This window comes from Anarhichas minor, unplaced genomic scaffold (assembly GCF_050575085.1).
Source record: "Anarhichas minor isolate MPS153535 unplaced genomic scaffold, ASM5057508v1 ptg000017l, whole genome shotgun sequence".
In the NCBI taxonomy this organism is placed as follows: Eukaryota; Metazoa; Chordata; class Actinopteri; order Perciformes; family Anarhichadidae; genus Anarhichas; species Anarhichas minor.
The window spans coordinates 17,210,052-17,282,140 of NW_027466463.1; the positions used below are offsets into that span (position 1 = coordinate 17,210,052).

At 42.4% G+C, this 72,089-nt stretch overlaps 1 protein-coding gene across 1 annotated transcript; it reads left to right on the forward strand.

Moving 5' to 3' along the window:
- The first annotated feature begins 20,384 nt into the window (after positions 1-20,384).
- Positions 20,385-54,370, forward strand: LOC142951387 (glutamate receptor ionotropic, NMDA 2C-like). The gene is made up of 16 exons (XM_076092896.1): positions 20,385-20,738; positions 21,629-21,727; positions 30,174-30,239; positions 30,963-31,151; positions 31,386-31,726; positions 32,506-32,620; positions 36,841-37,052; positions 42,343-42,363; positions 42,738-42,906; positions 44,549-44,702; positions 45,167-45,292; positions 46,428-46,657; positions 49,298-49,458; positions 50,031-50,218; positions 51,387-51,619; positions 52,826-54,370. The coding sequence occupies exons 1-16, from the start codon at positions 20,385-20,387 to the stop codon at positions 54,368-54,370; spliced, it is 4,203 nt and encodes a 1,400-aa protein (XP_075949011.1).
- Positions 54,371-72,089: the final 17,719 nt, after the last annotated feature.

Here is a 72,089-nt window from a genome sequence, read left to right on the forward strand (position 1 = left end):
CGAGGACGAGGAGAGCAGGGCTGCCTCTCGTGGAGGAGTGGGAGCCAAAGAGATCATCTGTCCCTGGGAGAGTCTCACTCCACAGAACGGGACGGGCTAATCGGCTGCATTTACACAGGTATTAAAAAATAGAAGAAATAATGGGACTTTTATAATCCGTCTATGTCTGAGCAGGAGGATTTTAGAAGAGCACACACAGACATGAAGGGGTAAAATCCCTGTGTAACTGTGTTTTATATATTCACCACAAAGGCCACAAACGACAACACAGATATCAAACAACATGACACAAAACGGTCAATCGGGGACTCTGACTGTTTAGACTGAGCATGGACTTTCTGTGTCCAAGTTTTAACTCCTTATAGGAAACCTACGGTATGTTTAGAGCGTCTAACACACATTGACTGTAGGCCTGAAAGTCCCCAGTCACATGTCGGCTGCAGCATAATCCTCTTCCCCACTGTCCACGCTCATTATTTTTAAAAAAACAAACAGTTTTTCCAAAATATGGCGAAATACAGTGTTTTCACAGCTGTGAGGATTGAGTCTTAAGTCCACCAGTGCGAGACCCTTCCCCTCTGAGAAAAGATTAACTACAGCCATCAAAGAAGGCTGTAAAGGTTTTTTTTGTAATGTTTTCTTTACATTCGGTTTGTTTTTGGCTTCTTCACACAGTCAGGATTATAACTCTGGTAGAAAAATCCCCTCTGTGAGTGATTGGTATATAATTTAAACAGAGACGACATGATGTTAGCGCCCTGTGGCATTGCAGCTGTGTTTACCGACATCGCAAGTTGTGTTCATCCATATTTTTTCCCCCAACGAACCTGCACCTTACAAGCCAACAGGCAGTCATGTGTTTGATACTCGAAACATATGCTTTGAGCGTTCCTCTAACTACAGCCTTATTGACGCTAACCCTTACAGATGTGAGCACCAGCTGAGCCAGCTGTTTAGGTTGGATGTTTAGTTTTGGGAGGACCATGAGGACAACAGGGTGTACGAACATGAGCAAGAGCTTTGAAAACTTGAGCTGTATAGCTTTTGCGTTCAAACCTCATTCTGTATCTATTCAGGCACAGTAGCCCGACAGCAGCCTTATCCACCTTCGCACACCTGAAATATTTTGTGTTTTCTGGCCTCAGAAGGTTTTACATAGCAGGCATGTACACAGACATTCAGGGCCTCAAGATGACAACAAAATAAATAAAAGAAAGTATATAAACTGTTACTTTTGTGAAGTTAATATACATTAATATTTACATCCAAGAGAGTGATAAACTAAAGCAGAAAGACATATTTGGACTGTGCATATGCCTGCTAAAAATATAATGTATTTATATATTTATTAAATAATGATCAGAAGTAGAGAAGTGTTCTTGTGCTGCTGAATAGACTTAGATGCCTCATCCGCAATTTACTTACCTCTTACACACATTATGTGGAAAATAGATGCAGGTAAAACGAGAGCACATGAACAGCTTGTCTGCATGTCGCTTTGTTGCTGATCCGCTCCCGACAGACTTTTACGAATGAAGAGTTGTGACAGTAACGGGGAGTCGGTCGACTGTTTTTGTATTTAGCTCCACTGCTGTTTTGTAGCTGTCGTACGCGGTGTACTACTCTGAGCGAGGCGTTGATATTGTTCTCGCACTTCTCTCCATCGTGGGTCGATGGGGGAACGGTTCAATGTGAATTAACTGTCGGAATGTATTCTCTTTACCATGTTTACAGATACAAGAATGTGAAAAATACTTTTCATTTGTTGTATTTGATTTGTACATTCCATGGCTTGTGTCAAGTGCCTCAATAAATGACTGTCTTAAGAAAAAGAGGTTCACCTTCTTAATGAGATGCTGCTGTTACATGTTAACTTAAAGGAGTAGTTCACCCACATTACAAAAAAAACAAACATTTTCTCACTAATATGGATATATATATATATATATATATATATATATATATATATATATATATATATATTTAGCAGTACTCAAAGTACAGAATATGCTAACTAAATAAGGTTGTTTTGTATGCTGTTGCTGCACGCTATTCTCCCACAATGCAACACACACAAAAAAGGAGCTGTTCAGAGCTGGAACAAATTCAAATAAATTGTGGGTGGTGGTGAGACAGCTCAAAATAAAAAACATCTTTGAAAACAATTAAAACAATCAACGTCACACATAGAGTGTAATTTCCTGTTAGTATGTTGCTGTAAGACTACGGCAGATATGGGGAGGCACACGTGAGCGATTAACTAAGAAAGGAGTTTTATTCAACAAAAGTAATTTTACAATTAGTTTAACACATGTAACAACGTACGAGTTCAGACAAGTGATACACGCAGGAAACAAATCCTTCCAGGTTAACTAAGGTAATGGTGAATAAAGTTTACAGCAACTCAAAAGTTGAACATCGCACATGGTGGTGCCGGGGGGGGGGGGGGGGGGGGGAAACAGACTGCTGGGATGAGGCAGGTCTTATAGACTGGAAACAGAGGCCAGCTGCTGCCAATTCCTTGATGGCCTCCAGCTCCAACCAACCAGGAACCAGGAACTCTGAAAGACAAACAACACAGCAGCAACACAGCTCACACAAGCTCTGTCACAATGTGGAGTGGTTTTTGTACAGTTAAAAGTACATAAACAGTATACTATGACGATTACTACATGCTGTATGAGTACAAACAATTAAACTCCACAAAGAGAAAGCAACAGGTTTTTCCTGAAGATAAAGTACTTATTTTTGTAAATTGGGTGGACTGACCTTTTAAAGGATCTCTAATTCAACTGAAATAGTTCCTGCAACGTACAATAACATTTGTCACCAGCCTCAGTAAGTGCCACTAGGTGGCGATATAGCAGCAACAATGGGATCAAGGTGCCTTTTACATAATAAAACACAAGCTGGTGGATGGGACTCTAAGATACAAATGCAATAGTTCCCTGAAACCTGAAAAGACACAATCTGCATTTACGGTTTATCAGAACGCTTTCCTCGTTATTATTTGGATTATATGAAATAATATTAAACAGAGGCTTGACAGAAACAGCTTTGCCCTCCGCACCTGATATCTAATTTCAACACAGACCTGAACAAGGTTTAGGTGAAGGTATGAACATCGCCACAATCTGATGTCCATGCAGACATTACTGCAGAGTACAGAAAACCAGCAAGTCAACATCGTTTGTGCCATCAATGAGGTTTCTGAACTGAGGCCGGAGCTTTGATCTGTGTGTGTGTTTTAGTCTCCGAGCAGATCGCTATCTCACAATACCCACACAGGGACGTCCACACACAGTCCATTCATACATTAGCTTACCAAGGGGGAGGGAATTTATGCAAGACATTTAGCATTCACTGGAGGTGTGCATATATTAAAATACATTTGTGCGTGGAAGCATCTTTTAATGAAGCCCTTGGTGCTCGGTGTTGCACCTGAATGAGTTTTTCAAAAGCCATACACACATGGCATGGCTTTAATGTTGTTGTTTGTTCAGAAATCTGTGTTTTGCTGTCATTTGTACATTTGTGCAGCTGTTTTCTGCCTCTGACTCTTTGATTTTCTAGTTACCTTTGACTGGAATTATTGGACTGCATGGGGAGAAAAGAGACAGGGTTTCAAAAACAACCAAATGTTCATTGGAGGAATAGTTAAACATTTTGGGAAATACACTTTTTGATGTGAATTATATTAGTAATTGAGCTCGAGGCTATGAGCTTAGGAAACAGCTAGCGTAGCTCGCCTTCCAGCACCCATAAAGCTCTCCAATAAACTGTTCCTTTTTCGTCAAGTCTGTACACAGAAATGCTGTGCACAAATAACACCAAATGAATTATGTGCTTTGCATTCTGTCTGAATGCACCTTTAGAGGCGTTTATAAGCACTCCGCCAGGCTAAATGTTTCCACCTGCCTCCTGTCTAAGCTAAGCTAATCGCCAGCTGTTTCTAGGGCAATGCTTGGCGCGATGAGATAAGAGCGGTATCAGGCTTCTCATCTCACTCTTAAGACATAATAGTGTAGCTGACTTACTGGTTAGATGTCTTATACGGATTGTTATAATACACATATACGTCTTAATTTGTTCTGTAAGTTTACAAATATACTTTATTACAATATTTTAGCTCAAACGTAGCATATTATTTGACATAAAAGAAAAAATTAGTCGCCTGCCTGTCTTTGATTTGAGTCGAACAATTGTAGAGCAACTTCCTCTTTCTCTGACCTGAATTGGAAACCGGATCGGAACGACCAAAGCACACACACGCGCACACGCGTGCGCACGCACACGCACACACACACACACACACACACACACACACACACACACACACACACACACACACACACACACACACACACACACACACACACACACACACACACACACACACACACACACACACGTGTATCTCCGTAGACATAAACATGTGCCGGCCGCCGTGTGTGACCTCGCTGTGACATGATGAATGATCAAATCAGAGGCCTAATGAAACGCTGCACATTCGCCTGCTGCTGTTTCCCTATGTATGTATGCATGTGTATGTGTGTGTGTGTGTGTGTGTGTGTGCGTGCCCAGGACCTCAATCAGAATCACAGGTGACCTGGTGTCTCGCTGAGCCTCCTACATTTGACAAGAGCAGATAATTACCGGTGACCCCTCACGTTGGAAAACCAACCAAGGAGAGAACTTGAGCAGCGATGAAGAGGAGAAATGACCTTGAGACTTCAACTATATTTATGGCACTCTGTGTTAGCCTTTAACCTTCTTCACACCTTCTTGACCCCCGTACCTGCAGAACTCTGGTCGTTATCTGAGCCACACTCTGCTGATTCAACTCAGCCATCAGCATGGCCAACCCTGTGAATACTGGTTACACCGATGTGATCGTATATTAGTAGTATATATCAGTGAGTTACACTCAAAAGGGATATTGAGCAATGATTATGCATATAGAAAAAGGAAACATAAAATAACATATAACAACGTGTATTACTTTGGCTGATTTGAGAAAGAGTGTGTGTTTAAAGTGCACTTGTTAACTTCTGATTATCTATTTGGTTTTCTTCTGGAAAACTGTGAGAGAGAGAGAGAGAGAGAGAGAGAGAGAGAGAGAGAGAGAGAGAGAGAGAGAGAGAGAGAGGAAGAGGGAGAGAGAGAGGAAGAGAGAAGGCAATTTGCTCATGACCATGTCAGGATGTCAAGTGAATTTCAGCCAGAATAAAACAGTAAAATCTCCGTCAGCTATGCCGGAGGGTGAAGTTACACAAGAATAACAAACAAAACAACTACTTTCGCTCTCCGTCACTCTCACACACACACCCACACACGCACACACACACACACACACACACACACACACACACCAAAATATGCACAAGCATGCACATGCATTGTACAAACATGCACACACACATTTATGCACACCCACGCATACAATCTTTGTCTCTTGAGAAATGGTATTAATACCTGGCAGGCTTTAAAATGTCAGCCAGTCTCAAACAAGGTGCACAAAGACCCAATTTATTTATGGATCTGACACTTCTCATGTCTTTCTCCGGCTATTTTTGTTTTCAAAGTGTGTCTTAAGAAGGAGGGGGAGGGGGAGGAGGAGGGGGGGGGGGGGGGGGGGGGACAGGCAAACTGACCGACCGAGTGCAGGGAAAGGTGTGTGAGAGCAGCCCGAGCTCCGAGCAGTTGGTATTTTGGTATTTTAACCCTCACTTGGGGTAAAATGTCCCTCCGGATGACTCCTCCATTTCTGACACATGGCTGTGATCAAAGAGTTGCATTGGGTGATAAAAACAACACAAATGTGGACTAATCGCAAATCTTCATTCAGCCCTGATGGCTGCTTTCTAACATGAGCTGATGGAGTTTGTTTACTCTCCCTTCTGTCTTCTTCCTTTTGTCTTTTCTTTCTCGCTCTCTGTCCTCCTCTCTTAGTATTCACCTCCACAGTCTCACACATCTTCAGAGCCGTTTACTCATTGAGTGATGATTGCCCGTTTAAACATCTACCCTCATCAGTGTACACAGCCACACACACACACACACACACACACACACACACACACACACACACACACACACACACACACACACACACACACACGTCTGATTATGTACCAGGCAGCCAGAAACATCACTGTCTACATCACTTTAAGATCTAAAGATCTACTAATGCAGTACTCACACACATTTATAATTGACCTTATACTGGAATAATGGAATTATACATTTGATGCAGATGCTGAATCAAATATGTTTTATTAGTAGCTGCAGACGACAAACAGACGACTAAAGCTAAAGCTGCACTAATCTCAACACATTCTCACACCAATGTGTCCAATAATGCATCTTGGTCAATGCTCCAAAGCGTCAAACTATATGCACGTATCAGTGACCACGTGTCAGAATACGCTTGTTACATGCATAGCGTCTTTTCATATAAACTTCCGTCTTCACAGGAAGTTAGGTTTAGGCAACAAAACCACTTAGTTAGGTTCAGGACAAGAGTGTGGTTGACGTTAAGTTGACTGACTGACGACTCACGAGACTACCGAGTGACTAAAGAGTCATTAGCTAACTACACTGATGTGTGTGTGGACTGTCTCGCATGTTATTCTACGACTAATACCCCGTCACATACACAGACTAAATGAGCGTTGGTGTCAGACGCCGAGGAGCACTCACAAATCACAAATCCTCAAGGGCTTGACAATCTGTACAGCAATACGCCATCCTCTGTCCTCCGACACTCAATTCAGATAAGGACAAACTCCCCCCGGAAAAAAACTGGGGAAAAAAGAAAGAAGAAACCTCAGGAAGAGCAACAGAGGAGGGATCCCTCTCCCTGAACGGACAGACATGACATAGATGTCGCGTGTACAGAATAGACCAATACAGTAAAATGACAGTCTAGACAATCAAAAGGACAAAACCTTGCTAGATGACGTGTGTGTAAAGTGAAATGAGTCATTTGTACTGACAAACCCAGACTCTGCGGTTCATCTGTCCGACCTTTAGTGTCTTTCTGCTTGTTGTTCTTATACAGTAGTTCTGCCTTCGACACAGATGACCTAACAATCTTAATCAACGACCCAAAAATAGGCCTGGCAACACACGCTGTGACTTGTAGAGGATATGCTCCTGTGAGAAAGAGTCACTTTTAGAAATGCTTGCTCATCTCTTGCTTCCGTCACTCGTCTCTGTTCCATGGGGCTCACATTTAGGATGCAATGTTATATATTTGCATTCTTCCTTTAGGGCACATCATTTGTGAGCATGATCATTTGTAAGCATGCCGTTGTTTCTAATTGTTATGCGGACGACATAGCTTTGTGTCTAACTGAAGCTGGCTGGTTGTTTCTCACATTTCAAGAGTTGGATTTCAGTGACATTAAATCAAAGATGGTTTAATTTGTGATTTTTTAAAATGTCATTATCCCTGACAGTGTCCACTACAGTCTCAATTATTAAGAGTCATGTCCTTCTTGGCTTGAAACTGTCTTTTATTTGTCCGGTCGAGATGGTTGTTCAGTCTTCTTTTAGCTGAAGAACATCTCTAAAATTAAGGGTTTCATTGCACTTCAGAAGGCTTTCTATGCTTCTATCTTTAATCACAGACAATTCTAACTCCCTGCACTCCATACTATCAAGGCCATTTCATTCCTTATGAGGCTTTTATCTAACTGATAGATGGACATTATCTGTATCATTGCCTGTCTTTACTGATTGTCTTGTCAGTTTAAGAGCTCCTGCAGTTTAAAGCCCAAGAGGAACCAGGCTGCAGCAGTCAGGGTATTATAGTATATCCTTTTCAGTCTGGCAAAGTCTTCTTTAAAAAGTCTATTTTGATTTAACCTAAAGATAATGTGTCCTTTTATTTTAGTGTCGGTTCTGTATGAGTAATGTTGTTTTATTACCCACTTTGCACTACTTCACAGCAGTCACAATCTTTTAATGGGAAAAACTGTGGTTCTTTAGCTTCCACGTTTAAGGTTGAATTCAATAATTATGGTTCTTTCTTTGCATTTGTACACTGTTGAGTCAGGAAAGATTACTGATATGAGAATACAGCATTCATTCATTCATTCATTCGCAGTAGTCACAGGTATTTATCGACTCCACCGTGGAATCATGACACCCAGTTGGACACGCTCATTTTCGCCCCCTTGTCTGACGTGATGCTATATGACGCACATTAAATTGATTGTCTAATTCTGACACATTTGGTTTCATGAATACGACACATCAGAAAAATAAACAGAAAGGCATACTCGTCTACTGGCAATGAGAAAAGGGAAAAGAGTCTATCACCCTTTTCAGCATGTTAAAAAACTGCATTTGCATGCTAACGTTGGTGGAAAAGGGGATAAGATGAGAAGATTGACACCATTCTCACATCAGGAGAATGATGTCAATCTTTTCTTCGCGTGAAGTGCAAAAGCTTATTTCCCAAAATGTGTTGCTCTAAATGGACCCCCCTATGGTAAAGCGTGCATTGGGGATGTGTTGCACAGAGTGGGGTATGAATGTAACGGCACATCTTCAGCTGCCTCATCTGGCTTGCAGGCTTGTCTCTATAAACTAAATTCAGCTATTCCACAAAGAGCTTCGCGGTTGTATGCCTCCGCCAACCAGTCATGTTGCAGTTCACATCATTGTCATTGTAAACATTTTTGTGAAATTGTCAGAATTTCGTTCCCGGGATATCACGAGAGCGGGACGGACGCAAGGTCACAGTGACTTAGACCGTTGACTTCTAAATTTGAATAAGTTCATCCTTGAGTCCAGGTGGACTTTTGTGCCATATTTGATTTATTCCCTCCGGGTGGTTCTGCAACACGCGTCCACGAGAACGGATTGGACGGACGGACAAGGGTACGTACGGACAACACAACACCACGGCCGTCGCAGACAGAGGCATAAAAATAGCCCGACCTCTGGCACAATAACAGAATTGTCAACTAAGAGGATGATTCACCAAACACACCAAGACCTCGAGGAAAATAGTCTTGCCTGAAGTCTTTTGACCGGCCACAATGTGAAGCGCTGTCCATGGTGCTGAAGCCTTTGCGTGGCTGTTTTTCACATGACTAGAGCTGCAACTAACGTTCGTTTTCTTAGTGATATAATCTGTTGATTAATTGTTTAGTCTATGCAATGTTCAATATTGCTCCAAATTAAGCAACATAAAACAATATTTATTATAAGATCTGACGGATAATCAGCAGCAGAAACATAACTTGTCAGTGTTCCAAAAATAAACCCTTTTTTCTGACATGACACTGCTTTGGTGAGCATTTGATAAGGTGAAAGCACAAAAACAACAACTTGAAGGTTAAGGAAACTAATGTGAGTGTTGAACAAACAAATACTGTTATCTCATGTCATAGTCTGATGTTTTGTTTGTTCTTTGCTCCCGAGAATCATAATTTCTATAGCCACAAGAGGTCGTTTTTGGCATTAAATTATAAATATTCTGTAAATTGTTTACTTTCTACCCATGACAACCTCAGATACTGTAGAGCTGCAGATGTTCCCAGCAGGAGATGCACATACAGAGGATTTGTTGACAGTCTCAGAAGAAACCAATGTTGTATCAGCACACAGTATTGGTGCTCAACAAATCCACATCTCACAAGACATATACAACATAAATCCTCCTTGACAACACTCACAATTGTAGAATTAATTATTTGCCAGCAAGCTTTGCCCAGTAAACATAATTCTGTTTCTCTCTGAATCAATCTGAGTTAATCTGTGGATCCGATCGGGCTGCTGGCCGGAGAACACATGTTCTCCGCTGGCTGGTTCACACACTTCTCCGTCTGCGGAGAGAAAAACTACCCTTTGAAACATCGGTCCTCTATTGTCTGCTCCCATTCATCAGAGGTGTCACTGTATCGACTACACACATCCAATACAAACATAGACGCCTCAGTCACACATCTCAAAAGCTCTATTTTAACACTCCTCTGTATTTATAGCGGCGTGTTAAAAAAGCCTGTCACCTGACCAAGCTGCCAAGTGTGCAAAAAGAAGAGAAATTGCTTTTATTGGGAGTGATGGCAGCCTGCAAAAGAAAGCACTCTTTGAAACTATGAAACACCTGTCCGACAAAGTGAGTGAAAGGGGGGAGGAGAGCAAAGAGTAATTGTTTGTCTCTCCTCCACGAAATAAGCAAGTAAGCCATGACGAGAGGGCGAAAAAAGTGAGACAGTTCTCTCTCTCTCTCTTTCACAAACTCAGCATTACTCTGTACTCTCAGGACACACACACACACGCACACACACACATACGCACACACACACATACGCATGTCAACACGATTCCAGTCAACATTACTTAAAAACCATGTGTTGTCTCACTGCAGAACGAAAATAAGTGAGCATTATGAAGGAGTGATTTTGTATTTCCCCTCCTGCGTTTCAGTTTCCTCTCAGGCAGATGATCGCCTCCCCAATGAGCACATTGATCCGTGAATGAGACGGACAGCATTCAATATGGAGAGACACATTTGTTATGGGTGTGGTTCATTGTCATATTTGCTTTGTCTCTCAGGTTTTACCGGCTTGTGTGTTTGCCCTGTCGATGATCTAAGGGAAATGTGATGTTTGTAGGCTCGACTTTTCTTTATCGATTCACTCAGTTAATAAAAAAAAGAAATGCTGCAAATAGATGAAACACAAGCAAATGTGCTCAGTTTCCTGGGGACACAGAAAAAGGATGAACATGCTATTTTAAGAGTAATGATATGAAACACAGAAAAACAGCAAATTCTCATATTTGTTAAGTTGGAACCAGTGAATGCCTGACATTATTGCTATTGATTAATTATCCAAATTGTAACATTTTTGATTTATTAAATTTGTTTTACTTTCCAAGGAATTCAAATAACAAAGCAATTCTTTATTACTACAGTTTGACAAAGTATGGAGAAAAAAAAACCTTTTCTCATGCAAATCAATAGCATCATTGATGTCTCAAAGTATGCGCAGACTGAACATGAAGCAAATTTAGAAGTGCCATGATTGCATAGAAAAGTCAGCGAAGGAAATGTTTTAACTTGGACTTTTGGTGACTTTCTTGATCCGTCAGAGGCTGAGCTGCGGCGTACCATTGCGAATGTCTGCACAGTTGGCTGAACAAACACAGACAGTCAGTAACTTTCATGCAAATCAAAATCAAATCAAAAATGCTTTGTATTTTGTATTCTGTCTGAACTCTCCTTACGATGAGTAAGCTGAACTTCATAAAAACAAATGTGGTAATTCCCCTCAAATGGGCCCGCGGATTGTTACAGCAGGATCGTTGGAATATTTGCTTTGCCTCTTTGTGAGGCAACTGGCTTGTGGGCTTTCTGTCAATAGTCCAAGGAAATGAGATGTGTGTTGGTCTATTGACTGTAGAAATGTATTCACAGTGATAAACAATGGGCAGAGCCTGAGGGGTCTAGACTGGAAAAACAATGCTTATAATGGGATTCATTAGACCTGTTGATGGTTATGGGAAAGAGGGGGAAAAAAGGCAGAGATAGGGAACAGAACAGAAGAGCAATACAGTGAGGTGATTTAAGGAAAAGAAGGCAGGATTCGTGACAGGATGAAGGTGAATAATAGCAAGAAAAACGGGAGCAAAAGTGGGCTGGGAGAGGAGGAGGGGTTGCTCTGAAGTGAGTGAGAGAGAGGAGAGGAAGGCTAAATCCTCACACCATTATTATCAGGACTCACACTGCAGCCCCTCCTGTGATGGAGTGAGAGCAGATAGAAAGAGATAAAGAAAAGATGGAGTTAAAGAGGAAATGGAAAGCAGGATTACTGGTGTGACAGCACCGGCAGATGAGCGGCAGCGCAACGGTGAGGGAGAGAGAGAAACTCTGGTGGAAAAAGAAAAAAACAAAAAACAAATCAGTGCAACAGGATGAGGACCTGCTAGTGCACAGCCGGCCCAAACCCGCAGACCTGCCATCTGTCCCGCTGTTCTCTCCGTGCTCCCGACGCTCCCATCCACCAACATCTGGATCATCTCGCATCCATATGGGAAAGAGGACGAGGGGGGCCAAACAAAAACCCCAAATCTCATCCTCTCCTGATCGTTTTTGATCACACGGGACCTGAGAAGGCATATCATCACCGGGGGGGATCCCTTGCTGCGGAGTACCATCACCTCAGGGGCCTGATAACTGGACCGGAGGAGGGGGAAAAAACTTTTGCTCCAAACATGCAGAGGCGTGCGCAGGACCCTTCCTCATCTGTCTGTGAGATTTTCTAACTTCCCATGGATCTGCCGTGCCTCTTACCCCCGAGCAGGGAGAGGGAGAAGGAGACAGAGGAGGTGGAGAGGGGGAGAAAGGAGGAGACGGCGGGGAAGCACCACCGCCGCTGCTGCTGCTGCTGAAGTGTTACCGGCGTTTGTGCTCCTCCGCTGAAGAGGCTTTTTTTTTTTTTTTTTAATCACTCTTCCTCCCCCCCTTTCGCTCCTCTCCTCAGCCGACCGGCGGGGAGCCTGAGGGATACAGACAGAGAGCTAAACCCAGTGGGTTCATGCACGCACATGCACTCAAACGCACACCGGCTGGCTGCTCTTCCATACGGGCTCCCGCACTTCTCGTCTTCCGTCGCCCTCCTCTTCTCTCACTTTCCTTTCTCATCTCGGTGTCCCGTCTCCGCCTTCATGGCCACTTTTAAAAATCGGTGACACACACAGAGAAAGAGAAAAGTGAGGAGTTAGAAAAGAGATATTTTTTTGGAGGGGGGAGAGAGAAATCACATACGCTCGCTGTCACGTTGCCAAGTCCTCCAGGGGAGTGTGCAGACATCCAAAGCTGCCAAACACACACACACACACACAGTCACTGATAGCTTACACACACACACACACTCGCTCTCACACAGAGGCTTGTCTAAATGCGTACTCCTACAGGTGCTGAGAGAGGCAGGTGAAAACCAGGTGAAAAGGAAACAGAAATAGAGAGAAAGACATTTGGAGGAAAGCAGCCGGAGGAAGGAAAGGATGGAGCAGCAGGAGTTCAAGTTGGATGACAGCAGAAAGCACAGGTAAGTCTAACACACACACACACATACATATATATATATATACACACACACACACACACACCCTCACACTCTTATACTGTCACCTAATGGGATCCACTGCGAAATGGTAGTTTATTTATATAAGTGTGATATGGAGCGACAGACAGAGTCAGAGCAGATAGATGCGAGAACAAGAAGCTCAGGGGGAACATGAGCAGAGACGCACAGCGTGAGTGCAGTGATACTTTCAGTTTTCACAAGTGAAGAGTTTCTGCTGCTGACAGAAACTGAGCAGCCAGTTGTTACTATAACAGGAACTACTGTAAGAGGACATATTAGCATTTCTTCCTCTCTGAGGTTTGGCGGTTAGCTGCTTGTTTGGAGTGTGTGTAAGTGTGTGTAAGTGTGTGTGTGCACAATCCTCTCATACCTGCAAGCTCACTCAATGTGACTTATGGATTATAGATGTTACAGTTGCAGTGTTTTACTGTCGTATCGGTTACCTGTAATGATCATTGATTCGTCCCATAAGCCGCCTGTAGAAGCTGTAATTTTTCTCCATTAGTGAGAGGAGCTTTCTGCTCCAGTTTACGTATACATCACGTTGTGGCATCGTGTACCACAGTTTATTTTAGCTGCATGGGTCCCAGTAACATAGACCAACGTGGGGTTCGGGGCCCCCACAAACAGTCACTCGATGAATCAAAAGGGTCCCAAGATAAAAAGGGATAATAGACAGAAAAAATAACTTTACCTTTAGACTGTTGCAAAGCTTCTGAAAATGATTCGAATGAAACCAACGGAAAAAATGTAGCTGTTCACAACTCACATGCACACGTGAGTGCACTGTGATTTCTGTTAAAGGGCCACAAGATAAAAAAGTGCTGGAGCTATTGAAACAGATCGGGAATATGTGCGTGTATGAATGCATATTTGCATCATTACATGTATGTTTTGCCAAGTGTGCCAGCGGATTGGGTGTCACTGAGATTTCGATTGCTTTACGTTTGACTGGCAGGGGGCCAAGCCGATGTAGAAATGCTCCCATCCCGTCAACGTCACTCCTCTCGGCTGCTACGTCCGGCTTGCAACGATTTCCTGTAAAGCTGTCAGATCTTTATGTGTGAGAGCAGGAACCCACAGAGAGATGGGGGTGCAATGTTAGCAGTTAAAGCCCCTAATTATGATGAATGCATATGTGGCAGACATCATGTGATAGTTTCCATAATAAGCTCTGGGGCTATTCCTATTGGGAGTGTAATTTGTATGTGGAAGGTTTATTAGTTGTGTGTATATGTGTGTGTCTGTGTGTGTGTTGGGCATGTGTGCAAATGAGCACGGACCTGTTCGTGCTGCACTCACAAATCAACTTGTCTTCCACAATCCATCCATATGGAGGAGAGATGGAGGGATAAAAAGAGGAACAGAGCTGGTTGACGTTGACAGTGTCTCTCTGGTGTGCTTACTGTCATCTACATAACCGTTAATGAAACTGTTTTAATGATGACTTAAGGGAAGAGTGATAGCAGTGCCACATTGAGTGGAGTCTCATTAATCCAGAATGTGTATTTATATTATGTATTGAAGTTGAAGTTAATTTGTAAAAAGGTTGTAACCACTTGTCCACAAACCCAATTCAATCCTGTCTCAAACTAAATTACTTTCCCGTACAACCAAACAGCATTCTCAAATTAAGTTTTGAGGAAAACACAGGTAAACGTTGTAAATTGAGCCAAAACAAAACCTTACATTGTTTTTAAAGTTACAGACTTTTAATAAGTCAACGTTGACCTTTGGTTTCACACGGGACACAAACAGCGGTCTCCTGAGTTAAAGTCCCGTGGTGACCCACCCACCCACATCGAGCGTCTCTCTACTCAGACTTCCACGGACTGTGATTGGAATCATATTTGTGATACATCAAATATAATCCGGGAGAAAATACAATTGATTTTTGGGCCACCTGGAGGCAGCAGAAACAAGCTGTAAACACAACGATAACATATTATTCATCTTCTCAGGCAAAATTGGTAGCAAACTGTTGCTTATTTACAAGCAGTGTTAGCATTACTATGGCATCAATTTTCTGAAGACCTAATGAATTTAAGTAATGCGATATTCACTCTCCTTCTGGTCTCAACCAACTCCTGAGGGGAACATCTGGATGTTTGGGGCTGGGCAGGTGTGAAGCAAGTGAAGCTAAACAATGAGGCTCAATGGCGATAAACGCTGAGCTGAGGGGAACTGTAGAGTATTGCCAGTGGTGGAAAGTAATTAGCACATTTACTGTACTATACCATTTTAAAGTACTTCTTTACTTGAGTATTTCCATCTTCTGCTGCTTTGTACTTCTTCTCCACTACAATTCAGGCAAACATTGTTCTTTTTACCGTACTACATTTATTTCACAACAAGTTATCAGTCAATATCAGATTCGACTTCTTGGTCCTGGGAAATTCCCAAGCTAAACATATAAAGCTGCAAAATTGAAATGATGTGGACATTAATGCATCAATAATTATAGAGCGAGCCATTCTGCATAATGAGTACTTTTAGTAGATATTGATGCTAATACCTTGCTGCTTTTATTTAATAAAAAATATCTGAGTGCTTCTTACATCCGTCCTGTTATCAGAGCTGAGCATAGCCATAAAATCAACTCATAAAATTAAGCATTAAAGGTCTGCCACCAGATCATTAGGATCTGGTGGCATCTACATGTCAACTGAAACTCCTCCCCAGTGCCAAGCGTGTAGGAGAATTATGGTAGCCGACACAACAACACAAAAATGCCATTGGCCCCATCTAGAGCCAGTGTTTGGTTTGTCCATTGTGGGCTACTGTAGAAACATGGCGGCCCGTTTCTGCAGATATAAATGGCTATAAGGTATCAAAAAGACAGCGATTCTTATTTTCAGATAATTATACACTAAAGAAAACATATTTAATAATAACATATTCTGCCAATAGATCCCCTTAAATGCTACACACCGTACCTTTAAGTAGGAATTCCCAGTATCAGTTAGAATACCGGCATCAGGAATTTAAGTCATTGCTGCAGAATAAGTTTGCAGAATAAGTTTTGGGATGTCTGCATAAATGAAGCTGCAGTATGGTGATGAGAGGAAGGCCATCTACTACATTACTACTAGCCCACTAATTCAAGCTCCTAATTAATGGAATCAAATCAGCTTCGAAGGTGCTGTATAAATAATATTTTAAAAACAAGATTCAAGGCAGACATGTTGATAATTCTCTGGGGATGAGGTTCATCCCATCAACTAGATCCTCTCTGCTCATTTCCTCTTCACCCCCTGGGGAGTCAGTATAGGGACTCCATCATAACCCAGCTAAGTAGTTAAATGACTGAATGTTCTCTATACTGTATGTCCCAGGAGAAATGTGGTACTTTAACAGAGCTAAATCATGAGCCGGACATGTGATCCAACACGTTTTCTCAGAATTTGAATATTGTTTATTTCAAGAATATATTAATGTTGGTCTTTATTGCTTATTTTATGAAGGAGTTACAAGGCAAGATTGTATTGTTGTTTATACTACCAACCTCTTTTGGCTCATGAAGACCTAAATCAAGGCCTGTTACATGTTGCATTTTTAGAATGTTTTATTTGATAAAGTCTCAGAGGCCAAGAGGTTGAGGTATCAACTATACTCCTGGATCTTATTTTTAATCATTCAATAAATCATCCACAAATCCTCTTGAGAGCTACAACCAATACGAGGGTTCTGACTTGGAGATCGGGCCCAGCAGTACTGTAGGAAAGATTCTGCAGGTGGATAATAAAGGCTGAGGGGTTACAGGTTTCTCTTTTTTTTGTGTTATGCCTTTCTTTCACTCATTTTGCCAGCACTGTCACTAGTGCATCATCAGTTATCCTGTTGTTCTTTTCTCCCATGACGTCTTCCAAAGTCTATCACCACAGCTGGATGGTTAGTTTTCATTAACAGAACGTTGTAGGATGAATTTGGACACATAGTCATATCGATACTGACGCAGGTACAGTCTGACATGGGTCCTGTGAGAGAGTTTATCCCACAGAGCAGAGCTGCACTCCATCTGGAAAACTATAATAATAATAATAATAGAAAACCTGGGCATGCACCATGGCACTCACTCACTCAGTCTCAGAAGATAATTTATCGAGAGGAAGTGCACAAACACAACAGGATTTAAGGATTACACTATTTTTGATAATATGGAGTCTGATGTTCTGCTGTGTGTCTCTCTCTGGCTGCCAGTCAGTCCTTTGTCATTTATTTAACTTAAATATAATCAGTTAAAAGGATAAGACAAACAGCTGGGGTTTGTGTGTATGATTTTAAATTCAAATGCAACACATTGAGTTCCGCCCCTTGTGTTCACATCCTACATCATTTCTGTGTTGTAATCACACTCTGTTATATTGCTGCTAATCTGGAGAAGACACACCCACTCCGTCAATTTCCAAACTACCACACACACACACACACACACACACACACACACACACACACACACACACACACACACACACACACACACACACACACACACACACACACACACACACACACACACACACACACACACACACACACACAGCTAATCTGAGGCACCATTATGCTGCCTTTTCCCAGAGATTACTGTTAAATGAACACTTGACCTGGTCTCCACTCCTATGATCCAATTCGTCAGCATTGGTCCGTTACCGTCGTTTGCGATCACCCTCATGTTACCTTTTCCCTCCACCACTCTCTTACTTTAAGTTTTATTTTTCTTCTTCTAAAATATAACTTTTACTTTGTGTTTGAACAAATACTGGAAACCTGTTACTTTTCCCCAAAATTACTGTAATTTGTGTTGTACTGTTTGCTGTAGATAGAAATATTGCAAACTATTTTTATTTAAATCAGCAAATTATACTTCATTTGTCGCAGTGCAGCGCTTACGAGTGTGATTTTAAACACTTATCTCTGCATAAACCACTGAATAAAAAAATAAAAAAACAGGTGTAAATCACACAATGAATATATTTAGATACACGCAATGTATGTGTATATTTGCAGCTTGGTTAAAAATATACTTCAGAATGTGAACATATTCTGATCCACACACTTTAATAATGTTAAGCTACAACATATCACAACGTCGAGGACATCAAGTATTCTCTGTCTATAATATTATTCTCACTCTGTCCCTCCCAGTATTATAATTAGCGATATGCACAGCGGTTGGTAAATAAAAGAGTGGGATGAGGATTATACGTGCTACATGGTTTTTCTGCGACATAAAGGTTGATTTCTTCTATTCCACAGATTATTCAAAATACAAGTAGATGCTTTTTGTCTCATGTATGCCACATAGAATATGTTCCTGTTTTAGTTTTGCTGCGTGGGGGGTTGTTTGTTTTTATTCTCTACCCAGCACAGGTGGGTGGTGGGTAAACGGCTGCTCTGTGCTCACAGCAACATGTGATGATTCATTGGAGACAAATTAGATGAGTCTTAGTGAGTCCAAACAAGCAATCTCATGTTTTACAAGAGAAAACGAGTAAAACATTATTCTGCAGTGGGGAAAATCTGCATGAACTCCCTGGAGGATCTGCACAAGTCATATTTCAGATTTTGAGATGTGGTTTTATGTGTGCTCTCCAATAAACCCATGTCTTCATGGACTTGATACTACGGCTGAAATGACATTATATGCAGATGAGACTGCTCGATATTTTTTTAATACATAATTCAGTTTTACAAAAGGAAAGTGTGCATTAACCCAAATGTCTTAAAGAATGAAATGTGGAACTAAACGTCATCCACAAAACAAAAACACTAAACAAAAACATTGCAAGGTATCCTCATACTGCGGTTTGTATGATATATTATGAAAATATTACGTCTTTTCAGTGTGTTCTCCTGCTAATGTCCAGCAACCTTTCAATTCATTCTTGTTAGAGAAACAGTCTAAAAACACACAGATCTGTGAAGTAATCCTTAATAAAGGCAGCTATATGTCCATCATTTCAGGTATAACCCTTTATTGACTACAGGTTAATGTATCAGTAGCATCTAATAACAGGGATGGATTGAGGTTCAAACTAGATATTTCATTCGAAGGGCACCTAAAGCCCAGGAGCTGAACACCTTATTAAGATGAATGCTGATTGATATGCCGGGAGATTGAACAGTGAGGGGAAGTGGGATGTATTTAACCCGGTGTTGCTTTGAAAGGAGCTTTGAATCAAAGCTGGGAGCTGTTGTTAATTATCAGGGTGTCTCTGATGGCCACAGATGAGGCCGACACTCTCAATACAACCCCCCCCCACCAAATATCTGTGTGTAGGTGGAGATCTTTATTTGCTTTAAGAAAGCCCACCTGCCTTCATCAAAGCTTCAAAGGTATTGATTCAATAAGGAAAAAACTTCAAACAGCTAACATTTGATTGAAGTAGCTGAGTTGTATGGTTAATGCACGACAAAAATGAAGTGTATGGCAGAGCCCTAACTCTTTATTTTCGCGCCATTTGCATTGCCACAAATCTGTTTCTATAATCGTCTTTGCATTGTACGCCTTCCACAATTATTTCTGATTAGTGTAAATGTAATTAACTCATGTATTTAATCTACTGGTGACACCAGATGGTGAGTGTGCATTTAAGGCGATAACATAAACTTGTGTTAAACCTGCCTTGATGTGTGGTCAAAACTAATTAGTTATACGACTGGTTTTGGAGTTTTGCATTTGCACCAGCCAAACATGTTTACAGATTTGAACAGCAGTCAATGTTGAAGCTTTTTTCACTTGTTGTATTTCTGTGGGAAGGCCGATGACATCGCCACACGTGGAGCGAGGCTGGATGAAGTAATGTAATGTAATGTAATCCCAGTGATGAGGGCCGAGGACCTGTGTGACCTGTGTGTTTTGGCATCCTGCTAGCAGTCTGTGTGTGTGTGTGTGTGTGTGTGTGTGTGTGTGTGTGTGTGTCTGTGTGTGTGTGCTGAATCAGAGATGTTTTGAGATGGAAAGGTGATTACAATCATGACACTGGGCGCTGGATTATGGAGGATTACATGCATGCATACTTGCATACACTGTGTCACACACAGAGTTTTCCCCATGACACAAGAGTCTAAATGCAGGGCTAATACTGTCATACAAAAGGGTCAGAGAGAGAGACAGACCAGAGAAAAAAGGGATGAATATTTACAGACAGATTATGATGAATTATGTCAAAAACATCATAAAAGTAGAACAGCTTTTATGTTTGACTGTCGCTCTCTTTCTCATCCTCTCTCACCCTCTTTCTACCCCTCCTTTCCAGGCAGTAGGCTGCCAAGATGGCCATTCCCAGGGGACATCCTCCTCCCTCTCCTTGGCCTCCTCTCTTCCTCCTCCTCCTCCTCCTCCTCCTCCTCACCTCCCCGCTCCCCCTGCAGGCCCGGCCGCTCCTCCTCCACCCATCCATCAACGTGGCTGTGGTGTTCAGTGGCTCCAGCTACCAGAATGAGGTCAGAGGTCGCCTCAGCGGGGAAAACTTTGTCGACCTGCCCATCGTGGTCAGTCCTGTGACCGTGCTGGTCAACGACACAAACCCCCGAGACCTGCTGACACGCCTCTGCGATACCATGGCAATGGAGAAGCTACACGGCGTAGTGTTTGAGGATGATGTGGGCTTTGGGGCCGACGCTCAGGTGAACGCGATTTATGCATTTTCGGGTTTTCTGAACATCCTCTCCAGAGTTGCGGTGTTCAGTCACCCACGTCCGATTTTCCTAAAGCTGCTCAAGGCAACATTTTAATGTAAAAACGCACCTGTCCTTACAGCTTAAATCACAAAGTGGGTAGCAAAGTAGAACTAATTGAGATGCCAAGCTTTTACATCTTTGCTCAAATGAAATGATGGTGTTTGTTTAGTTTCTGTTTGTGAAGGGATCATAAGGCAACATGTAAATATTCCCCTAAACAGTGCTCTTACTAACTAGGGGAAAGAGAATTCAAAGAATTCACTTTAAAGAATATTTTATATATATAATATTTTACATTTCGATGCCTCGAGTTCTAAATTTTGACTGTCGCCATCTTGTTCTTTTGGAACCAGAAGTGACATAAGAGGGTGGTGCTAAGTACAACCCAATGAAGAAGACATTTTTAGGCAACCTAAATGTCACAAACGTTCATGAACGGAAAACGCACTGTGAATTGAAACTTTAAACTCCCAGACTGGACAACGCTGCTGTAGCGTCCTGTCAATCCCAAGGTAGCAATTCCTTAAAGCACATCTACTGTATATGCTTTATCGTCCATTCCACTCTAAATGGGTCTATCATTTACTAAACGAGTTTTCTTCTTCACTGCCTTTGCTGGCTTACTGCTGTGTTTCTTAATGTTTCACTTTCACCTGTAGATCAGTCAAGCAGTGGGGAATCATTGGCAGTACTGTGTATTGCGTCACTTGCATGCTCTTGCATGTGCACACGTTTTGAGAATTTAGAATCCTAACTGTACCATCTGATGAAAATAGTGCTGTAAAAAATGTCCACTTTCTTTAGGCAAACACTGACTCTGTCCGTTTTGTCCTCAGGTGGCAGAAGTGGCACAGATCCTGGACTTCCTCTCCACTCAGACAGCTCTGCCAATCGTGGGCATCAGTGGCGGCTCTGCAGTTGTCATACCATACAAGGTACCGTCAAAATAATGAGCCCATCTTTTGAACCGGAGCTAGAGCAGTCTGCCTTCTTACTATGCCACAGTGATCACACACACACACACACGCACACACACACACACACACACAAACAAAAAAGTGGTGTTGATGTAACATTTGACACAAACACTACAATTTAGGAAGCATGAGAAACAGATTCTAGTACTAAGATGAACAACAAACTGTCATGTGAACACTTTCAGCATCAGCAGCTGCTCACAGCCTCCTGTCTTAGTCAGAACTCTTCCATACCGGCGTCATTCAGCTTAAAACAACTTAACTAGGTCAGAGCGGTGAAACCTACTTTGGCAGGCAACTCGCTGCATGCAAATATTTGGATGTGAGCAATACTAATCTGTGAATTATCAGCGAGGACTGCAGCCATCGACCCTCATCAGCTCCGCTAATCCCCTAAAAAGACTGAGTTGTGGGAAGGAAAACTTTGCGAGGGGAGACAAATGCTACTGGCGATCTACGCCTCAATAAATCATCCCGCCGCTCTTGAAGAGCAGCAGGTTATCTTGCTATGATTTAACATGTATCTCACTGATGAATGGAGATGGAGAGCAGCGAGCTGTGTAGTTAGATTGTAAAAAGGAGATTGATGACACCAGACAGATTAATCTGTACTTTCTCTCTACTTTTGCGTTGCAAAATGGCTTCATCCCTTCTTCCTCTCATGCTCCATGCATTCCGCCCGTCTCCCCTTTCTTCCTATAATTGCTTAACTGCCATCATCAACACCTTGTATTTATAGAGCCAACTCTCACACATAGGAAGACGCATGCAAATGAACACCCTCACATATTAGAGCACACACACAGACACACACACACACACACACACACACACACACACACACACACAGACACACACACAGCCAAATGGATGCATTCCTACACCTATCCATCCATGTGCCTGTGAGTGTTGGATCTCACCCCCCCCCCCCCGGCAACATTTTGTAAACCATAGCATGTTGTATTTATCAGCTTTCTGTTAATCAAAAGGTGTCTGCAGATGTCACGTCATAGATGGGTATTAAACAGGAGGAGTTGTAGCTGCAGGAGGGTGATTGATTTTGCTGTATTTTGGTGGCGGAGCGAGAGAGGCAGAGTGAGTGAGCAAGAGACAGAGAGAGGAGAAAGATGCTTCGATGAAGCTTGGCTGACAGCTGCCTGGAGGCAGAGTTTCACTGTCTCACTGATAAGTCTCCCTTCCCTCTTTCATGAGTGAAATAGTCATTCTTGTCACTTATTTCTTTTCCTTTCCATCTCTGTGCTTTTCTTTTTTGTCTTCCAACTCTAACCGTGTCTCATTTCACCCTGCTTTCCATATTTCCCACAAGTCTCTCCAGTTTCACAATCAATCCCTCCATCACCTTTACTCTTTGACACATTCCAATTCAGTTTTTTTGGGGCTCTGTTGTGCGCCGGCTGAATCCATTACGGTTGTGACTATAAGCAAGAGGCCTATTCTCCTTTCTGCTCTCTCCGCACTCCAGGACCCTATTAAACGGTTAATTGGACCCTTCAGGAGGCTGGGCCCCCCCCCCACAGCTCTCATCATTCACCCTAAAAATCCAAGCCCTTCACTCGTCTTTTCTTTGTATTCTTCTGTTTTGCTGCCTTGCATAACCTCCCTCCTCCCGCCAACTGTCGCTGCTTCACCTTATGTTGACATTTAGGTGTTCGTATTTACCCCAGATGTGCTTTTTGATCGGCACTTCTTCCACCGTGTAAAAGTATCTCTGAACCTCCAAAAAATATTTGGTGCAAAGTTTGTCAGTTATCAACAATCTCAGGTTTGTAATTGGCAGAGCCGATCGCGTCAGGTTCAGTCTGGGTTATTTAACCTCTCTGCTTGACAGCGACAAATGACAAATGCACAGATGGGACGTTATCTTTCATACTGAGCGACCGTTTGTCTGACAAGCCCAAAGCGCTGAGTGACAGTTCTCTATATAGCACAAAGAGTAAAGCACTCTCCTCTGAGGCCTGCCTGTCGAAGGCCTCATTCAGCCCTCCTCCCTCACACCCCCCCTCGGTCTCTTTCTCTCTCTTATGTACTCCTTTGTTGTCAGCAAGACGAAAAAAAAAAGGCTCGTCAGAGGTGTCTGGCACAATGGGACAGGTGGATGGGACGGAGAAAGACATACATGTGAGTGCATGATTCTCTGAGGGGATAAAAGAGCTCAATAGTGCTTGATTATCAATAGCCTGATGATGATGAATATCTTTGATGGCGGGTTTAAAAAGAAGCAGCACCCTGCCCGATCTGCCTATTTATGGTTCCTGTCTCAGTGATCTCTCTCTATGGCAAACAACAAGGAAGGAGGGAATTGAGACAAAGATGAAAAGATTGAAGGGAGGAGAGGAAGTGAGTCTTTTGTCAGACGGCACACGAACATCACGCGAAGGCAAAGAGGAGGAAATGAGACAGCGTAAGGAACGGCGGAGTAAAGGCATAAAGACTGTTCAATAGGGCCTGAAAAAAAAAAAAACTGCCATGTTTCGTTCTGACAAGTTGCAAATCAGAGGTTGGGAGTGTTTTATCTTTGTGTGAGTGTGTGTGTGTGTGTGTGTGTGTATGTGTGTGTGTGTGTGTGTGTGTGTGTGTGTGTGTGTGTGTGTGTGTGTGTGTGTGTGTGTGTGTGTGTGTGTGTGTGTGTTCTGGCTTGCTGAAACACTACATGGCCAAAAAGATACCCAAACGTTATACCGAAATGTGATTGTTGAACATATTTCCCAAAACCATAGACATTCATCTGCTGCTATCACCCTCCTCTCTTTTGGTTGCAGGGATTTGCTCCCATTCAGCCACAAGAGCATCAGTGAGGTCCGGCACTGATTTTGGGCGATAAGGCCCGGCTCGCAGTCGGTGCTGCAGTTCATCCGAAAAGGTGTTAGAAGGGGTGAAGGTTTTCCACACCAAAAAAACAAAACAATAAAAACCCTTCCCCAAACTGTTGCCAGAAAGTTGGAAGCACACTATTGTCTAAACACAGCTGTAGCATTAAAACTTCCCTTGATTGAGCCGATGCAAAAGTGCATGAAAGTATGTATATGTAATCCTCCACTGAGAATAGTCCCCAAAATATGCACCACTTACTCCTGTTTGAGTAACATTTTCAAAAAACTACAGCGCCCAGTTGTTAGTTATTCGGCCTTTTTGGCAATTCATCCAACAGTTGGCCAGTCCAGACTGGCCGATCATCTGACATCCCCATCTTTAGAAAATACAGCAATAAATACAAAAACACTTGGACAGTGTTGCACAGGTTGACATCATCATCATCATCATCATCCATGATCACCGAAACCATCCAAAATAGAGCAATGAAAAAACCCACAAGACTGCCCCTGGCTCATGCAGGTAACAGCTTAAATTGTATTTGTAATAAAAAGCAAACAGGATTTTCAACCAACAGACCGCTGTTAAGTTACATAACACAAGTTACATAACAAGGAATCTTTTCCTAACGCTAGTGGAGTAGCTAGAGCATTCTAGTTTGAACGTCTACTGACCAAGTGTCGATATTTGAGGAGTTGGGAGTAAGAATGTGTTGTAGGAGTCCAATAACAATAACGTTCTGTGTAGCTCTGACTTGATACGAGTGACAAAGATCATTCAGTCAGGCACACTGGAGTATCTGAAAACAAGTCTCATTACCAAGCTTCAAATAAGGCTGAGTTTTTGGAGATAAATGATTCTCACAGGACTTTGGGGCTACTGTAAAACCAGTGGAATTTGTTACATAATGAGGTTGTAATAAATTATTTTTCATGGCTGCTGTGAGACATTTTGGGAGAGAACATTTAACAACAGATGACAACTCGTATCTATTATCTTGAGGCAATATCACAGTAACCCTCTTGTGTTTTTTGAGGAAATACATAGTGAATGTTGAAATTGTTTTTTGTTCATTACAGTTACAAACATCAAATATTGTGTGATGGTGGTTGTAGACTATGATGAAGTCTGGAATGAACAAAGCAGACAGCTTTACGTGTTTGCCAGTAAACAGGAACAAAAGTGCCTTTTAAGTGGGCACATGATGGATTTTTGAAACAAAGAAACTGTTGACTGAGTATACGAGCGTATAACACCATTTATTACAATTTGAAGCTGTCAGTAGAAGATTATATTTCAGGAGTTACAGTCTCACTTCTGGCTCCAGTCTAAGGTCACACTCTGTGATCCTGGACCGAAGTGATGCAATAAGCCAGATGTGTGGATCACAGTTTCTTTTATTGTTTTTGTTGGGGGGGGGGGGGGTTCTTTCTGTGGCCAGACTGACCCGCTTTCTCTGTTTGTCCTTCTGGCTCTTCTCTCAGCCCTCTCAATTCTGTCTCTCTTGGCCTCATGGTCCAGGAACTCCATAAGCAGGTCACGAGAAGCCCAGATTCGCTGCCAGTATTCCCACTGGAAATTATTTATTTATTTTTTTTTTTTTTTTAAATCGCTGGGAATGAAAGCACATTTATGGCCGGGCCCCCCCCCAGAGCTTCACAGCATGGCCTAATAATTTCAATAAGGTGGTCAGTCGAACTGCTAATGCTGTGGTGTTGGAAAAACAGAAGTAAAGTGTGGAGTGTCTGATATTATATATATATAAACTCTATATCGCCGGTTAAAAACTTAAACATCTGTTTTTGTCTTTCCATTTCACGACACTGTGCTAGGAGATCAGTCATGAGTGTGAGATCAGTGTTTTTGAAGATTGACCCATAGCGACTAAAGCCAGGATGTGTCCGCCTCTGCTGCATCGATTTTGAACTTTTCTTTTTTTAGCCATTCTAGCAACATGCCCTGTGGATGTCTGATTGTAGGTCGGTCGATCCACTAATTTGGTCCAGACTGAAATATCTCATCAACTCTTTGGTAGACTGCCATGACATTTGTGCACATGGCTCCCAGAGGCTGAATCCTAAAGACTTTGGTGTTCCCCTGACTTTTTCCATTAGTTTGTGAGGAACTGAGCTGGCTGAGGAGTCCCAAGTGGGTTTTATTCCCCCAAAAATTAAGCAAAGAATTTGCAAAATATGTCTCAAAGTTCCCATTAAAGAGGTCAACTAAACAGAACATAAGTCAGGCTTTTGTAGTGGGCACTTGTTACATTCTGATTGGCCACTTCCTGTATGAAAAAGTTCTGCTTTACTTGGTGCATTTTGAATTGCATTCAAATCATCACCCGAAGGCACCAAAGTGTAATGAAAAAGAAAATAATCAAGTCAAGTACTATGCAGAATGTACAGTATTCATAATATCGGATTATTACTGTTGTAGCTGGTTGAGATGATTAGGTATATATTCACTGCTTGGTATTGGATTTTTATGCAAAACCCACTGGAGATGGAAGCTTCCATTTGGACATTTTAAGAAGGTAGAGTGACGTATACATGTGTAAATGTATCTGAGTCCATATGATGTGAATGAGCTTCCCGCTTAACCCGCACCAGTCTCCCCGCCGACGGGGGAGGTGCAGCACGGAGTTCTCCCCGTGGGAGGAGACGAGAGTGTGAGCAACCACCATGTCCACCGTCTTCCTGTCACATTACCATACGCTCCTGCAGTAGGATTGCTAATTACGTCTGTGTGTGACAGCCCTTACTGCCAAGGTGGTGAGAGGGGGGGGGGGGGGGGGGGGTAACTCTGTCGTCTCTTGTGAGCGTGCGAGTTAGACACGAAGAAGAAGGTACTTTTGTTGTAATTCTTGCTCGATTTCACCGTCAAGGCAAAAGTCGATGGGTGTCATCACATTTGCTTGTTTGATTTTTCACAATTTAAGATGCTGCTAATTGGATGATGAAACACGTATTGGCCCGGGGGAGGTCACTACATTATTTGCTTGTTTAATAGCTCAGACAAAAACTAATTGGAGTTTAATTACACCTCTTAAAATGATGCACCTCAACACTCCTTTGTCATATCTGTAGTCTAAAATGTTCTAAAACAAAGACAGCGTGTTAAAAGCTTGAAATGATACACACTTCCTGTTTCCTAAATGGGCGTGGTCATGGCGTGGTCGCCTCTCCACCACATCCCTCCACTTATGTTGTGTGGATGGATTTAAGCAGATTGGGTTGTATTTGCATTATGCATATATATTTTATTTTGCCACATTAGGTAATTTGCAACGGCAATTTTAGCATCACAAAACATATTTAACAAGGTGCGTTCGCAAACGCTAGTTGGCAGATCTTGCCAGAGCCATTACTTCTATTTATTCAGTGACAACCTGACATGCTTGTGTGCTGCTATTTTTTATAGCTATTCTGGTGCACAGTCCAGTCCGTGGCGTCTATTGGAGTTTGAGCCTCCAGAGGAGTCTTATTAAACAAGCTCAGACTGAGATAAAACTGGTCACATTGAGTGAAGGAGTCTAGTTGTGATATTCCGGTGGTATTCCTCGGGCTGCCCGGCTCTCGGGGGGGCTTTGCAGAGCTTCTGAGCTGTGGGAGAGGAAAAGAGCAACAGGAAGGAGATATGACAGTTAGTCACCTCTTGAGACAAGAACAGATTAAGAAGATCTGAGACCTGGTCCCAAATGGCACTTGACAGTTTAACACTATCTCCCTCCCTCACTCTCCTGCTTTACTCTCTCATGCATGACTTCTCTCTTAATGCATTTGTGTAACTGTATTTTCGATTTCCAAGACTTCCAAGCCTCCATTTAGTGAGTCATCTTGCTAAACAGTGTACAGATGTAAAAGAATAAAACAAATATAAGATTGCCCCGATCTTCACCTTCTTGCACCAGCTCTCAGTCCGTTATCGAATCAAATTCTGAATATTACTAGTACTAAAGTCCTGCATGGTCTTGCACCTGCTTACATCAGAGCTCCACTTATGGCTCGCAGCGCTGTACAGTCCTTTAGATCTTCCATCCAAGCTCTTTTATTACACAGTCTCTTCTAAAAACGCAGGGACAGGGCATCCAGTCTGTGGGAGAGTTTCAGATGAACCTGTTAAAATGGGTTTCTAGTTTTGCTGTTTGCACCTGAATGCATTTTTTTCCGTGTGTTCTGTGTGCATATTTGTGCACAAAACTGTCCAGACCTCTCGTTGTAAACTTTAAAGTTTTTATTTGAAATATAACCAATTAAATGACAAAATTTGACATGGTATGTTTTTTTCAATTATATGTAGCCTAAATGTCTGAAGAATGTCAACTGAATATGACACAATGTTGTCATAGATGTCAAGAAAACCTTTGACCTGCAAATCACCAAATCTGGAATTGTTAATTGAAGATCTTAAAAAGATCTCTCTTCATCAGTTGAGGATTTCTGTTCTTTGTGTCTACATCCAGTCCCTCCCCAATAGTCCTCATCTCATCCCTGTAGCCTGCTTTATTTGAATGCTATTTGAAGGACATGGGTTCAACGGGCTCTGCTAACGTCCATCTTATCTGTCGACACAGTGCGTTGGTATGCAAATGTATGCGAACACACACAGACACATGCAACATTGGACCACCCATTCTTGACAGAAAGAGCAGCAGGCCTGATATCTGCAGAACGGAGACACGTGTACCAGAAAGAAGCAGAATATGAACAATCAAAGCTTTGTCTTCAAACGTGAGCGATAATGAAGGTGGAAACTATTATAAGTGTTCGTGCCAACCATTTCTTATACCACACAACTCTGCATCTTTATTGCTAAAGGTTGCAAGTGTGTGTAAGGCAGCTGCGTGTTGTATCCATTACTACCATTTTCAATTGCTTAAAGTTTCCAATGACGCTTTTTAGGACATTGCAGACATCTCATAAAGCTGATTCATGTGAAATCGTCCAAGCTTAGCTCACTTAAAATGTAATCCTTTTCTTTGTCTCCATTTGTCACTTCTCATTAAATTAATTGGATTTAGAAAGTGGTTCCTGTGTCATGACTTAAATTTGGATGAAACTGTACCACTACTAGAAGGGTGCATTATCATAATCTGCTCTCTTGTCCAATAAGCATACCATCACTTGTAAAATAAAAAAAAAACATCACCGTTAATTGTTGCGCAGCAGTAACGATGTTAAAGGTGCTACAAAAATGAGGAACAGCAGACGAGTTAATTTGACAAACCTTTCGTCAGTTGGCTTTCGTTGTGGCGAAAAGTTCAACACCTCTGTTATACGCTGATTTATTCAAGATATTTTACCATGAAACCGAATCAGAACTCATGATGCATTTGCATGTTTGACAGTCTCGGTATAATGTATTTTCTAAGCTTTTGAATGAAATGCATGGGCTGAAAGGCAGCATGGTAGCATAGAGAAGAATACACCGTGATTCAGTGTGAAGAAACCGTTTCAAAACCCCTGTTACAGCCAACATGCACCATTCTGAAGCTTCTTTGAGCAAACCAGCTCAAGAGATGCAGTTGCTGAATTGACCTTTTGCCTCATTGTGACTCTCTGACTCTTTACAGGCTGAGGGATCCTCCTTCCTGCAGATGGGAGCATCTCTAGAGCAGCAGCTTATCAGCATGTTCAAGGTACAGAGAAGCATTTTACTGCTACAATAAGTGACAATCAAACCTCTGTTGAACCTAATTTTTAGGATTGAAATCTGTGTTGTAATACCAAATGGTTATATGGGCGAGCCTGACAACTGGGACCTCTCAGGCTGATTAACACAATGTAGGGACAACAATCAGCGGGGAATCCCTGATCTGAAGTTCTGGCCCGATTTCCACAATCGGTATTTATGAAAGTTTGTACAAATAATTCTCATGGGATCAGAGAGCTTAATGTCACTGATGTTTCTGCGAGTCAACGGGATTATCTCAGTTCAGTCTGACGCCCCAACTTTACGTCATCTAGTTTGAGCATTTCAACAACCGAGAAAACATAATTTGTGAAGTTGACGGGTATACTTGTGATGATGACTGATCACTTTTATCAGTTAGGGTTTTAAAAGCTTTTTTATAGTTCTAGTTCTTGCCCATTGTTAAATGAGAAGATTGATACCACTTTCATGTCTTTACGCATACATCATAAAGAATAAAGATTGGAAACAAAAGGAGACAACAGTTGTTGGCCATACAAAATTAACAAATTCCTTTTTCTGGTATTTATGCTAAGCTAAGTTAAGCTAACCACCTGGAGTACTCATTTTCTCATGAGTCCTTCACAATCATTCTTAATTCCCATATTTTATAACCTCATTACCTTATATATATTGTTGTTTTAAGTCTTTATTTCTATCCTTGTTTCAGCTAATGGAGGAGTACGACTGGGGCGAGTTTGCAGTGATAACCAGCTTGCTGCCGGGCTACGACACCTTTGTAGATATAGTTGAGTCCTACACCGATACCTCCTATTTCCTGTGGAATCTACAGGATATCTTGACTCTGGAAATGTCCGTTGGGGCGAATGACGCAAGGACGAAGCGCATGCTGCAGCAGGTAAAATAAGATATAATAAAGATTGGGTTGCACCAGCTAGGCTACCTTTAAATACATCACTAAGTTTGTGTGTTAATTTAAATTCTAACAAAGTTCAGTTCAAACTAGTGCTCTAAAAAAAAACTTTATAAGCTGAAGTTTGTACAGAGGAACAGCTGGTGCCACAGGCTCTTGATGACCTACAGCAGTGCTGCATGTTCAGGCCGTGTTTTCTCTTTCATTTCCTGTCTGCAGGTGGATTCTCAGGTGCTGCTGGCGTATTGCTCCTATGAGGAGGCGCAGTACTTGTTTCAACAGGCAGCTGAGGTGGGTCTGCTGGGGCCAGGCTACATCTGGATGCTCACCAGTCAGGCCGTTGGCAACCCCGACAGCCCTCCACCCGACAGCTTCCCTATCGGTGTTATTGGTGTGATTACGGACCAGTGGAGGAAGAGCTTGCGGCAGAGAGTGAGGGAGGGTGTCGCCATTGTAGCTAAAGGGGCCGAGAGCTTCAAGAAGCAGTACGGGTTTATTCCTGAGGGACATGGTGACTGCAGCAAACTGGCTAAACACTCAGACAACAATACGCTGTTCAGGTGAGTCACACTGTTGTCAGTGATCACAATAGAAAGGTGCATTCAGTAGAGCGCAGATCTCCGCCCTAGTGTGTCTGCAACGACTAGCGGCCCCTATTGGCTGGTTAAGAGCGGCGAATGAGGAGTAAGCAGGCTGTAATGTGAGAAATGAGTAATGGCAGTATAAAACAAGCAATAAAAAGGTGTTTTGAGAAAGTGTGAGTCACTTCTACTACAGGAGGTCCTTGAGCATGCAACCATAACTGGCAACCCAAAATATTATGCAGTTTGCTGCAGCAGAATGCGGGATTAGCCGTGGACAGACACAGAGATACACGCTCACTTGAGGACGCACTTATCCGATCGCATGATCCTCCTGGTGAAGAGAATGAGACAAGTGGTTATTACTGATGCATAAACAGAAGAGCACAACTTCACTGCATGAAGTGAAAGTCTGTTGCGCCTTTTTTTTCCAAGTGTTCTGAAATGCAAATTGACCTGGATTCATTATTCATAGCACCAGTCTGTCAAGGATGTATACCTTAACAGACAGCAAAATCACTCAGTTGGAACACTCTGCCCTCCACCAATCAGCTGCCTATCTCATCCCCTAATGAGCTACTTCCAGTCTCCCTCGTTGCATTAAGCCCTACAGGGCAGCTTTAGGTTTAATTAGGAGGTGATCATCGTGTGTGTTAATCTGTGTAAATCATATGCAAATGTTGGAGTTATGTGGAATCAACGTCCTTGATTGCAAGCTACATACTTCTGAATCTATTTACCGTTTCTGTGGGTTGCAGGCACATGTTGAATGTGACGTGGGAAAGGAAAGATCTGTCATTCAACAGCCAAGGTTTCCTCTCCAATCCCTCCATGCTCATCGTCGCTCTGGACCGAGACAGACTCTGGGACAAGGTACTGGTCACCAGAAACTGGATCGTAAAAACATGCTGGCACTGATGGCACAGGAACAATAAGATATTTATCACGTTATATTGTATTTACAGGGTGCTCAAATGCATTATGGACTCACAGGTTACTTAGCGTTTTATAGGCAATGAAAATAACTTATTTTTAGGTTTCAGGTTAGTTTTAGGAGAACTGGCTTCAGAGAAAGCTCAGTTGTGAGTCTGTTAACGACTTCAAGATCTTGATGAGTATGTCTCCAAACTATCATTCGTCACGAAAACCCACGTGAGAAGAGACAGGGTAAATGATGCGATACCGTGTGACACAAGACAGGCTTTTGTGTTCAAGCAATCTGCGGAACTTTCCTCGTAGTCGTGTAGTCATCAAAATAGCCTGTTTCCACACGCCTTTTACAATTTATAGCCTGTTTCCTTGCAAAAGCAACACATACAGTAACATTCCTATGGCACTCTTTTTGTCTGTAGCTCCCCAACAGGTACAAATATTTAGCATGCTAGATATCTGGAACTGGCGAGCCTATCGGATTGCATCTTTGAACAGTTCACACGTAGCGGTCCAGCGCCAAGTTTACAAGTGCCGAGCCAGCGCTGATTTAACTCTAAACTGGGGCTTTTGTGGGGAAGCTCCAAAACCATGTAGGCGAGTGGAAAATCAGGGCTAAAAGCGTGTAGTGTGAAATGTGAGTTGTGTAGTATATCCTCTGCTGCAGCTCGAACTTTGCTGTTTGTGTTGGTAAACGGGCAACATTGTGTTGTTTTTAGAATACAAGCATGTACCCGTCTCTTTCACATCATTATCTTTGCCTCACGTCTCCCCCATTCCACTGGCACCTCACAGTTTGAAAACCTCTGACCTGCACATATAATCTGGCTGGATGCAACGGGTTTATGCCCGTTGCGTTTGAGATGTCCAGATGTATTTTAGAAAAAGCTGAATAGAAGGCCGGTGGAGGGAAAGTATGTGTATTAAAAATCAAATCTCAAACAATTCACCAATGATATTGGAAGGTTCAAGTATAGGCGTAATTTCAAATCAATGTTTTGCGTCTGTGTGTTTCCCGTTGAAGCCATTTCCTTCTCTTACTCTTGTTTCATTGTCACCATGCAATTTTCTTGAGCATTTTCACTCCCTTTCTCTCACACACACACACACACACACACACACACACACACACACACACACACTTTTCAAAGCCCGACGGTGTATTGAAAAAGTGAGACTTAACAGAGAGACCTGAACGTAATCTCACAGCAACAGTTGAACTCATTTATTTCTGGCCATGAAAGACCAACCTACTTTATCAATGTCACCTCCTGGCCGGGGTGGGGTGTATGTCTGCGTGTGTGTATGAGCATAGACATGTAATTGTGCTAAAGCGGAGGTTTTGGTTTGTATGTGTGTGTAGATCTTAACGGTTGTGCAGCCAACACTTCATGCATTCATTATGTCCTCGTGTTCAGGTGCTTGTGTGTGGTTCAAACACTGTCGACCACTTTAAAACGAGCGTCTAAAATCTGTGAATCCTTTTCACTCTGTCCTCATTACAATCGATTCTCCCCCAACATGTTATTCCACTCCTCTTCACGTCGTGTGACAGGTTTTAGTGTACTTGCTATTTTCAAGCCCTCCATTGTGACACTCGTGACAGTTTGACTTGTTGTTTCTTAGCATTGTTTGAAAGGTGCTGCTGGGTGACATTTTGGGCAGGAAAGACCCCTTTCTCTGCTGGGCCCATAATAGTTCTTCGTCTCCTTCTCTCAACTTTACTCTTCCACATGCAGAATTAACAGTGAATAAAAGGTTTAAAGCTGCCTTTTCCCCCCGTTAAAGGTTTTCTATGGAGAGTTTTTCCAATGCGAGGATCCTGGAACAGAGGATGTCGTATGCTGAGGCAAATTATAGATTTTGGGCAATACAAATAAATTGAACTCAATTGAATAATCACAAAGAAAAGATTAGCTTGTCAGTATAGTACATAGTAGTATTTAGGAGCTAAAGAACCAGATATTTTTCTCAGGAGTTGGTGGAGACCAAACACAGAGCTAAAAGACGTTCAAATTGGATTGGTTGCCAGAAACATGTTCTCACATACCTCCATGTCTGCTGGATGTGTAAATAGGATAAAACAACTTAATGTATATGAAGAGTGTGAACAGGGAGATATTAAACCAGGGCCACTTCCTATGTGAGCAGCACTTCTTGCTTTGTATGTCGGCGCCCATGTTAACAGGTTAGAGAAGCCACACAGAGTGTGAGCAGTGCGGCTCAGCTGAGGCTCGGCTGCATCTCTTCTACAGATTAGAAAAGCTTGCCTATTTTTTTTTCTGTGCGACGAACAGTTCACAGCAAAAATAGACATGGAAAACGATCTATATGTAAAACAGGCCACACACACAAAAAAGATGATATTTAGTTTTAACTCAGCCCTTTGTTTCTGTGGACATAATCCCTTCATTCGTTAACTCAAGGCTGAAATATTTGCAGGACAAATGGCAAATGCAGTTACTTGCACAGCTCCATAAATTAATAGACTACCTGCTTGGATTATTGTTATTTACAAATGAGCTCGCGCTTCTTAACCACTGTCTGTTTAAAATAGAAATAAATGACATTTATAATGAAATTAAACATTCTGGCCATTATGAAAGGCAAACTTTAGGTAGAAAGAAGGGCCGGCAGCAGCAGCAGCACCACATGCCACATGTGAGACCATCACGGCAGTCAAACTGCTGAGGAGATCAGAGCAAGATATCATCCAAAATTGGAAATGTATCCGTTCTAAACATATCACTTAATGTTCAGTGCAACAATGCAAATGCTTAGACATTTTTTATAGCAAAAATTGCTGAGATGTAGTCTGAAAAGGTTAGTTTTAGGGGAGGGTCATTCTGGATTAGCTTGCACAGGTCTGATGAGAAGAAAGGGCGTTGTATATTCAACTTTACTCAGAAAAGTTTAGCCAGCAAAGAAGTCTCAAAGAGGTCTAAAGACCAGCGATTCTGGCTCACAATATCTGCTGAAATGAGTTTCGTATCACATAAAGGAAAGATCACAATGCCCTGAGGGTGTGTGTTTCCCACCTCTCTTAAGCCCTCAAGAAAGGGCGTCGTCTCGCCCTGATTGGCTAAGTGGGGAACTGCACCAAGCTGCTTTCAATTCTTAATGAGGACCCACATGAGGGACTGCTTCTCATGACTTGATGACAGCATCTTGAATATTAACTAAAAAAACCTTAATATAAGTAAATCAAGCTTATACATCTTTTGATTTCAATCCTTTGTGTGACATCCATCAAACAGACAGTTGCATATTTTCAGCTAAACCGCTTCATTATTTTGAATTAGCTGCCCTGGGAAGAAATACATCTAATAATGCACTTTCTTTGATTTCTAACATGAAGTATTAGTTAATTAATTCCAAGACCCTCATGCTGTGCTTTTACCCAATATGGAATAATCAATAACAGTTTTGGCACCTCCCAACAGTGTGAGAATGACAGAGCTTCGGCTTAAGATCCTCCATGAGAGGATGAGAGGTATATAATGAGCAACATGTGACAGAGGAAGGGGAGCGAAATCTGATTGGCTTGTTGAATTACATGTTTTCTGAGCTGGTAGGCACTCTGGATACCCAAATGTATGAGCCCAAGTACTGAAAAAGGTTTTCATGACATGTCTCCTTTAGATTAGTTCTACAAAAGCAAATATTTTGAACACAGAGACATAAAAACACAGGTAATAAACGACACTAATCGCTTGAACAGATCCCATTTATGAACAGTGACATTTCAATTTGTTTGTACAGTTAAAAAAAAGAAAATTAGGGATTGAATAATCAGTCAACAAAATGAACACAGATTGAAAGCAACACATGCTGGGATGTATTATTAATATCATGCAGGCAGTTTGCTCTTTGTTTTATATTCTGTCTTTTTTCTTCTTCAAAATGTCTTACTCAAACACTTTTAAGTCTCCTCATTCATGCATTAATGAACTCTACTCTTCTTTCATCTTTTAATCCTCTTCCTCCAGGTCAGCACATGCAAATTTCCCTTTTTAAAATAATTTAAAATAAAATCATTCACCCTGTGAAGTAGGGAAAGACAAGACAGGTGAGGAGAGAAGGGGTTGATATGCAGAGACGCTCGAAGCCGAGATTCAACTACGTGCAGGAAAACGCTAAAGTTTTTGTCTCTCCCTCTCCAGGTCGGCACGTACTCTCGAGGGATCCTTCAGGTTCGCTACCCGGTCTGGCCTCGATATGGCAGCTTCCTGGAGCAAGTGTCCAATGACCGTCACCTGACCGTGGCCACGCTGGAGGAGCATCCCTTCGTCATGGTCGAGAACGTGGACCCGGGCACTGGCACATGTGTCCGCAACACGGTGCCCTGCAGGCGCCAGTCCAATCAGACGGAGAGGTACACACAGCAACGCAAACACATGTCGAGCTTGTTACATCTGCACAAACACAAACATGAGGGGGCTGTTGATCCGCAGCACTGTTTGGGGTATCGAAAACTGTCAAAAACCCAAATCTGGTGTTGAATGTTGGTCAAGTTCATCATTTTGTTTGCTTGTTCGTGGATTAAACGATTTCACCTCCAGGTCCACTTAAAACTTGGTTGCAATCTGTGTCAAACAACATTCGTTTTTGGGACCACTGCATTTCTGCCAACGGCCTTTATCCAAGTCACACAACTGTTCTTTATGCTATAAATGTTGCTGCAGTTCTGACCTCTTCAAGGAGGATACTGTGAAGGCGGTCTCGGTTCAATCAATGTTCTGATTGGTTGGTTTGTAAACTTTGTATGAATTGTAGCAGCAGTTGGTGGTGGACGAGTCTCACGGCACGACTTCAGACGACCAAAGATTTCACCTCGTTTCTCTCAAGATTGTCAACTTTTTGGCTTGGATTGCACAAAATTGCACAGAGGCCTTTACTCACTTGTACTGGAACGTGTGACTGTATCACGGCGTCCTCATCAGCAGATTCAGTTTTCTCTGTTGCCCTGAAACTGCAGTTCTTTCCGTGATTGCGAGCATCCCCTCATCCATGTTGACCTCAGAGTTGAGCTTGACAGTTCGTTCTTGACTTTAGAAACAGTCGTTAAAAAATCAACAAAACTCCAATGAGTCCAGAAGCTCCAGAACAAGAGAGTAAGTGGACCTTGAGTTGAGATTGGTTCGTTAGCTGCTGCTTTTAAGGTGAGGAGTGAACTGTCAAGCTATTCTTAGATCAGAAAGTCTCTGATATGACGAAAAAAATCGTTGCCAAATTTAGACAGACAAGTAGTCGGTAGGATGCCTGACGCGTTTAGACAACGTTAACATTTTGGCTTCTTTTGTTTAGAAAGACGCATTACATTCCTCAAGGTAAAGTGTCATCTTGAGTTGAGACTATTTAAACATTTCAGATTAAACCCAGTCCTACACAGAGACATCTGCGCCCTCCCTCTCCGATCCTCTGACCCAGTTTTGTTCCGAGTAGACACTGCAAACCTCCACACTTCATTAAACGCAGAGTAATTGTGTGTGCTGAGTGTCTACGCACTTGAAAAACACACCTCCGGTGTCAAACATTCAGCGCAGCATGGCAACAACAGCCATTTAACAGCTATTACCTCTGACTACCTACAACCGGTGCTCGTCAGGAATACGCAATGTCTTCATTATGTTCAAACACGCATAATAGGAGCACAAGTCTGGCATGGATTTAATTGCACTCTGTCAAACAAACACTTTGGCGTTATTGTTTCCGCGTTGACAAGAGGAGCACGGGAACAAAACACATAATATATTTTACAACCGCTACTAGGACGTAACGTCTTTCTGGAATCCTGCTGAAATGAACAGTGCGTGTCTTTTTGAGATGAAACATGTGAGCTCAAAGTATGACAAACACTCAATGTTCTAATTCAAGCTTGTATTGCACCTTCATGTGCTGCAGCAAACGGTTTCAAATTTGACAATTTGTGATTTGTTTCAGAGATCTCTGGTGTTTGGTGTTTGGTGTGAATCGTCTCCTTGTTTCAGATTGATGGTTGTTTTAGGAGTGCGTGTGATATTAGCGCCTGACTTCACTCATTTATCCAGATGGCTTTCTTTTCTTTTCTTTTAAAATTGAAGATTATAACTGATTCTTCTTCATCAATAACTTGTACCTGGACTTACGGGAAGTAAACGCCAAGTAACATCTCAAGATCTTTCTGTTTGCAGTTTCTCATTTGAAAGTCGGTTCTTCGCAAATTACGTTTGAGACAAAGTGTGATGCATGAAACCTGCTCTTCCTTAGTCAGAGGTGGCAAACGTGTTTCTGATCATAGACATATTATTGTCGTTTCATCTTGGATATGCCAATAATAGAATAATTCTTAAGGATGTTTCTATTTAGACCAGATTATGGTTTCTAAAAGCTTACTTTTTCTTTCCATTGACAGTAACTTACTCTGACTGAGGAACTGATTCCCAGACACAACAGTTTGAATTATGTCTCCGAAAAAGAAATGAACATCTCCAGCTATTTTGGGGCTTGTTCATGTCGTGTCTCAGCCGACCCTAGAAGGGGCATAACCGTGGACGCACAGCCCACCAGAAGAAAAGTGCTCACATTCATGCATGATAAATAGCTCCTTGGAAGGAGCAGAGGATACACACACATTGTTCTACATACCAAGAGATCACACAAGAACAGACACAACTTATAATTTGCTGCCACTTCTGCAACTTTAATGTCACATACACCACATCTCACTGCACTGATTTGGTCATTTATTTAAGGGCTCACCTCAACCTTTACCTGCTGCTCTCTGCGCTCTGGCGTTTTGTTATTTCTAACTTAGTCCTCACTGAAGGACTTTCTCTCTGCTTGTTATCGATCATGTTGCTGTGTGTCTGTGCTGCTGTGTTGTTTGCCTGCAGCACAGAGCTTACCCAAGAGTAGAACCATGCCAAATGTACAGCCGGCTCAATTTGCACACGTTATGATCATGTGGAAAAATCGAATATTTAGAAGACAACATTTGGTCGCTGCCTCACATTGTCAAAGCAAAATACACAACAAATAAATACAGTGGCGCATGCAACCTGCATGCATGTATCTTAAGTTCCTTTAATTATGACATTTTTTTAAATTGAAAAATGTGAACTATCATCAGTGGTAGAGATAGGCCTATCTACCAGAGAGGTAGATAGGTGCTTGGTTGTGAAGGACTGGGGTGATGGTATCTCTGGTATCTCAAAGAAAGTGGAAGAAATGGGACTGCGGATATAGCTGTTATTATGATACATGAAAAAAAGCAGCATTTGCCGACCACCTTCACACCATCTCGCTCACCACTTTTGCTTCATTTCAGATAGCTGTGTTGTGGAAATATTTGTGTATTGGAATGATGAGATGAGATAAAGATGGAAAATGAAAGCAGCCTTCTGTGTGTGCCATCTTGACCACAGATTCAACAGGACAAAATCAGATGAAAAGCTGTCAACGCGGGCAAACTAGTGCCAACAATGCGGGTCACACCGCAAAAACTAGGGCAACAGACGCTCGGCCTGGTGTGTGCAGGGCCGTTACCCAGCAAGCCTCACATGTAGCCTACCACCATAACTTGTGTTGAATCATTAGAGATTTAATGTCTTATATGCACAGATTGATCACCTTTTAATTACCCAAACAACAGAAAAACAATTCATCCTGTAAATGTCATGTTCATGTTCGCCTCAGTGATTCCACATGTATCCATGTGTGTGTGTGTGTGTGTGTGTGTGTGTGTGTCAGTATGCGTTATGCAGATTGCAGAGCTGACCATGGCTGGCGCATTAATTATAGCAAGAGATATGTAGCGGCTGTTGTTGGGCGCGATGGCACATTGATTGCCAGTAAAGAAGATTTATCTGTCCAACACGGGTCATCTGTCATAGCATGGGACAATGTTGTCCCATCCTACCCTCTTTCTGTTTCTCTTTCACCCTCTCTCTCAGGCTGGCATGTCCCATTTGGACGATGACCAACAAACAGGGCGAAGGGAAGAGAGAGAGGGAGAGGACTGCTGCTGTATAAATCAGTTAATCGTGCTGTGTGGTCTGAGCAGCTTCCCCGCAGAGCAGATGTTTAGCTTGATTAGGACTTTTTTTTGTCTTGCTCATTAAAAAAAAATCCTTTCTTTGGACAGATGATGGCCTCCTTTGCCAGAAAGCTGAGCCTACCTCTCTGCGCCGATTAAGAGCAGGAATGCCACTCTGAAATCCTACTTTAAAGACCCTCAGTTTGTGGTATACTATTGTAGCCCAACACTCAGATGCTAAAAGTCGTTTATGACCTGAGTAGTTGAAAATTAATTGCCAAGAATTTGAATAATTGATCATTTGTTTCAAAAGTAATTTATCCAGAAAAAATGGCAAACATTAGCTGGTTCTCAATTTCTTTCTTCTGGGTTTTATATAATGTTTAATCAAACACATATTGCCAAAGGTTTGTGGACATTTGTCTTGTTGCAATGGCGTCTCAATGTCCTATGCTGGCGTTTTTAAAACTATGTTTTTGGTCGACAATATCACTTCACAAGAAAACTGTAATGAATAGGAAATATCTGGTTCACCATAGTTATGGTAAAGGTACTAAAACACTTTGGGTCGATTATGGAAAGTAAACTACAATTCATCACTTTGACCTCCACCATTCACAGCAGAAAGGGTTTCATAAATCACTGTAATGGACATTAGGAGTATATTGTGCACTCCAGTATTAATGTACTGGGCTGTTTGCATCTTTCTGTGCTTTTGTTCTGGGACTCTTTTTAATGGCTTCGTCCCTCAGGCCTCATTAAGGTAAATCATCATGCTACAGGATACAATTTGTTTTTCATCTTTGTGGCAACAGGAATTCAGAATGACGGTGTCCTCATTCACGTTGACTGTTTCCATCATCAATCTTACACGATCTCAGTGGTGGTTATTTCAATTATCCTCCTCCTCCTCTTCTTCCTCCTCCTCCATCTGTCCTCCTTTGCTCTTGCCCTCCTTTCTCTGCAAACTGAAGCCGCCGCCCTGTTAGGCCGCGTCTGGTTGTTCGCTGTGTGTTTCCTTTCTACCGTTCACCTGAGAATCCCTCCTCTCTCTGGTTTAACTCCCTCATGGTGCTTCGCTCCACGCTGCACTGGTTTCTGGGCATTTTGTGAAGAACACACCACACAACACAACTGCTGCTAATCCTGTGTGTGTGACGGGGTAAGGCGGCCCAATTTAGGTTTGTTTGTGTGTGTGTGTGTGTGTATTGTTAGTGGAGTGTGTATAATGACGACAGGTGGCCAGCTCCTGCATCAATTAATTAACGCAGCGTTTATCAGAGCTATTGACTCCTGTGAAAGAAGCGAGCCTTTCAAAAACACTTAAAATGCGTCTGAAATGAACTCTTACGCTGTTGAAAATAATCAACCTGAATGTTAATTGCTCGCTTGACTCTATTTCATTCAATGTCGCTCTCATTTATTCACTCACACGCTCTTATGCTGACTCATTGGCACACTGAGGTTATCTCAATTACACACACAAAGATTTTAGGCCTCCACATTGGCAGCTCTTTTCCAGGAAGTTTGGCGACGTCCTTTTCAATCTGTCTGCTTTTAACTGCTTTCCTGTGTCTTTATTGTTTATTCCGTTTGTTTTTTTCACTATTTCCTGTCCTTCTGTTCTCTTCTTCAACACCCCATTAAGTAGCAAGGCCACAGAGTGGAAGTGAGTATCTCTCACACACCTTAATGACCTTTGATTAGAGGCCATCACAGTCACTCAACCATCAACTGTGGGCTCTGTCACACTGTGTGTGTGTGTGTGTTTTGGCGTCTCCTCCGTCTCCATCGACACCTTGTTAACTGACATTGATTTTAGCTAATGAACCAGCCATCGCCTGCCCTTCACGTCACCGCCGTAGACAATGGTCACTGTCTGCATGAGAGCCCACGACTATTTAGCAACTCTCTGAAACGAAGCAAAACAACAGCTTTAGTCTGAGAAGCTAAATATAGTCCCGGCTGCCAGAGAGAGGTCTTTGATCACGAGACGATAAAAAATTGTATGTGTGACTCTGCTTTTTCTCATCCCTATGTCAGTGTTATCGGCCACTATGAGTCCTACACCAAACTGTGCTGCAAGGGCTTCTGCATAGACATCCTGAAGAAACTGTCCCGCACCATCAAGTTCTCCTATGACCTCTACCTTGTCACCAACGGAAAACATGGCAAGCTGGTCCGCGGGACTTGGAACGGCATGATTGGGGAGGTGAGACTGAGGGCTGAGTTATTTAAAGAAGGATAAGTCCCTGAATGCAGCAGCTGGTGTAGCTGGATTGGTTGCCTAGTGGCCATCTACGGACAATTATTAGGGCAAGATGTTTTAAAATGTTAACTAAGATAGACGTAGCTTTGGGCTATGATATGCCCTAATTACATTAGAGGTAAGTGTTGTGCAAAGCATGCTGGATATCGCCAAAAACATCAGGAAATGCAGACCCATAGTTTTAGGAACACTGATAGTGAATGCTCTGTATTCATCCGTTAAGGTATTTAAGCAAAATAAACCTGTTGAGGTCAAGAAAAACTATAAATAAAAATATATAATTAAAGAATACCTTTTTAAAAGATACCTGATGAAGCCATGAATTTAGCATTATGTAGTCAAAATCACTCAACAAAGCAAGTTAGACGTAACTTTAAAGCGGAATTAATTGATGTCAGCAAACTACTTCAATGTGTTCACAAGCTAGTTGCTAACTTTATCTGTATGCTGTTTAGTGTTTTTATCACAGAAATTGAGGTTGATGAGAGTGAATTTAAACAGTAAAGCTGCAGGCCGTAAAACCAAAACAACAAGCCGAAAGATGCTAAAATGCTCCATAGATCTGATAGGATGCTCAGATTCAGTGATAATTATCTGTGGGTTCAAAAACCTCGAATCGAGTATTTAAAAAGCTGTGTAATGAAACTCTGTAGATAATGGCTAAAATGCACTGTGTTGTGAAGATTAAAGAAGACTGTTTATTCTGTTTGGGTTCCTGAAGAGTCAAAGTTTTGATGACTCAAGCTTTCAATCCAACAGCAGTCATATTGCATCAGTCTGTCTCATTCTTTAAAGGTAAAACATGAGGCAATTTGCACTGCTGTCACACAGGTGTACTGTAACCTCAAAGCGTTGGTAGTTGTACACACTGCAGTACAGTTTTGAGAATGGCAATAACGACGCGCAGTCTTAAGTGACAGTAGCATTGCATGGCCTAGAGATTTTCTTTGATGTGTTTTTATTTAGGTCAGTGGCGTGAGACCATGCATACACATATGGAGCGAACACATACTTTTCTCCCACACACCAAGCCACATCAAACACGGCTGAATCTGAAAGTGAAGCGCCCTGAACAGGTGTTCCTCAGGAGAGCCTTCTTGCTTGTGTTTCTGTGCCTGCAGGCGCTTTGCTCTGGGTCTGTATCTGTGTATGTGTGTGTGTGTGTGTGTGCTACATTTACAAAAACATATTTCTCTCTGCAAAATTCTCTGCTTTTCAGAAAAGCAAGCTTGGGCGTGAGCACTCCTGAGATCGGCAGGCTCTCACTCTCCGGTTGCTCGGCTGTTGGGACAAATATTTTTCATATCTCTGTCATGAGAGCCATATGCCTGACTGTAGAGCACAAAGCGGTTGCTGCATTGTGGCTTCCGTGTTCGAAAAGGATCGCTCATGAAATTCAGAATTTGGCAGCCTGTCGTTTGGGACACTGGGAAGCTGTGATAAAGTATACTCATTCGGTCCTCTTTTACAGAATTACACAGTAACCAAAATAGTTCATAAATCCAGGAAAGCATGTTTCTACACCGCTGACCACTACCGAGGACTCACTGTACTTTATTATGTGTCTCTGTCCTTCTTCTCTCAGGTTGTGTACAGACGAGCTGACATGGCCATTGGCTCTCTCACTATCAACGAGGAGCGTTCGGAAATCATTGACTTTTCCGTGCCGTTTGTTGAGACGGGCATCAGCGTCATGGTGGCCCGCAGCAACGGGACAGTTTCCCCATCTGCCTTTCTTGGTAGGAAGAAAAACGAAAAACGCTTCTCCTGCATCCATTTGTCAGTTCAAACCGGTCATAAGATACGTTATCCTGGAGTTTGATGTACAGTACTTGTCCGCCAATGTTGCTGCCATCTTCTTTCTCCCAGGATGGCCTACTTAAACGAGTTCTGTCTCTGCAGACGCTTCAGGAAACTTCCCATTAAGCTTTTATCCTGCTGATAACTGGAGCCTACAACTAAATCCCCTTACGTACCGCACACACACCTAAATCCCTTTTCCAAACCATCAACAACAAAATTCAGCACAAAATCCTGAACAGTGTATTTCTGTTTTCTCATTTTCTCATCTTGCTATCCCCCTGCCACATATGGTGACCCCCATCACAGGCTAAGGTTTAGAAGAGGGAAATACAAAAGAGACTTACTTTAATCCTTTATGTTTGTTCCTTCCCTCCTCCTCCTCCTCCTCCTCCTCCTCCAGAGCCCTACAGCCCAGCAGTTTGGGTGATGATGTTTGTGATGTGTCTGACCGTGGTGGCAGTGACAGTTTTTGTGTTCGAATACCTCAGTCCAGTCGGCTACAACCGCAGTCTGGTCAGCGCCAAAAGTGAGTTTTAAACCTCTTTGATTAACTTTTACTGTTAGAATGTATTTCTCCTGAGTACAGTGGATGATAAAGGAGTGAATGATTACAACAGAGGTAAACAAATGAGTAAAGTCCATATTTATCCCACAGTTTTCCATGTATATTATATCTTCTTTTATTTGCATTTTACAAAGCAAAAAACCAGCGTCCTGGTCTGCACGCTGCACGTCCTGCAGCGTCAAGAGTTCCTCAACAGGATTTTGGGGCGAGGCTAATCAATCCTACAATGCAGCGCTGACAGAGCATGCCTCGTCCCCGGGTCCGAAAGGTCATTTTCCTGTTTTAATTAGCATTCACCGCTGCGCTAATCGAAATGTGATTGATGGCGGTGGCACCCTCCGTCGCTGCACATGACCAACGGTGGCAGATAGCAATGGAAGCTGGCTGAGGCTGTGAAATTGTTTTCCGTTGTTTGAAAGTTTGCAGCAAGGCTGGAATACTTGCATGATGAACTGGAGACGTGTTTTTTTGCATGATGAGAGAACATGGTGAAAAAAATAAATGACTTAAAATTAAAAATGTTCTGACGGTCAATACATCAATGGAAAAAGTTGTAAACTTAAAAGGTTTGTTTCACCAAATAAAAATAAATGTATATGAAATAAATAAAACACATTTTCTCACTCACCTCTAGAGGTGTCTAGCCAAAAACATAAGAAGATAGTTTTTTAGATTTATTTCTGCTACAATTTACTACTTTTGAAGAACTAATAACATATATTTACATTCGACTGAAAAAGACCACTCGTAGCTGTAGGATGGAAGTAGTGTGATGCTGTTACAGAGCCACAAAAGCCACAGAGGAACGAGGTCGGGGTGGTTCAATGGTTCAACAAAACATCTTATTTTGACTTAGTTTGCGTCTGGTTTCATACAGACAGTCAACACAGGTTTCTTTTCACCTTGACAGTGATTATGAATTAAGACCTTGAGCACTATCTTTTTGGACAGGATTCTCGAAACAAGTTCTTTAAAGAAACACCTCTCCAGAGCCCCTTCTTTTCTCGCTGTGGGCTAAAAATGCCTCCATAATGAATACAACACCATGTTACCCAGAAACAGTGTGTCTGACAACCTCCTCCCTCTGTTTCCTCAGCTCCTGGTGGTCCAACGTTCACCATCGGGAAGTCAGTGTGGCTGTTGTGGGGCATTGTCTTCAACAACTCGGTCCCCATTGAAAACCCTAAAGGAACAACCAGTAAGATCATGGTCCTGGTCTGGGCCTTCTTTGCTGTCATCTTCCTGGCCTCTTACACTGCCAACTTGGCCGCCTTCATGATCCAGGAGCAATATATCGACACAGTGTCCGGGCTCTCTGACAAGAAGGTAAGAGACTGAATAAACAACACTAGGATGATTATGTTATGCAGTTATTGAAAGTCCACGCAGACATTCAGAAAGCAGGCTGTCTTTGTGGAGCTGTGAGATATGGCGTGAACCACGTCTTTGTGTTTGAATCCAGCTACATCATCTCTTCTTTTCTCTGCTCATCACTCTGCATCGACTAATAAAACATGAATGGAAGAGACACAAAAGACTCACCGAAAGCTTTCAAGATGAAGTCGAGTAAAACGACTTTGTTGTGAACGTCTCTGTCCTTTTCCTATCAGTGGGGAGTCCAGTGGCATGAATGACTAATCAATTACTGCCTTCTGTTAATACAGATGGTGTCTGAGTCTCCACTTGTCCCAGTGTAGACTTGTCAGTATTTCGGTCAGTCTATCAATATTCCCCCTGTGCCGTCTCCATCTCTCTTCTAGCTCACACTGTTAAAAAAAGATCGCCAAATGTCAAGCGATTTAAAAACAGTCAAGCCACAGAGGAAAAACAACACCTACAGACTTTTTCTACCACTTAAATTTGTGGCGCGTGCACACACACACACACACACACACACACACACACACACACACACATACACACACACACACACACACACACACACACTAAAGCTGGAAACGGGGCCTCAGAGGAGCTTTACAAGAAAGCATATCCTTCACAGATAGCGAAAACAACTCCCCGGCAGGGATCAGCAAGTGCCACCTCAGTGATCTATGGTTGTATTAGCTGACTATATTAACTTTATGCAGATGCATTATGTCCCACAGCATAAGGGACTAATATAAATTACCCTGCATAATACAACCTCAGCTGCCCCTTCATTCTGAGATCCGGCACGACAAAGGATTAGGCGGGTTTATGTCGTAGGCTGGCTGGGTACATATCTCGCCGGTTTAAAGGATAAGGCATGCGTGATTCTATATTGTCAATAAATTACATAAAAAGATGACAATCAATGTGTCGATCCGTCTCTCAATACTTTGTATCTTGACTACTTAAGTCCTGATCTAAAGCGTAACCTGATCTAAATAGACCCAAGGATAATCAGACCGGTTGACCCAAACAAACCCAAATAGGGAAAGAGTGACAACAAGGCAGCAGCATATCTAAACTTGTCCATCACCAGGCAAATGGGAACACTTTGAGTAGGGAACTATACTTAAAGTTTAGTGCACAACGAGTACTGCATCTTTAGTTCTCCATCACAAGTTGCTTTTGAAAGGATTCTTTTAAATTAGACTTGAAAAAATGAGAACCTAATTCTAATCTTCCCTCGGTGACGCTTGCTTTTAATCGAACAGCTGATTCTAAAAAAAAAGAGGAGGCGTAGCATCTCAACTGAATCCAATGCAGTTGCAGCTGAAGAGTGATTACATTAACACACACTCACACGCTCACATTGCGATTGGCCCATTCATTTGCGCTCGGCTCAAAAGGTCAATGCTGTAAGCAAGATGAATGGATCTTTCCTGTTTACAGTCTCATTGAGCTCTAACCGGCGTATTTCTGCTTCGTCCTGCGTTAATACGTCAGCTCGCAAAATGTGAACTTCGATCGGGTACAAATTGAACTGGATTAGGATCATCTGCGGGCAGCGAAATAAATTAAACAGATGTGTGCCGACTGAAGTCAGAGTTACTCAAATGGAGGTGAGCTGAATGGTGTCCTGTCCATTCAAACGGCATTGAGTTCGGCTGCTGATTAAATCACTCTTGGAAAAAAAAAAATGGAATGACTAAGATGGATTTCATTTAACTGAGTAGTCCCTCGTCCTCTTTACTCCTCTCCACCACATTTATTCACCCTGGTTCCCTTTTTGCTCTTCTGTTTGCTTTTCTCCTTTCTGTACCTTTTACTTTCTCCTCTCATCTCCTCTCAACTCGTCTTTCCTTTCCTCCTCTCATCTCACTTCTTTCCTTTCCTCTCCTTCTCTCTCACCTTTTTACTCTACTCTCCCATTTTATTTTCCTCTTGTTTACTTCCCTTTCCTCCCATCTTTTCTCTTCTCTTTTTTTCTTTCCTTAACTCTTTTATACTCACCTCTTTCCCTTTCTCTCCTCTTTCCTTTCCTCTCCTCTTAATTCTTTCCTTCTGTTTTCTCTCCTCTTTTCTCATTCTCTCTCTTCTTTCCATTCTTCTCACCGTCCTCTCTTTTCCTTCCCTTTGCTCTTTGTTCTCTCTTCACTTACCTCCCTCCTATTCTTTCTTCCTGCCCCCCTACTCCTTACTCTACTCTCATTCCCCACTCATATCTTTACTTCCTTCTACTCTTTTCCCTTTCTAAAATCTCTGCTCCCTCTTTTCTCTTTTGTTGCTTTTCTTCTCCTCCCGGCATCTTTGTCACTATTTCCCTTCTTATCCCATAACCAACCATTTCATCCCTTTCTTTTCGTGCCTTCTTCTTTCTGTCATCTCATCCTCCCTACCATCCTCCCCTATTCTGTCCTCGCTCCCTTCAGTCTCTCTCCTCTCCTTCCATTTTTTCCTTTCTCCCTTCTCTCTCTCCCCTATTCTCCTTACCAAACTTCTTCTTCTCTTACCCCCTTCTATTCTCTTGTCTCCCTCTCCTCATCTCTCATATCTTCTCCCCCCTTTCCTTTCCTCTCATCTTGTGTCTCCTTACAGTTCCAGAAACCACATGAGCATTATCCTCCTTTTCGCTTTGGGACCGTCCCAAACGGGAGCACAGAGAGGAATATCCGCAGCAACTACCCCGACATGCACATGCACATGATGAAATACAACCAGAAGGGGGTGGAAGGAGCTCTAGACAGCCTCAAAACCGGGTACAGTTTCACCAACATTTTAACTTTGTTACACAATTAGATAAGAGGTTATATTTACCTGATCCTCCTGCCAGTGAAGACACGAGATGCTACAGTAATAACGATCGTCATTTTGGGTGATACAGCAGAGGTTTGATGCTCTTTGTGATGTAGCGACTATTTGTGATTTAGGCCAATTTGATGGGTGTATTTTTAGATGAAAAGAATCATATCTGGTGCAGCTTACTTTGTATAGAGAAGTGCTGTCAAATCTTCACTAAGAACAAGCTCAGAACACTTGAAGCTATTTGCACATTTTGTACAGTGTACAAATTGTGTACACTGTACTTTATATTGCTTGATTGATGTATTTGTGCCAGTGTGGAATGAAAATTAGAACAATTAGTTCATCTATCAGTGTGAACACTGTAATATTAGCCATGCTAGCAGCGTGGCTCTTGCAATGTCCGCCAGATGGTCTTTAAGGACTTTGGTGATTCACACGTGTCAATTCTGTTCAATTCTGACATGTGTGTAAGAACTTTGTAAGAGCTAGACATTCTCTCAGACGAAAACAATCCATTTACTTGCAGAAAGCTGGACGCCTTCATCTACGACGCTGCCGTTTTAAACTACATGGCCGGAAAGGACGAGGGCTGCAAGCTGGTGACCATCGGCAGTGGGAAAGTGTTTGCCACCACAGGATACGGCATCGCTCTGCAGAAGGACTCCCGCTGGAAACGGCTTATTGACCTGGCGCTGCTGCAGTTCCTTGGAGACGGTGATCCAAACCTAACAGGATATAATACACAACCCACGCCTGAACACACACACCCGTGTTTTATCTGCTTGTGTTTAATCCTGTCTGACTGGCGCTCTGTATGTCAACCATGGAACTGGCGTCGGTCCAGTTCAGTGTGTGCTGTGTCAGCAGGGAAGTGGGCTTACAGGGAAGTGTTAATATCCTGCAGAACAGCAGGGAGTGTTAGGGATATGATTATTTCCATTGCACACACACATATCCGTCCTACCTGTATACAGACAAACACACTCGCCATGAAAGCCACTGTGTGGAATTAATATCTTCCCTCCTCTGTGAGCTTAAGAGCACCCCACCCACTAACGCTGAGCTTTCAATGATAAAATAAAAAATAGTGTGTTTATGGTCAACATACGCTAAGTCAGAGATAAAATGTCCCGTACTCCCTGGAGGCCACTTGGGAGAATGCAGCTCAATAGGTGGCCAGCTGTTCAGAGGCCTGGAGGAGCTTATCTGGCAATAATAGCTAATGAAGAGTTCAAGCACTGTACATTATTCTCTTTCAATCGGTGCTTTGTTCTAATGTTGAAATTATTTTTTAAAAAGACGGCTATGGTCTTTACCATCATGTGGTGTTCCTGTTATTGGACAATACAACACTATATCCATTAAATTAGCTTTTAAATGCATCAATTTTGCTTCGATTTTTCATTCATTCATAATTTTGACTTGGATTTTGACATTAGATACAAGTCTTAATCTGGAAGTCAATTGCAATATGACATTAACACAGCACAAAAGGATTGAAATATGCAATAAGCGCTGATGGTTGTAGCAACACCCACAAAGATGCCACATGTCTGCTGATGTCTGTGGGTCATAGACTTCAGCCAATGCAAAGACTTTGGCACCAAATATCACAATAATTTCAGATCATAGTCAGCATGTTGACCTCATAATCACCGTTTTATTTCAAATCCAATAAAGTGGAGTGCAGAGCAAAAAGATAAAAAATGTGTAATTGCCTAAAGACTTCTGCACTGTACATCCAAGACAATAGAGCATATATGCAGAGATGATTCAGGTTATTGTAAGCTACCATTTGTCTTTCTCTACTCCACTCTGTCAAGTCATCTCATACTCTCTCTCTTTCTTCCCCCTCTCCTCCCATAAACCTCCGTCCCTCCAGGAGACACCCAGCGCTTGGAGACGGTGTGGTTGTCGGGCATCTGCCAGAACGAGAAGAACGAAGTGATGAGCAGCAAGCTGGACATCGACAACATGGCGGGCGTCTTCTATATGCTGCTAGTGGCCATGGGCCTCAGCCTGCTGGTCTTTGCCTGGGAACACCTGCTTTACTGGAAACTACGACACTCCCTCCGCAAGTCTCACAAACTTGACTGCCTGTTGGCCATCAGCAGGGTGAGATTTGCAAATTTGTCATTTGACTGATTGGTTTTTTTGGTTTATGGAAGTCGGGTTGAGAAATCGCTTCAGTCATTTTCACACTGATTATTTATTTAAGTGGCTGATTGGCTGGTTGTAATTGGAGTAGTTGAGTAACAGGGCCCCTTGAGTGATTGAATGATTGTCTGGTTGATTATTTTGACTCTTAAGTGGTTGGTTGGTTGGTTGGTTGCTGGTTTTTCTGTGCAATATGCTGTTTTACATGAAGTGGCTTTTATGCGATGATAAATAAGCTCAAATGGATGCGTATCTGCATGTAATTACATGGTATCATTAGAGGGCCTTGTTAAAATATTAGCTAAAATGGCACTGCATTGTTATTTAGAATGAGAGGGGAGGGGAGAGATAAAAGGAAAGAAAAGCAGCACTAATTCTGGTGTTTACTCAGCATTTAACTTTGAATGCTTGATGTTCATTTTCAATTAGCATAAATCAGTACCCGGTGTGTTGATGCCTTTGTTTGGGAACATGGTTGCTGAGGCAGAAAGCTCTGGCTGAAGTTGCAGTCAGGGAAATGTCTACGGACACCAGCCTCCTCTGCTCCTCTGCCGTGTAATTACACTATTGTGCCTGGATCGGGGTTTTATCAGATTAGCTGCTAAATGACTATCTGATCATTAATCCGTATGGGGCGGCCCCAAGGGCCAAATTAAATTTGGCTCTTTCAGCATCTCCCAACCAACTGTAAGCAGAGAGCAGTCATGGGATTTGGCTCTGTGTTTGTCCATGCAGTGAGAGACGGTTTGTTCTGCAGGGGACTTAAGGTATGTGTGTGTGTGTGTGTGTGTCGTGTCCGTTTATTGGGGCAATCCTCTCAGCTTAAACTGTTTTTCTTTGAGTCCCGGGAGAATGCATAATGGATTTGTGACTAAGTCTTGCCTCAGTGATAAAATAAGATATTAATGAAATCAGTTTTTTATTTTAACTGCCAGTGGGGTTTTTATTAGTTAAATTGTTTGAAATTGTTTGAAATGTTTTCTGTGAAATTTTCCCTTGAGGTCCGCTTGGTTGATTCAAGGTTAAACAGTTCGTGGCAAACTATTGATTTAATTACCCATGATTAGATGATTTATACTCTACTTTTCTCTTTCCCACTTCTTCTTCTTCTCCTCATTCTTTCGTTATCTTCCTAATTCTTGGTCATTCTGTTTCATCTCTCAGGGTATTTACAGTTGTTACAATGGTGTGGAGGAACCTGTGCGTTCATCTGGTTTCGCCAAACCAGACCTGACCTCCAACTACGCTCAAGCAAACATGCTGAAGATGCTTCGCACTGCTAAGGACCTGGTCTCCACCGCCAATGTTGAGACCTCCCTGGACAACGCCACCAAGACCATACAGCATTTGAGTCGTCACGGCGGCAGCTTGCCTGTTCGAATTCCACAAGTCGCAACGGAGGCCGTGCCAGGAGGATTTGCTTATATCACGGAGAATCACTGCTCCCTAACCCCTCCTCTGACCGCTGTTTCCTCTCTGAAACAGCAGAGGGGTCTGACCAGGCCCACGCCACTGCGCTACACGCTCCCGACTCGCTCTACACCATGTCTGTATGACCGGCCACTTCCTGTGTCCAGCCTCAGCAGCCCTCACCTGGCCATGGGTGAGCCGCTTCCTCATCAGCACCCGCACCACTACCAGACGACAGGGAGACTGTACATAGACACCCATCCTCACTCGCCCTACATTCCCTACACAGATCTCCAACTACCTGACATCTACGCCTCTCATCCGGTCTCTTCGCCTCAAAACCAGCATCTCCAAGCAGGCTTCTCCCAACGGAAAAGGAGGTCCAAGAGTTTCCAGTGTGAGGATGGGGATTTAGAGAGGAGAAAACACAGGGACCAGGAAAAGAATGACAAAAGTCCCGTCTATCTGAGTGAGCTCAAAGCCAACCACCTCCAAGAGAACCACATCTCTGCCCCCAGTGTGAACTGCATCTACTCAGGGGAGAGGAAGTGTCCTCGGGTAGACAACTACAGCTCCTGGCCCCCAGAGGATCTGATGCTGAGAGGAAGACGCAGGCACCGTCGCCCCTCTTTCCTCAAAGCAACTTGGGGCAGCGAGCAGATGCGGCAGCAGGACGAATCCCAGTCATCCCTGTCCAGCCAATCCCTTACCACCCTGCCAGATCTGTTCCCATGCATTCTTACACCAACCACACCTGCAAAGGCCTACAACCCTGCCCAACTTCGAAACAACCTGTGCCTCGCTAGGAACCAGGCCTACCTCCACATAAGGGAGGACCAGAGGAGGCCCAATGGGCGCAAGGGCCCAAAGCTGCGCTACTCCCATTCCACCCACTTACCCACGTACGGAGAAGCAGTGCGACATGGGACTGGGTTAGGGCGGGGGATGGTACGGAGAGCCACCAGCTTGCTCAGCAGACAGTATACCCACTACCTGAACTCGTACCCTGGACTACCCCTCTACCACGGCCCCCTAGACCTGCAGCACCACAGCCATGCCTCCAGCAGCCACCTCAACACCAGCCCAGTGTGCCAGCTGCTGGCTTGTGGTGGCGGGAGATGTGGAAGCCAGCGGGCTCTGCTCTACCAGGACAGTGTGTATGGGGCCTATGGGGTCTATCAGGGTTCCCAGACTGGATCAGAGGCCCTGGCAAGTCAGGGAACAGGGGGCCAGCCTGCAGGGAGCCCCTGCGTACTCCGTCCCTGGCGACGGGTGTCCAGTCTGGAGTCTGAGGTCTGATGTCTGATGGGAGTCCAAAAGGACCTCATAAGATGGATACTGTGAAGTAACATAGGTGAAGACTCTTAAACATGACTACTGTGGAGAGGGGAGGGATTAGATCCATGTAAGAGGGAGAGATGTTATAACTTGAATTAAGTGTTGATTTTCTATGTGCCGTTGTATGGTAAAGAATAGAAGTTTGGGACTGCAAATTTTACATATGTTTAGGACTTTTTTGATGTATTCTAGAGTATGATATGAAGACTGCACTGTTACCAATTTATCCTCGAGAACGGTGTGGGAAGCTATGGTCAGCAGGTTTTACTCACTTGCTGCTTTCCTACGACGCTTGTGTGTTTTCTGTGCTTTAATGTGCACTAAGATTTACAACAGTCCACGGTGTTGGCGCATGGTTAAAGTATAACCAGAGTTTTAATGCTGTGTGTGTTGTGTATATTTTACTGTGGATGGTTGGGATTCAGTCTTGGGAGTCGTCGAGTAGATTAACTGTTTACAGCTGGGAAGGAATAGCGGAGGAATAAGAGATTGTCTCTGACACCAAATACAAGCAGCCACTGTAGCAAGATTTGTGAAGACGCACATTTGAAGAGTTTACTTCCAAAATAAGACGTTCAATATTAAAACATTTTGACTCCAGACATAGAAGTGCAGCAGTTTTCTAGAATTAAATAATCATTTTGAGACATTAATACATTTCAGGTTACGTCTTTAAATATTTACAATGTTTTGGAGCTGCTAAACCCTTCAAGTCGTCATGTAGTGATTAGTCAGAGGAAGCGGAGACTTTGTGAAAGCAGTCCATATGAACACAATCTGCAAAATGATTAAAGTATTGGGACAGCACTGACCAGCACTTGGTGTCTTAAACATGGATTTTTCTTCCTCACTGGGTCTCAGTATGAGGCTGCAGTACAGCACAACATCACACAGGGCCTCACAATAAATCAATTCTGCATCTTAATACTATATCGATGTAAAGAAAATGTGTTATTTAAGGATGGTTAGTGTCATATTCATGTATTCTACATATGATAGAAATTTATAGTCACTCTTCGCATTTTCTAATCACACTTCTAGCACATATTTGTTTTTGAAAAGCTGTTGCCGATTTACTTAAATATTTGTTATTACTGTATTAACTCTATCAGTTGGCCTATATTAAGATTTTCATCACTTTCTCATTTCCACTCTTTTATATTCCCTCATCATCCCTTTTTCCCCCCTTTAAATGTTAAATGATTAAATTTAAATGAGGTAATTGAAAGATATTCTAGTATCTATATTACCTGGCTCCCTCACCCTGTATTTAATCACTTAGAGCAATTAAAGAGCCTTTTGGATGAACGTGCATGTGTGCCTCTTCTTTGTAGAGCCTTTCTCTTTTGGTCTATGCCTATACTTTGGTGAGAGAAACTGAATTACATGAATTTACTTACTAGAAAATTGGTACCACTGTCATGTCTGTGTGGTAATTGGGAAGCTACAGCCAGCTGGTTAGCCGGTTAGCTTAGCATAAAGATTGGAATGGGGGCGGAACTCTTGGCCCTTTCCAAAGGTAACAAATTACAAATTGTGGGGTTTTTTTAGGGCGGTTATGTGCGGGGCTATTTTCCGGTCTTCCTGTTATTCCACGGATTATTCAAAAAATAAATAACGTGTTACCTTCGAGGTGCTGTTTGGTGCGTTTTGTTGCATTTTTAGATTGCCAGGATAGCTGTTTGACCTTTTTTCCAGGCTTTATGCTATGCTAAGCTAACCAGCTACTGGCCGTAGCTTCATATTTACAGCACAAATGTAAGAGTGGTATCGATCGTGTCGTCTAACTCTTCAAAGCAAAGATTCACTTTACACATCTACTGTCAAACTTCTGATCCTTCAACAAGTTTTCTGTCGGGTTTGGTGAACCTGACGGCGAAGCAGTCATGGCACGTCTTAAAACTCGTGTCAGCGCTCGCCTAAAGCAAGTTTAGGTGAAGATAAGGTACTCTATATCAAGGTCACCTGTTGCCAAGGCAATTACTCTCTCTACGCTCTCGTCATGACGAGATAAGACTCCATTCAGGAGGCCAGATGAGTAATGATGGAGAGTCCGAACATTGAGCGCTTTCATTTTTCCATTACTCTCTGCTTTGTTACTGGAGCATTGCCTCAGATTGGACCATAACATTGATTTAATCCTCCGCTCTGCTACTGATCCCATATTTTTTGAGTTCAAGGTAATTGGACTTCTTTTCATCCCTGAAGAGCAGAAAGGGGCTCAGCACGCCTCCGTAATTAAGACATGGTTGTTGGCCCAACGCAAAGCCTGGATTTACGCAAGTACAGGTGGAATTTTTGATCTTTTTTTGTACAAATATCTGAGATGGAAGAAGAAGAAAAGTATAGTAAGAAGGAGCTGTCTCAGTCCAAAGAGCTTTTTTATTAAGTTAAATGGGTCCTCTTTATGGATTCAGCATTTTCTACATCAAACTACATTCACACTGCAAGCCTTGGTGCTCGGATTTATTGTACAGATCAGTTTTCTTTGTTTGACTGCTAACATTTTGTAAATGTGGCCAAAATCAGATTCCAGTACCACAGTTCTGAACTGACTCACATGCGCAATAGAACAATAGATGCTTCACAAACAGCACGATATTGTATGGAACTAGACTGAGTCAGCGTTAACGGGTTCATGCAGGCAAAAACAACCTGAAGAAATAACTTTTTATTCTAGGTTTGTGCAGGCATGTCAAAACTAACACAACAGCTGGATAATTTAAAAAGCACTCACAGAGTCCTTTAGTTCCACATAACATTTGTACGTCTTTAATGGTACATTTTAAGTATTTCCTTGGTACCCTGTGTGTACTAAATATTTACACAGGCTGTAGTCTGAATCATTATCAAATGTTGACTGTGGAGGTTGGAGGCATTTTGCATGTTCAATATCAATACTGATAAAGTAGAGCATCTCCATGCTGCTCCAAGGGAGAAGAGGAAGTCATTCATTTCAACAGCGATTAGAGAGTAAACACTCCCCAATACGAGGCCAGCTGGGGCTCGATGTCCAAGTGTCATATTTAACTGTTTAATGTCTGTGCAACTGCCAGTTTTAAATCCATGCACATTTCTTATATTTAGTGTTTAGTTAGAATTGTTATGTCATATTTTTTAGCCATACTGGCAGCAGCCATCGCTTTGTTCCAACACCTGTTCAATGCATTGCCATTAAATTTGTTAATGACATTTATGATATTATGATACTTAGATCCCCTGACTTTTCCTCTGCTGCTACCATGAGGCTGATATTTTTATGGTTTTGAGTGAAATGTCTCAACCGCCATTTGATAAATTACTCTAAAATTTGGTGCAGATAAGCATGTCCTCCTTATGAGTTGTGATCCATGAATTGAGCCAAAATATACATTTGTACTATATTGGTTTGTGACTAAATACTTGGAAAACTACTGACATTCCCTACTTTGTGTTTGGTGCTAAATAACATATATTTGCTAAACATCAGCATGTTATTATCGTGAGCATGTTAGCATACTGACCTTAGCATTTTGCTCATAACCCCGTTGTTCATTAGCGCTGCCTCACAGAGTTGCTTGTATTTTATTGGCTTGTTAATATGTACGAAGAAAACCTCGTATTGCTCATCACGTACCATAGACTATGTATTATTTCAGTGTTTTTCTTGAGTGCTTTAATATCAAACACAGTGATTGGGATACACTGCAGTCATGAAATGCCTGCATGCCTGGACAGATCACAGTGTGTGTGTGTGTGTGTGTGTGTGTGTGTGTCGCGTAGTGGTTGCTTCATCAGAATTGATGAAGGGCCTGTCTTGCCAAAAGATGAAAGATGTGAGTCGAGAATATGAAAACATCAATGGAGCACCTGGGACAGGCTGCTGACACACACACACACACACACACACACACACACAAACACACACACACACACACACACACACACACACACACACACACACACACACACACACACACACACAGATACATTAGCAGCAGGACTCTATGTTTATTTACACACAAAAACATGAACACATTGAAATATTTTTCTCCAAACATACATACCTAAAACAAACACACTTAGTTGAAATACGGCATCTCAAAGATGAAGGAGGAGGGAAGCAAAGGCAGAGATCAAGAACAAGTATAGGTGCCCAACCAGCATTTAATATTCATGTCAGGGGGACACAGGAGTCTATAAGGACCACCCTCGAAGCAAAAATATTATTAATTTATTCACTTACGGGCACACACAGACACACGTCACTTCATAATTTGCCACCAGGGACATCCCACTCTTTTATCTGACGCGTGCATTTGCTCCTTTTAAATAAGATCAATGTCAAAAAGTGAAACTAAACCTGGTGGTCCGAATGATTTTAAGCACACAGATGGTGTTTAAATGTATCTAAGCAACAAAGAGCAACCTTGGCAGGTTTGTCGGCCACAACCAGAGACACCAGAGGGCTGAGGTCCGGGCTCCTCACACCTCCCGCCTGCGAATAAATTGCTTCACATATCGCGGCAACAGCTCCAGATGCTCTGAGTCACCTTGAGACAAAAGGCTCGCCCGCCCTTCCCCTCATCGGTGAGAGGGAGGAAGGAGAGAGGGAGAAGAGGAGATAAGAAGAAGACGGAAATGTGGGAAGAAATCAAGGGAGGCAGAGAAATATTTGGGACAATGAGGGTGAAGGAGGAGGAAACTAGAGATGGTGTAGGAGATGTCTAAGTATTGTCAGAGGGGGAGAGATAGAATGAGTTACAAGAGAGGAGGAGGGAAGGAGATGAGGTGGCTTTGAGGGGAGATAGAGAGAATAAGGGGAGGTGGAGGGGAAGAGGAGAGGAGAGGGAGAGATAGGAGAGTGAAGGGGAAAAGGGCAGAATAAAGGAAAGATATTAGGTCAGCTGATAGGAGACCTGGTAGGAAGTGAGCAGAGAAGGATGAACAAAAACGATTATAAAAAAAAATCCAGTTTGATGAGCAAAACCAGGGAAGTATTAGGGAATAAACACCCATGAGCTCCAGCACGTCTTCATTTCCTGCCTGAAAATGTGCAATTTATTTACAATGATAGCCTTATTAAATGGAGATACACAAACCAAACAAACATCATTACTATTTCACTGACATACATGCAGAAACCTGACGTAAATGACTGCCGCTCTGCTTGTTGTGCCTTCCACCATCACATTTACTAAATCATCAAAGCATTACAGCACTCACAGTGTGACAGCTGTCTGTGCATACGAGGACACTTTTTATTGTGCTACAGTACGCAATTTAACTTTGCATTTGGGAATCTGCCGTGCGTGTTTCTGTGTGTGCGCGTGTGTGTGTGTGTGTGTGTGTGTGTGTGTGTGTGTGTGCAGAAATTCCTCGCCTATCCGAAACGAGACGATTGGATCTGCCAGCCAGCAGGAACGTTAATTACTTCAGCAATCTTCAGGCTCACTTCCAACAATCACTCCCATCTCTGTGGAGGGAATGAGCTCGGCCATTCAGGAAGCCCAGATCCAGACCAAGCCTGCGATTCAAATCTGTTTCGAGGAAGGAGGGAATGAAACAAGCAGAACACTACAGATGGAGTCCAGAGCATGTTCGCGATGGAGAAGTTCTTCTCCTTGTTCTTAACATTTTTCCTTTCCACTTTCCAAAAACAGCTGGGAAAATGATACTAAATGCTTTGATGTAAATCATCACTTCTGGGTGTTTCTTCGGTTGTCAGGGAATTTTAAACAGTGACTTAATGAGACAGATTGTATCTTAATTAACAAATCAAGGACTTATTTGTTGAGGGGAAATTACAGAAATACATTTTCTGTTCCTCTCTTTTACATCATTATTTATTTTTAAATAAACAAGGCTGGTATTTAATTGTTCTGCAAACTTTATCCAAAAATTCAGATGACTGAAGAATGCAATCCTGTCTCCTAAAGGTTACATTTATATGTTACTGGAAAGCATTTTGTATCAACATAATAACAAAACAGTGGTAATTGAAAAATTAAAAATGTTGACTCTGCACGTATCACTTACATTAACTCATCATCACCTTTGTTACAGCAAACTTGCAAGCAAACAGTAGCTTAGTACATTCAGCAGCTATGGAGAACATTTCACCTCATTTGTTGTTGTGTTTCTGTCTAATAATAAGTCCAATATTCACTCTTTTTTAGCTCTGTTTTTGGTCTCTACCTAAACCTGAGGGAGACATCTGGCTCTCTGGCTGCTCAGCGCTCAGTTCAGTTGTCAGATTGTGGCTGTGCTGAAAAAGGAAACAACTAAGTTGACTCCCAGTTGGAAAGTGGACACAAACAGCACTCTCACTTGAACGTAAACACACTTAAAATAACTGATGTTTATGAGACGTTTGGGAGCCCAAGGCATGCCATGTTTATTACATTTAGTCGAAACCCAACTCTAATAGCCTGGAACATATTCCCCCATACGATAGTGAATTATGGTTTTTATACTATTTAGTTTCAATCAAACAAACAAGATAAAAGGTTCGAATAATTGAGATTTGGAGTGGGTGACAAAATGTAGCACTCCCTTCACTCACTGACGTTTCTCACAACAAACGTAATTGTGAAAACAAATTAGTGCTACAAAACGTTATTTCTAGGAGGCAGGATTGAGGGATGATGTGGTTCTACATCCTGCACCTCATGTGGCCTTTTCCTCAGCTTCATATGGATCAGCCTGATTTTTCATCCCTTACAAACTGTCACTGGTTTCCATTAGACCAGCGGCTCCAATCCTGAAGGCGCACCAGTCTCTCAATGAGTTTTTTAGGGAGTCATTTCGGTGTGGCACAGCCAGGTCTGGGTTGTGCGTACACAGCCTATATGTCAACGGTCGGAGGAGGCAGCCGCAACAAGAAACACAGAGCAACAACAAGTCCTCTGTGCTCGCCGCCACCTGAAGAAATAAATAAAAATGAGCTCTTTGGCGGATCTTGATTTCTGTGTGAAAGGAAAACTGTAGGTCATCGGATGAAAGCCGCAGCTGTCATTAGCGGGTGTCGCACTGCTGACGTCCTGTGAACGACACTATAAAGCACTCAACGTCGCTTCTCCTCTTGTCCTTCCAAGGTGACACCTCCTGGGGGGTTTTGGCAAAGATTACTTCAGCAAATTAACAAAAACCCCACGATGAGCCGCCGACGGCACAGCCAAGGAACCAGGCCACGCAGACACACGCACACACATACGCCACATCATCACAGAGTGAGAACAGACATCTTCCGATCTGCCAACAAGACACGTACAGGAACACACTGAAGGCTACAGAAGCCAAAACCATAGCCGTCTAATTAACCAGTCCCACCCTCCTGACCCAGTAGCCAAGAGCAACCTTATTATCAGCCGGAACTTTAACCCTCTCTGAGTCTTTGAGCTCTGCTAAAATGAGGTTCAGCCTTCTGCTATCCTCGAGGAGGGCCGCCAAATGAGAAGAGAAGGGAGAAATATATTGGTTAGGATGTTATTAATGGAGACTTGCGGTTATCAAAGTTGTTGATCCTTTTTTAACACATCAGTGTGTGGTGGATTCTCAGTTGGAGACGTCTTTTTGCTTGAAATAGTCTTTCTCTGGCTTATGTTGTATCTTTTCCTGTCTTGTTGCTCATTCTTAGTTCATTAATACCACGACTGTGAACTGAACTGAATAATGGTGTTTACTTAAGATTATTAAAATCCATAAAGTCTAGATGTCTCCATATTTCAACCGGTGAAATCTTGTTTGCATGTAACTGTACTAAAGCATGGTCGCCCAAAATATTACATCTTCATTCAAAGAAACTGCATTGTCAATTATTTTTTCCGTTTAACAAATATGTTTCTACTCCGCGAAAGTCCATATAGTGAGAAGGTCAGGTGGATGAATGGGTCAGACAAACACAGCATGTTCACCAAGGAGACCACTGTTCATGTCTTGTGCGAAACCAAAAGTCAACGTTCACTTATTTCTATTTACATACAGTATGCCAGACCATGCAAACACCAGTAACAGTGCTGACAGAGCTAACGGTTCCCCAAGACGGAATCGGAGGATGGGCACTCCGCTTACGCGTATTGTATTACAACATTGACCCTGTTAATAACATTGTGGGTTTGCGGACAAATGATGATGACGAAAACATATGAGTTTGGTGTAAAGAATTGTTAGACTGGCAAGAGTAAAGAACAAGTAAAAGAAACAACAAAAACATATGATGTATCCTGAGTTGGGCAAAGTCCATTTTCAGTTTGTACCCCTGAGGAAATCAGCGAGGAGCAAGCTACTATTAGGAAAGATGATTCCGACCCAGTGGGTACAGAGACACAGCGACCTTCATCAGAACCACAGTCATCGTCTGTGAGCACACACACACATGCACACGCACACACACACACACACAGACTCATCCTTATTCTTGGTAGACATTGTTTTTAGGCATCAGTTGATAAATGGCAGGGGAAATTGGTGCTATTGTTTTGTAGGTGAAACTGAACACAGCGCTCAGGATACAGACTCGTGTGTCTCACCAGGCTGCCACACAGGCCTCATGTCAAACCCAGACATTTGAGAAACCACCTCTTGCCTCTGGCTTTGACATTGATTTTCTGTTAAACAATGCGTTTGACATGCTTCCTCAGGACAGCTTCTTATTCTATCAAAATCTTTAAATATGACACAACCAGTCGTTCAGAATTTCCTGCCTTGTGTATCACTGTACAGATCACACAGGGGTCGAACTCCGGAGCGATTCAGAGGAGAAGGACATATCCACTGCTGCAGAAACTGTATTTGTGACCTTCCACCTCTACCCCGGCAGCTTCTCTAATGTGTTGAGAACAAACAAAAGAACTCTTCTTCCTGATGTGAGTGGGAGGTCGCAACAAAGTCTCAGGAAATGTCAGATTTGTCAACAATTAGTTTGGGTCTAGAGGACAGAATTAATGGATTTTCGTTGGAAAAAGGAAAATAACTTTTGTTGTTTCGTACAGTGTCTGTAATAAAGCGACTTTACATGTAACTCAAAAAGAATGTATTTAGCATTAAGCTAGTTTTCATTTTAGGACTGATTTCCACTTTCTCAAACATGTCGCTTTCTATTACCTCTACTGATAGAGGTAAGAGCTATCACTACATGAGAGGTGATAAGTAGAAGGTCATACACTTACACGACAGTGTGTGTGTGTGTGTGTGTGTGTGTGTGTGTGTGTGTGTGTAAGTGTGTGTGTGTGTGTGTGTGTGTGTGAGAGAGTTAGATCAGAGCCGGGCAGATGAATGTGGACAAGTTTGCGCTTTAAGGAAGACGATAAGATGGGTCTTATCTGAGTCAGCAAAAACAACCTCTGACAACACTGATAAAGTTTTCTACCCGTGTGTGTGTGTGTGTGTGTGTGTGTGTGTGTGGGGGTGTGTGTGGGTGTGTGTGTGTCTGTGTGTAAGGCAGGGAAGATAGTATCCCAGAGACCAGACCAATTTCATCAGAGTGAGTTTCAGGCGTGTGATACGGACTCATCGAAGATCTCTCTCTTCCCTCTCGTCCACCTGCTCACTAAATCAGGTCAACCTGAGACGACTTCCACCCACGCAGGGGAAATATGAAAAAAGCCGTTGACATGTTAAAATCCATAGCTACAGACAGCTAAACCTCTGTCCTGACAAGTGTTTTACAGAAATACAACCAAACTCATAGTTTAGCTGTACTATATTATCTTTTTTTCATTGTTTTAAGTGTAATCAGTAATTTGATCGTGGCTCATAAGCGGTTAATGTAATTTGCAACATGACATCATTTACTCTCTTTGTTTCACAAATCAAAAACAAACATGCATGTGACCACTGCAAGACCCCGTAGGACTTGCAAATGTGTTTGCATTTGCGAGTGACAATGACTTGTTTAAAACACCAGTATTTGCAATCTGCATGCAATGCTGGCAAATGAGAGACTAGGTGAGCTGTTACTTTATGTTCCACTGGGCCTTGAGTCAAATCACTTTTTCATGATTGCAAAGACATCTGCAAAAAGTAAACAAAATAATGAACTATAATGACAATTAAATGACCAAACTGACCTAAATTCCTGGGGAGAAATGCGCTGTTGAGACCAAAAACAGCACGAAAAACAAAAAATCCAAGGGCATTCGTTGGCCGGAGTGTGTTGCCTCCGGTGGGAGAAATTTTAATTCATTACTGCACAGTGGTTTATAACACTTTGAGGAAGGATTTTTGCTTCACCTTTCTGCTTGACGATTGAAAATCAAACAGTAGAAATATCCAATTCACATGACAAAGTAATCTACCTGTGTGTTCTTACACATTTAGTGGTCCCATAGATATGAATGTGGGAGCTGCATATTTTCATGGAGTGCTATTGTCAGTCTTACTGTGGAAGAAAAAAAAATGTTTTCATATTTAGCCTGTGGACAGTTTCAAAGGTGCTTTATTCTGTTTGTACTGAAACAAAAATAACAGATACTGATGTGAAAAATCTTGTAAACTTTGATTACATGAGTCACAGAAAGAGACCTCTGAAGTGATTTAGTGTCTTTGTCTCTACTGGTTAGGCTTTAATCCTTCTCGCTTTTCCTTTGGCTCGCATGTCTCCACCTGCACTCGCTTGCTTGTTTCGTTTCCACTCTCCTCATATCCGAGCCCGTTCATTTACAGGAGAAAACAGCGCACTTTCTGATCACTCTCCCTGAGTCATCGGGCGCCGATCCGAGGATGTCAAGCCCATCGTACCTGTCAGCGCTCCGGGAGAGAGATCACCATCAGCCACAGATCAAACCAGACTCACTGGGTTGGATGTAATGAGAGTGAGGAGAGGAGAGGAGAGGGGAGCTGGAAACAGTAAGAAGAGAGGTGGGGAGAAAGGGAAAGGATGTAGGAAAGGAGAAACAAAAGGGGGAAGGAGAAAAGAGGAGTGCAAAATGAAGGAAGGGAAAGGAGGAAAAGAGAAAAGAACCAGAAGAGAAAGGAGAAACAAGTAGGCCTAAAGGAGATACAAAAAAGCGAATGATAGAGAAGGAGAAAAAAGAGGAAAGGATAAGATAAAGGTAAAGCAGGAAAAAGAAGGGGGACAAGAAAGCAAAGAGATAGACAGCGAAGCAAAAAAAGAGAAGAAGGGATGACTAGAAAGAAAAGGAAGCAAAAGAAAGGATTAGATATGATAAAGGAAATAAGAAAAAGGGAGAGGACAGGAGCGGAAAGAAAAGGCAGATGTACACTTGGTCATTTCTCCCTGAAGCGCTGACAGGTGAACATGCACTCGTCCCACAGGAGAGCCGCTGCACACTTGCCAGCCTTACATCTCTAATGTGTGGTGTGCTTGTGTACAGGGACTCTGTCTGCACTGTCCAATCAGCCACGCTTCATTACTTTCTTTGTGTGCTTTTGAATCTGTTTGTGCCTGAATTAACGCGGCCATTGATCCGTGCACGGAGCACCGCCTCGGCCCCGCAGAGCCGAGCCGGGACTCCATTCATCTTCACCTGTCTGCTGTCACCTCACGCCATCGACCGCTAACCTGATGCAACAACACGGCGATAAGAGGCACAGAGCAGCGACAACATGACAGGAGAGAGAGAAAAAGGAGGAGGAGCAAAAAGAAAGAGCAGACAGAAGAGGCCATCAAATGGGTCAAACAGGGCAGCGAGAGAAAAGAAGGAGAATATAAAAAAGCAAGAGAGGAGACAGTGAAGGACAGAAGCAGGAGAGCAGCTAAAGAGGACAGAACTGTTCTCCTGTTAAACAACATCGAGTCGAAGATGGAAACCGCCGCTATCGACTAATATCCAGCAAGCAGGCACTTCTCATCATCACAAAGCCAGGCTGTTCTAGTTTGTTTACTTATTTATTCATGTATTCATTTTGTGTCTGATGAGAGAGCCATTCGCCTCGCTGCCTTTAAATAAAGCCTGATGTATTCATCTATTACAAACACTCAGACAGTAAGGGAGTAATTGCAGCGCAGCATTTAATACTCTTTAATTCACCGTAATCACATTATGCACTGCCAGCATGTCTGGGTCTGTTTCAGAGGGCTTCTTCCTGTTTATCTCACATAACTTTCTTTATTTCTTTGCAAGAAATTGACCAAAAACTGTTCAATCCAGAACTCTGGCTGGGTTTTCACACATCAGTACTTTTTGTACAGACGGAAATGTATCCGTAGCATGTATTGAGTATCAAAAACTGCCAAGTAAAAACATCTGGTAAGATTGCTGATCTTCTTTACTAATTCTAAGAATTCTATAAGTTTTAGGCTAATTTCATTAGTTGGTGGAGACCAAAAACAGAGCTAAAAATGTGTGATTTATTTGACACGAATGCTAATGTTGGATGTGTTAAGTGTTTTTTTTTGTTATTTTGGTCAATTAGAAAAATCTTCATCTCCCAATAGGAATGATAAAAGTGTAATTTTTCCCGCTCTAAGAAGTGCAACAAAGCTAACAGCAGACTCAGGAAGATGTCAATCAGTTACAATCTATACACGCCCATAAAGTCCTGAGAAGAGACCCAATCAGCCAGATTCATTTTACAATTAACTGTCATGAACTGAAAACGCACTGTGAGAAGGTTAACGTTGTAAGACAAAAACAAGGAGAACTCCCAGACCGGACAACGTCGTAGTAGCGACCAGTCAATCACAGACTATAATTATGAATTATAAATCTGGTAAAGCATTCCTCCGTACACACAGCTGGGAAAGAGTGTGTTTCTGTGAGCGCAGATGCGGAGTACGGGCGGTATAAATGAATATCTCGGAGGTTTGTAGACTGTCAGTGTGACTCCCAGACCCACTTAAATGGCTTCACGCTCTACAACCTTCCTCATCTCTCGTGCCCTGCAACCTCGGGAACAAAGAATGGGACTATGCAATAGCTGGAAAATGGAAGTCAAACTAAAACCTGCCCATGGGATGTTACCCATGATACACCTGGACGTTTTTGTTCTTCTGTGTGTGTGTGTGTGTGTGTGTGTGTGTGTGTGTGTGTGTGTGTGTGTGTGTGTGTGTGTGTTTTCTGGAGTAATTTTGACCAGTTGACTGGGGACAGCATGTCTAATTGGGGACAAAATTGGTGTCCCCAATTCATTTTTACTGCAGCTGCATTCAGCATGATGTAAAGTGGTTTCTGTCTTAGTTGTAAGGTTAAGGTTAGTAATTGGGGTGAGGTTTAGGTTAAGAGGGGGAAGGAATTTAAGTTGATGCTCTTAAAAGTATGCTAAACCCGAAATGTACGTATGCGCGTGTTCTCATATAATTCCGTTCAGCTGATGTATCTCTGTTCCATTTTCGTTTCTAATGTTGGACAAAAAGGTTTTCTTTTACTCTGTGTTTGAAGCTTCTGCCATCACTCCTGTCTGTCATTGTTGAGATCTGGAGACGCTTGAAAGACGTCCAATATGGCAGGAACACGGGCGATCAGAAAATTGTAACGTAATAAGAAAATTCTCTTGAAATCGAGTCTTGAAAATCGTTGGCGTCAATGCGTGTCATGTTTTACAAGTATGCGCAATGCCCCTGGGAAGAAAGACAGACAGCATAGCCAATGCCTTGCATTAACCCGGCGAGCTAGCGGTCAGTAATGGATGGAATGAAGCAAGAACTTGCAAAAGAGGAGCCTCTTGAAATCTTCAATGATTTAGGGTTGGCCATTGCAAATTTATAGCTTATCAAGCGGAAGTTATGTGCTGGTGCGCCGCCAAGAAAGCCTTTCCAAAGCCTTTCCAAAGCAAGGATATAACTTCGTGTTTGAATAAAAAAATTATAAAAAACATAGCCTTCGGTCTGACAGGTGAGGGCATCTGTTTGTTTTTGGCCCGTTCAGACCCAGCGATTAACTTGTTGAGAAAAGTATTCTTATACTGATCAGAACTGTGACCCAGTTTATGAAAGTGTTGCAAGCACAATATCATTCAGACTTCATTCATTTACATTTACACTGTGAGTCATTTGCAATAGCTTTAGAAAAAGCTTAAAAGGCAAACTAATTATAAAAGATAATCAATAGTGACAAGAGTAAGTCAAATTACTTTTTAATTAATATGCGTACATATCACAGTTTATCCTTTTTTTGACGAGCACAAGTCTGTCATAAGATGACACGTTTTCTAACTTCAATTTATGATCAAATCACACATTTTTAAAGATTTCTGAAGATTATCCTTTGGTCTCTTTTTAAAACACCTTTATATCTACATGGTTTTTAAAATATGCTTTGACAAGGCCATGAAAGTCAATCATTTCACAGATCTTCCTACTATAAACGGAGATAAACATACCTGCATAATTCCCTCTAAAAATAATAAACCGTTTGAAGCGGTTTAACCCCTGACACATCCCGCTTTAGAAGCCTCGTCTCCTCCGCTGACAATCATAACGTTCTTTTTTCCCCCCATGAAAAGCGATCCACACTCGGCTAACACTGAGGTGCATGTGGCCCCTGACAAGCCACATGTCAAGACAATCAGATGGTTTGACAGCATCTCTTGAATCGCCATCCTTCAAGTAGCCTTTCATCTGTCTTCCACTCGTGTCTTGTCTCTTGAGTGCCAAATCGAAGATGTGAGAAAAAGGCAATTCATTTTTTCACCTGCTGGAGATTTAGATCACACTGATGCCAACAGATAACATAAGAAAACTATGAATTCAAATGCCTACTTGAATACAAGCACTGAACATGAAGTGTGTGTGAACTGTAATGTTCCTCTTGCTTTCTAACGTTCCTCTCCTTGAGGCAGACCCATTCTAATAGTGCTCAGACTCCTCTCATCTGTCCAAAATTGTATAGAGGTCTATTACAGCTCCCTCTCTCTCGTTTGCCCCTTCAGGGCTGAAATGAACAGAGCAGTAATGGGAACATCACTCGTCCATCTCTCTCTCTCCCTATTCTGTTCGTCATCTTTTTCTCGCTTCGCTGCGAGGGAGACCGAAAAGCAAGAGGTTAATGAAGAGGAGGAAGAGCTGACGGGCTGAATCAACCTTATGTGAACACAAACACAATGGTCCCATGAACAATTTAGAAACTGACCGACTGTGAAAAGCTAATGAATTTTTGATAAATGGAGCATCTAGATTATCCTTAAACCAAGATATTTACATTAAGATGATATTGGCATGATATGAAATGTCCTGATTTTTTCAGAAAGCCTGCAAATGACAGTATGAGAAACCTGCTTTATTTTACACCATGATCAGCATTTAAATATCCAAAGACGAAGCCTGTTTCTAAGCAAACTCGGTCCTTACTTATGATTAAATAGGGTGAAAATGTGAAAGTAACTTTATTGTAATTCTGAGCTGTTATTGAACTGGGAATTGCACTTGTAGTGGTAACAGATGTAGTGCCAGTGTCAGCCAAGGACTACTGGCATTTGGCTGTAAGCGTTGATCTTCCACCCTGATTGTTAACACAGTCACACTTTTCTTTGTGAAAGTTGTGTGTCTGTGTTGTTTCTGGCTAATAATAATAATGAGTGGCAGCAGCTGCAAACTATTTCTCCACAAGAGTTTGTGACAGAAGTTTATTAATTGTTGACATGAATTGTTGAACAAAACCACTAAGTATAGTTCCACTTAGTATAGTTTAGGAAAACATCGTTGACACCAAGTAGTTGATGCTAAATTGACTGACGACTCACAAGACTAATGACTGATCTGACAAATGTCAACTTAGTTAACAGCAGTCTCCTGGAAGAAACTCCTGTGTTTCTTTGACCCACTCACCCTGTGTGCACTTTCCCGCACTTTATACTGCGTAAGTTGCTCTGTCTGTAGTGCCAGGTGGGTGCGCTTGCATACACGCTAAATGAGCGTTGGTGTCAGATGCTGAGGTGCACTTACCAAGCTGCATTACTTGACGCGTTGAGAGTGAAAAGATGGTGAACGTGGTAAACATCGGCACGTTAACATTGACATTCTGAGCATGTTACCATGCTGATCGACAGTAAAGAAGGGGAGCAAGAGAGGAGACGTGTTAGTCCTCACAGTGCCAGTCAGTAGAAGGAGGATTTAACCTTGCAACCATTGCTACGTAGTCATCATGCAGTTATGTTGTCTGTGGAGCGTGTCGAGAATGAGAGAGGTTAGGATGAACCAGTTCATGTGCGTGTGTGTTCAAGAGTGTTGCTCTGTGTGCAGTATATGAGAGGATATGACAGGCCAGTGCTGTGCAGAGTGGGGAGAGTCGACCTTGGCCTTTTTATTGAATTAAACTTTTCTTTACAGAGTGAGACATGAGAGATTGGAAAAGGTCAGGAACATTTTCAGAAACTTAATGTGGTACAAACAGATGCCCTTTATACGGTTGGTTGCCACTAAGTGCCACTACCGTACAGTGTAGTTTTAACGGGTTCATTGCTGTTGTATTAAAGCTGGCGTCATTTTTGCAGTCTCAGATGTAACTGTGGCCTTCGTGGCAGTATAAAGATATTATCACACAAATCTATTTATATACAAAGTAGTTATTCGTTTATTCGTAGAATTTTCCAACATCCTCACTCCAAGTAAATACCAACATTTGACTCAATATTTTTTTCACCAGGTCTTAGGCTTTCTGGCTTATGAGACTTACTTTGTACTTTGTTATAACACAGAAAATCCGAAAAAATAATTCACTTTTAAAACTGCGTTTTATATTAATAATTAAAACCCATTAAAAAATCTAAACTCACCGTTACTGTATTACAGTTTCTCTGCCTGGCTGCTGACCTATAATTCACAAAATGATAATTTGTAATGTTAAAAAAAAACATTAAAGGAAACGGAGTTATCCGTCTTTGAATATGAAAGACCTGACAATTGTGACAAAACACATTCAGAACCTTGTACCTTTAGAAATAACCCGGCGCAAACCGAGGCTAAAGCTTTTGCCTTGTGAAAAATCAACAGGATTATAAAGAAGGGTGTTGTCTGATGCTCAACAGAGGGTCAAACACATTTACAATGTGTGGATGTGCTGCCACAGAGCAGCGCTACTGGGACAGTGGATATGTTTGCAGGAACAGGAGTTAAGCAAGATCACAAGGCGATCACAGGCTGCTGGCAAGTGGGTGTGAGAGTAGATGAGGAGCAGAGGGGGAAGATAAGTTGTCAAAAAAAACACAAGAATATGTAAAAATTTGCAAGAAATATGAAAAGTGCACGTTCAGTGTTTGCCCACATGCGAAAATGTGTGCACCATCTTCACCAAGCAGCAACAGACAGCTGAGATGTGGCAGTGTATCGCCAGCTGCCTGGCTTTTATATTTGGCAGGTCTGCTTTCTTCAGGCTGCTCACAGCCAAAGCTTCCTCAGTGCTGTAGAGTAGACTGAGCCTGATCACACACACACGTGTAAACAAAAAATAATGTTTCTACACAAATACGTAAGCATGAATGTGTGTACAACAGTCTCGCTGTTTCCTAGAGGTGAGAGAAGTGGGCTTGTCACCAGCAGTAATGCGTCCACCAGCTGGGGTCTCTCCAGCCATTGAGACGCCCGCTGGGCTGCTGGGTAACAGTGGATGTGTAGTGCAGCTCCCAGGTGTGGCTTAATACTGAAGTATGAATGCAGACCTGGAAAGCAGTTAGCATGTCAATTTTCCCTGCATGAAATACACTCAACAATCTAAAGCCAAGGCCACTGGGGTTGATTTGCCTGCGAGAAGCAATGAGATTGTTAAATTCCAAAGGGTTTAGCCTCTTGGGAACATGATTGACC

Coding starts and splice junctions, on each gene's coding strand:
- LOC142951387 (XM_076092896.1), top strand. CDS start 20,385: ATGGCCATTCCCAGGGGACATCCTCCTCCCTCTCCTTGGCCTCCTCTC. Junction 45,293..46,427: donor CAGTCTGGTCAGCGCCAAAA/GTGAGTTTTAAA, acceptor CTGTTTCCTCAG/CTCCTGGTGGTCCAACGTTC. Junction 50,219..51,386: donor GCTGCAGTTCCTTGGAGACG/GTGATCCAAACC, acceptor CCGTCCCTCCAG/GAGACACCCAGCGCTTGGAG.